At 39.6% G+C, this 72,089-nt stretch overlaps 2 protein-coding genes and 1 long non-coding RNA gene across 7 annotated transcripts; 1 reads left to right on the plus strand and 2 right to left on the minus strand.

Annotated features, from left to right (window-relative positions):
* Positions 1–41,470: 41,470 nt before the first annotated feature.
* LOC111883507 (serine/threonine protein phosphatase 2A 57 kDa regulatory subunit B' alpha isoform) lies at positions 41,471–42,444 on the minus strand. Its single transcript, XM_023879820.3, has 2 exons — positions 42,016–42,444; positions 41,471–41,942 (listed from the first exon to the last, which is right to left on the minus strand). Exons 1-2 carry the CDS (start codon positions 42,442–42,444, stop codon positions 41,634–41,636), a joined length of 738 nt encoding a protein of 245 aa, XP_023735588.1. The 3' UTR covers positions 41,471–41,633.
* An 18-nt stretch (positions 42,445–42,462) lies between these two features.
* On the plus strand, positions 42,463–43,205 carry LOC122198209 (uncharacterized). The gene is made up of 2 exons (XR_006192144.2): positions 42,463–42,600; positions 42,823–43,205. It is a non-coding gene; the product is annotated as an uncharacterized LOC122198209 (long non-coding RNA).
* On the minus strand, positions 42,470–48,183 carry LOC111883508 (uncharacterized). Of its 5 annotated transcripts, none has more exons than XM_023879825.3 (2): positions 47,712–48,183; positions 42,470–42,590 (listed from the first exon to the last, which is right to left on the minus strand). In XM_023879825.3, exon 1 carries the CDS (start codon positions 47,919–47,921, stop codon positions 47,712–47,714), a length of 210 nt encoding a protein of 69 aa, XP_023735593.1. In that variant the 5' UTR covers positions 47,922–48,183; the 3' UTR covers positions 42,470–42,590. The 5 variants fall into 5 exon arrangements, with proteins under 5 accessions (XP_023735593.1, XP_023735594.1, XP_023735592.1 ...); XM_023879826.3 differs by lacking the exon at positions 42,470–42,590 and adding an exon at positions 43,079–43,095; XM_023879824.3 differs by lacking the exon at positions 42,470–42,590 and adding an exon at positions 43,704–44,440.
* Positions 48,184–72,089: the final 23,906 nt, after the last annotated feature.

Below are 72,089 nucleotides of genomic sequence, written 5' to 3' on the forward strand. Positions count from 1 at the left end.
TACGCCCTGCGTAACTCCCAGTTTTATGCTCTTTTGATCATTGGGTCTTAAACGGTTAAGACACTCATCCAACTTTCAGATCTGACTTCCCCTAAACCTCTTATTCCATAAAGTCGGAACCTTTAAGCCTTTGCATGGATGTAAAGGTCACTAATCACTTTAACACCTCTCCTCTTTCCTCATAAAGCTTAGATCTCATGCATGACTTAAGATCTACGTCCAAGTTTGGATTTTTATGAACCCACAACTCATAACACTCTGAAATATAGAAGATCTAAGCTTATGGAGACCTTTTGCTCATAAAGTCTCCACCTTGGGACCAAAAACCCTAAAAATTGGTCCAAGAAGCACACAACAATAATAACAAGGAAAGTTCTGAGCCTTTTATCTCCATGTGAAGCTTCTCCCTCTGTAGAACTCAAATCCAAGCTTGCACTCTAATGTCTAGCCTTCACAAGAATCTCCTCTTCTTCTTTACTAACACACAAAGGCACTTTTAGCTCCAAAAACACTCACACAAGCTTGGAATGAAGGTTGGCTCTCCTTTAGGGTTTCACTCTCTCAAATGGTGGTTGAGGATAAGGCCATAGCCTTTTTTATATAGGGATCAAGTCTAAATTAGGGATTTTGAGTCTGGACCCGCTACGCCCAGCGTAGCCCAAGGCACGCCCAACGTACCGGGTGGAGTCCGCGTCCAAAACACGGCCTTGAGTACGCGCAATGTACTCTTCAGTACACCCAGCGTACTTAGTTGTCTTGGTTCACTTTTAAGGGCTAAACAAAACAACTTAGAAAGAAGGAAGGGTTAAATGGTTATACCTGAATCTCGGGATGTTACACCAAACATCTCTGGAATCTCTGCGCGGATAGCCGCAGCCACCTCATCGTGGATCATCTGACGAAGCTCGTCGTCACTCACACCGCTGGTCCCTGGTCTGGGGCGCGTCCCAAACATGATTCCTATGAAATGCAACATGAGAAATATCATAGACTCGCTCGAGCATATTCGCACTCGATAACTCAACCTACTTCCTCCTTAGTACCCTAAGGATTCTTACTTGGACTGCGCACTGATCTGATGTCTTCAGTAGTATGGGCCCTGTACTAGCGTCCATACCGCATTAGTATTCATCCCAGGTCCTCCTCCTAGGATCCCATCTCTCAAGTACTCTAATATCGCTATGCATAGGCTACTCTCAAGTAGACCTCTCATAAACTCCTCGCTGCTACCTACTCACTCTCAAGCATCTCATAGCGGCAGAAATCTCCAGGCTAAGGCATCACAAATTAGGCCACTCTAGTCCTAATATGAATATCTGGCCTACTCTAGCATGCATAAGATATCATATCATATCTCATAACACATAATGTAAGGGTATTTTGGGTTTAGGTCGTTCGAGAGTTGGCTGATCGTACACACTGCTCTGCTCTGCTCGTTTCAAAACCTTTTACTACTTTAGAAAGATTGTTTTATTGTTAAAAATTTCTCAAATCCTCAGTTTGATTTCAGATTCGCTCGAAGGTGCATCCGAATCCCTGAAACCAAGGCTCTGATACCAACTTGTAACAACGTAAATTTTTCGAACAATTTTTTTTCACTTTTAAAAATATCATTTCATACACAAATCATCAAAATACAATGTATCACATGTCAACAGAACATATCACAATACATAAAAGTCCATAAGTGTCTACAGATCATGTCGGCGCCTTCTCGCGATCCTCACGCATACCTGAAACACATAACACACAATATGGTAAGCATAAATGCTTAGTGAGTTACCCAAAATACCACATACAACACATACGCCACTCGAGGCTACAATACAACCCTCCGGTCGACGTGTCTCAGCAAGAGCCTCCGATCCCATAGCTCTTTGGACCCTCTGGTCCAGTCATAGCTTGTTGGACCCTTCGGTCCGGTCTGTATCGTTGGACCCTTCAGTCTGGTCTATATCGGTGGACCCTCCGGTCTGATCTATACAACACATAGCATACATATATCACAATGCACATAATCTCATACATACACATAGCACACAAGACCCTCCAGTCTACGCATAGATACCACTCTAGGTAATGTATAGTGAGAAGACTCACCTAGAATGAAGTCGGATAAACTCTCGTGCTCAACGTCCCGACCTAGCCTCCTCCTATCATCTGAATAACAATCCTGGTCAATACCCTCTCATATTCTCATCTTTAAAGATTGGGTAGAAGGCCATTCTACCCCTCCATGAACTCTCTTGAATCAGCTTTACCAAAACCCTAAGGTCAACTGAAGTCAACGGTCAAACTTTGACCCGACTCGTCGAGTGCACATGGGCGACTCGGCGAGTCCATGTGGGTCCTCAGAATCCTTCTAGTCTCACTTGGCACATCGCGTCATCCCTTCACTTGACGGGTTACTCCTGTCACAAATCGCGAGGGAACCCCGACTCGACTCGTCGAGTCCACTTATGGACTCGGCGAGTTGCTTCCATGATCACGCTCAAATGACCTTCTGATGTCAGCTCTGCTTCTCTAACCTATAGATCTGCCCTTCCCATACACAATAATCACATAAAGGTCCAGACTTGACATTCATGCAATGCACACAAGGCTTTCCTTGGTGAAATGGCTTCTAAAGTGGCAACATAGTCCCATTTCCTCCATGAACCAACATAAAGCAGAAAGGATAAGGTCCTCTGGACCCCTAAAGGTCTAGATCCAGAGTCTAACACTCAAAGGGACAACATACTCAACAATTCAAGCCAATAAAGGGTATAGAAAACCCTTAAATTCAAGGATCTTAAACAATACAGCGAAAGTATCGATTTGCTACCTCAACACTGAATATCTAAGCTTGGAAACCACGGATTAGCAACCCTCTTGACCTCCTCTAGCTGGAAACACCTTCTTGTAAGGTCCTGAAAACGGATCTTTACCAATGATCAAGCAATCACACAATCAAATAGAATGAGAAACAAGGTAAAACAGAATTAAAACAAGCTTGCACACGCTTATATTGCATAAAACATTTGATACAATTTTCTCTTGTGACCGTGAACTATTGTGGCATCAACAACCATTAATGAACTACATAACCCCTATATATAGTGGACTTGGGCCGGACACTTTCAATCTCCCCCTTGATTTGGTGCTAGCTTGAGCTCAGTCTTTGTCGACCGCCAGCACATCTGACTTCCCCATCGCTCCTTTCCAAATCTGTTTGTCAATGATCTCCACAACCAACGTTGTAAACTCTTTGGAAGCTAGCTCAAAGATGTCTTCTGTAACTTTAATATCAGCTGATGTATATCCCACTTTCCAAACTAAAGCAGGTCTCGTTTGTCATACAAGCGGATTCATCCCATCTCAAGCTTGATGAAAGCAGACGTTGTGGTTTCATCAAACACCCAGTACTCCATGGTTCGCAGAGATCCATCTGGATGATCCTGAAGAATAGGAATCTGCTTCACTTGTTTAGTAGCTGGCCACATCACAGCTCAAAGAGGTTGATTAGTTTTAGGATCAATTACACTTGGGTATATCTTAATGATTGACTTTGTAGTCTTCATGGAAGGAAAAACCTTGTGTACTTGATTGTCCAAGAAATGCTTGAATTGTGTAGCCTGGGGATTCTGAGAGACATTTGAAAAAAGGGGCCTTTGACAGCTCTGAAAGATCAACCCTGGTCTAGGAGTTGAAATCATGAGCATCTTTATATAGTTCAGTTTTAGCACTCTTCCGTTTCACGATCCACATGTTCAGAGTGTCGTGAAATCCCCATGAAACAATCCCTGGCCTATCACCATATATATTTGTAAAACGATTGTCTTCAAGTTCTGTGAAGGTGATAGTAGGTTGATCCGCAGGATCATTCTAATCTGAGCTCCTTTTAAACATGTATTGACCTTTTTCAGCAGATTTGGCCAGTTTGGCATGTTTTAAGGTCACAACACTTGGAGCTTGAGTTGGCTCTTTTTCAACACTATCAAAAATACGTGATGTTGGAGCAGATGTCACAACGGGATGAGCTTGGATATGCAGATTGATCCTTGACTCATCAGCAGATGTCTTGAACTTGTCACCAAGTTCCTCTTCTAACTTCTTCTTCAAATCAAAGTAACTGGAAGTGAGAAGATTAAAGTGCTTCTGTAAGTCAGAAATCTGCTTGGTCTTCAAGGCTTTATCCTCTTGAAGATCAGAAACTTGAATCTTCAGATTGACATTCTCGCTCAAAAGATCATTAACTTGAATACTGAGCTCTATATTCTTTTGATCAAGTACATTTACTCTCTTTTGAAGCTCATCAATGACTGAATCATCTTCTCCTGAATGACCTTCTCTAAAAGAAATTCCTTTAGCTCTAGAAGAAGGTATTGAAGTTTGTTCCTGGGCTAGATGCATGGCTAGCCATACAGAGGCATCATCAAGATCTTCCTAGGAGAAGAAAATCTTGCTTGAGTAGAGGAACCACCAACCTCAAAGGTGGTACTAGGACCTCCACTAAAAGGTTCTGTTGAGACGATGGCAGGGGTAGTTGTTGGTGTAATTGGCAGGCCTTGAGATAAGTCAGAATCCAGAAGCCCATGTCTAGGATCACGTCTTCTTCTCTTTGACGGAGGTTGTAAGGTCTAGATTGTTGCATCATCACTTTGAAGTGGTTCAGTTGTAGGTGAAACAACATCAAGGGTAGGAATCCCTGACACTGTCATCATTGGAGTTGTCGTATCAACCACTTGATCGGTAGTAGTAGGTGTTGACTCGAGAACGTCATCAGAGTCCCTTATAACATCATTGATATTCTCAAGTAGTGTGTTGAGATTGACATTTGACAAAAAGTCTTCGTTACTTCCAAAGTTAGTTGGAATCTCATCTTTATCAAAGCCTGTAAGATCAAGGTCTTCATACTGATCAGTCTCAGTCGCATTCTTAGAAGACCCTTCATTGTAGTCACTTTCGACTTGGACTGATTGTAAGTCATGCTCCTCAGCTACATAAACATTGGGAGCAATTGTCTCTTCTCCTTCCTGATCTGACACAGTGATCACATCTCCTTCCGAGATCACCTTTTCTGATGAAGTGGGCTCAAAAGATATTTTGGTAGAGGGTCCATGAGACTCGTACGCCTCATTTGGCTCATCAAATCTTCCGAATTTTACAAGTGGATATAGTCCTTGAAAGACAAGTTTTCCCTTGCCATTTTGCTTGATGAGCCCAACAGTGTGAGGGCCTAAGGACTTCATATCAATTGTATCACCCTCCTTGACCATATCTGAGCGTCCTCAATCCCGATCTCAGTGGGAAAACTAGGTAAGTCATTGGCCACCAACGTTTCTCTAATGAACTGGTCAGTAATCACAACCTTGCATCCTTTAACGATTGCATCCACAGTCACTGCTCCATCGTCATCTTTTTTCATCTTGTCAGTCTGCCAGAACTCCCTTATGATGTTCTGATAGACCACAGTGTTCATGGTGATCGCAGAGGCCAGGCAACATTCTTTCAGTCCATGAATCATTGAACAGAATTCTCCATGTGCAAATGGAGGATCTGCCAGTACAATCGCCAGGTTGTGCATGTCTGCGAATTTTAAGCTTGCCATTTGATCTGCACTAAAACATACCAAGTAAGAAAACAAAAATATTTGAGCAAATAATATTTCAATTGATTTAAATTTAGCCCAAAAATTAATTATTTTGTCCATAATTTGAGTTCAAGGTCAGCCAAGAGTTTACGGTCAACTTGGAGTTTACGGTCGTAAACCTGTGGCCGTAAGCTTAAGGTCGCAAACAGATTTTACGGTCGTAAGCTCCTTGGCCTTAAGATTGGGCTGTAAGCTCCGATAGACCCATTTTTGTCGATTTTAGGCTCAAAACTCAACGATTTCATGAAGCAAATACATATCCATGGTCGGAATCTTACTACCTTTGAGATGATCGGAGCAATTTCACAGAAAAACGAAAAAAGAATTTCGAAGATGAGAGAGAAAGGGAGAGAATTTGTGGCCAGAAGCTGAAAAGTGAGAGAGTTTCCGGCTGTAAACTCTCTTATATACCCTTGACCTTTTTACCTGATGTCCACACAGTGTCAGGCACAGTCCAATATTTCAAATAATTTTCAAAAATAAAACTTTTGAGGATTTAAAAAATTAAAATAAAATAAAAATTTCTAGAGTTAAAAAAGTAAAAATAAAAATAAAAAACTTTGACAACTTTGAACAATAAAAATTAAAATTAACTTAGACAAAAATAAAATTAACGATAAAATAAAATAATACAAAATAAAATAATTTCCAAAATTTAAAATCTTAAATTTTGATAATTACAAAATAAAATTAAAATGAAACAAAAATAAAATTAAAATTAAAATAAAATCGACTAAACTTATCTAAACAAACACTTAATATAATTTTGTGACTCAGGGATCAAAGTTGTTAGACAGCCTTGGTCTACTTATCGGTACCTTTACCTTCATGTCTATGTCTGATCGATCGCCGGTATTGTGGTCCACTTAAACACGAAAATTTATGATAAAATTTGGACAAGCTAATAAAGACAAGATCCTTTTGATTCTATATTCTTAAATAAATTTCCTAGGGACCATCTATCTGACGACGACCAGGGATATTATTGTCCACCTAAATTGAGCAACGAGATCTACAAACAATATGTAAGTGTTCAATTTTTAATTGTACTAGAACATGTTTCCCATTTCCTGATATGCTCCAGTAATCAAGAACTTCCAGAATACTCCTTACATCGGGTGAGCAGACAATTATTAAGAGAGAAGATAGATTTAGAATGCATATGTTATACACCCAGGTCGGATCTCTTCCAATCACGCAGAGGATGAAACATATGACTAACTGAAGTTTTAGAGGGATTGAGAAAAAGAATGATGCATATATTGTGTACCAGGTCGGATTCTAAGTCACGCAAAGGAGACAGTATATGGATAACAGATAGAAAGAAGTTCATAAAGAAAAGATGCAGAGAGATACAATTGCATATGTTATAGTCCAGGTCGGATCTCTCGATCACGTAGAAGAGGCAACATATGACTAACAGATAGAAAGAAAGAAAATAACCTTCTACAGACCTAATTTATCGGAATTCCCCAGTCACCCAATCAATACCGGAATTAAAGACAGAATCCACATATCGAGGAAAAGTTAATCCACAGTTCTAGATACGGGTTCTTTTAATGTGACCAGTAGATTCCCATGTATATCTCCCTAGTCAACCTATCCGAGCGTCGTATTGTCAGGCTAAACGGATCTAACTAGTTCAAGATTTGTTAAGTCCTTGAATTCTTTAAGTTCAAATCTTCCTAGTCAAGTCCATTTAGAATCTTTTGTGCCTACCAGCGCATCGAACACAAAGCGAAGACAATTTAATTTTGGTACGTTACGCAGATTTAGATTGCCTGTTATCACTTGATAATATCACTTCCCAACACATCACCTACAAGCAAGACTATCGACAACATATTTTTGATTTTCTGATTTTTATTGTTTTTGGATTTTTGAAATTTTTAGTTTTTGTTTGGTTTTTGTTTATTTCTCCCCCTAAATTTGTGCATGGGTGACAATGAAATCACTAAAAATGCGCAAATTTAAACTAAGCTAACCAAAAATAAAATTGAAAATAAGAATTAAGAAAAATAAAAAAAAAAAAAAAAAACTTAAAATAAGAAAAAAAAATAGAAAAATAAAATTAATCTTCAAAACGAATCATTTTCAAAAATCCTACAAGCACATCGAATCGAGCTTTGTTAAATGGCTTGATGAACAGATCCGCTACACTATTAGCAGTGGGAACCTGTTCCAGCCGGATGAGTGAACGTTCAAAACAGTCTCTAATAAAATGAATTTTAATATCAATGTGCTTGGTTTTGGAATGTTGGACAGGATTTTTAGCAATTTGAATCGCGGCCTCATTATCACAGCAGATAGGGGTTTCTAGATAATTCAAACCGTAATCCAGCAACTGATGTTGGATCCAGATAACTTGAGAGCAACAAGCAGATACAGCAACGTATTCCGCTTTAGCTGTTGAAGTTGAGACGATGTGTTGGTTGTTGCACTTCCACGACACCAGCCGATCTCCAAGATATTGACACCCTCCTGAAGTAGATTTCCTATCAAGCTCACAGCCTCCATAATTACTGTCAGCAAAAGCATATAAATCAAATTTGGAATTTTTCGGATACCAAAGACACAATTTTGGGATGCCTTTGATATACCGAAAAATTATTTTGACAGCAATAAGATGTGAAAATTTAGGATTAGCCTAATAACGTGCACATTGACAAACTGCAAACATGAAGTCTGGACGGTTTGTAGTAAGATACATCAACGATCCGATCATCGATCTGTAGTGTGTCTGATCTACGGATTCGCCACCAGCATCTGGAGTCAGCGGAGGTCTTTCGTCCATTGGTGTCGATGCAGATTTAGCGTCTTGAAACCCGAACTTCTCAAGAATATTCTCCACATACTTGGCTTGATGTAGAAGGATTCCGGTTGAATTTTGTTTGACCTGAAGCCCCAGAAACATGGTCATTTCTCCCAAAAAAAACTCATCTCGAACCGCTTTTTCATAACGCCTTCAAACTCCTTGCATAGCGGCGAACTGGTAGACCCGAAGATAATGTTATCAACGTAGATTTGAACCAGAATCTGATCATTACCAACATGCTTGATAAACAAAGTTTGATTGATAGTGCCACAAGAGTATCAATGCTCGAGCAAGTGCTTTGTAAGGGTCGCATACCACGCTCGGGGAGCTTGATGTAACCCATACAATGCTTTGTCCAACTTGTAGACATGATTAGGAAACTTTGAGTTAACGAACCAAGGTGGCTGATCAACGTAGATTTCTTCCTTCACCTTGCTATACAAGAAGGTTGTCTTCACGTCCATTTGATAAACCGTAAAGTTCATGTAGGAGGCATATGCAAGAAAGATAATAGCCTCTAAGCGAGCTACTAGAACATAAACCTCAGTATAATCAAGACCCTCGACTTGTCGAAACCCATGAACCACCAATCTAGCTTTATTTCGCACTATAACCCCTGAATCATCCTGCATGTTTCGATAGATCCAGCGTGTGTCAAGAGACTTTTTGCCCTTTGGTAACTCAACCAATTTCCAAACCCCGAGCTTTTCAAAGTGATTCAACTCATCATGCATAGCATCTACCCAGCTAGGCTCATTCAGAGCCATTTCAACATTCTTGGGCTCTATTTGTGAGATAAAGCAAGAATAGAGACATGTATTGACATCTCCACTCTGACTTCAGGTTTTAACTCCATCGCCCAGCTAACCAATGATGTTCTTGATCAGATGATCGCGTTGAATTCTTGATGGTATCTCATGGTTGATATCATTAAGCGAGATGGGAAGATTATGAATATTGACACCTCCTTCATTTGTTGATTGCTCCACACCAGATGACTCTGCTACAAACACATTAGAAATGTCTTCAGGAAAGAGTAGTTCCATAAAAGTTGAAGTGACAGCGGAAGCATCTCTAGACATGAACTCTCTTTCAATAGGAGTGATCGGTGTAGCCTCAGCATCAGGAGTATCATTCGAAACTAGAGATTTTGGACTACCAGGTGGTACAGATGACTCCCCCTCAGGTGAAGAAGAGGACTCCTCCTCATATGGTGAAGAGGATACCGTTGGGGGTCTGTAGAAAACTTCTTCGTCTTCGTATTTAGAAACATTCTTCGAACCAGAGAAATACACAGATGAACTATCAGAAGACACATTTATAGACTTGAAAAGTGAGGTGTAATCAAATAACCAATCCGGATCCACTCGATCATCCGTTTCATTCTCCTCCAACCAGCGCACATCATAGGATTCCACAATCTGCTTCGTCTTCTTATTGTAGACCCTATATGCGGTGCGTGCAGCATTACTCTAAGAAGTAACAATCATCGGCTTTGGCATTAAACTTTGGGTTGCACTCTAGGTGAAGAAGGGTGCAAGGGCAGCCAAATACACGGAAATGACTGATTGATGGCTTGTGACCATATAGAATCTCATATGGTGTCTTCATCTAAGCTTTGTTGATCAAAACACGATTCTGAACGTAGCAAGCAGTGTTAATCGTCTTGGCCCAAAAGAAGACTGGTAATTTAGAGTCACACAACATCGTCCTTGCAGCGTCTTTTAAAGTTCTATTTCTCCTTTCAGCAACACCATTTTGTTGAGGTGTGTGAACGGAGCTGTATTGACACATAATCCCCTTTTCTGCGCAAAAATGATCTATAATAGAATTCTTGAACTCTGTTCCGTTGTCGGTACGAAGCGCCTTCACCTGATTATTGGTTTGGTTCTCAATCATCACTATGAACTTCTTTATCAGATCTGCAACCCCAGCTTTGTTGGATAAGAAATAGACCCATGTAAAACAAGAGAAATCATCAATCACAACCAGACAATACGAACTTCTGTTGATGCTTGGGACGTTGAATGGACCGAACAAGTCCATTTGTAATAATTGGAGCACCTGACCAAACAAGTCCCATATGCTTAGGACGTTGAATGGACTGAACAAGTCCATATGCTTAGAACCATCTCATTCCTTGCAAGAGGATTTAGGTTTTTGGCGTTTCCATGACCGAGTCTTCGGTGCCATAACATTGCATTTTGTTCTGAGCTATATCATGAGATAGAACCATGGTTAGAGTGGCCAAAGCCATTTCCTGTTCTTCCACTTTCTCAAACTCTTCATCTGTGTAATTTTCAACAGCTTTGTCAACTACTTTCCCTGCAACATTTGTGGTTATTATGACGGGATTCTTGATGATGCTTCTCCAAATCTTGAAGTCATTCATTTTAACGTACTTTTCTATCCGGTATTTCCATTCAGGAAAACCATCAGCAGACAGCAGTCTTGGAATGTGTGTAGTGGTGCCCATGACAGAATCCAGCTCATGATGATGTGTTTGACTTTGAGAATCCATTTATTCTGATTTTAAAACTTAAAAAATAAAAATTGTAAAAATTAAGTTTACGGTCAGTAGTTTACGGCCGTAAAATGTGTTTACGGTCGGCTGTTTACGGTTGGGGTGTTTACAGTCTAGTTTACGGTTATTTAAGATGCACTGATTATGGTTTAAGAACACAATTTATGCCTATTGAATGTGCTTGAGTTTACGGTCGTAATCTTTTGGCAGTAAACTCCCAAAAATCTCAGTAAACGCAAGTTTGATGCAGATTTGACCCCCTTTGCTATGAAAACACCAAACCCTAATCTTGAACACTAAAGAATATGAGTTTAAACGGCTGAAAACTCGATTGAATGATGCTTTGACATCGGTTCTGCTCTGATACCAATTGTAAGGTCCTGAAAACGGATCTTTACCAATGATCAAGCAATCACACAATCAAATAGAATGAGAAACAAGGTAGAAACAGAATTGAAACAAGCTTGCACACGCTTATATTGCATAAAACGTCTGGTACAACTTGCTCTTGTGACCGTGAACTATTTTGGCATCAACAACCATTAATGACCTACATAACCCCTATAGATAGTGGACTTAGGCCGGACACCGGGTTTACGGCCGTAAACAGGCTTACGGCCGTAAACTCACTACTTGGCCATAAACTAATAAATAACCTACCAAAACTGCATAAAGACTCAAAAGAACTTATTACAATGAAAGCCTAGACCAAACCATTAATTAGACCCTTCACTTCTTCTTTTCAAAGCAACACCAAAAAGGATTAAAATGGATTTCTCTCTCACACAACTCGCTCAAGCTCTCTAGGGTTTCTCTCTATGGCCTGGTAGCCGCAAATGAGGGCTATAACGACCCTTAAATAGGGAACAGGCCCAAAGATTTAGGGTTTCTGCTGCTAGCACGGACTCGTCGAGTAGCCTCGCCAACTCGTCGAGTCCCTTCATTAATCTAGTTAGCAAAATCACGATCCTACTCGACGAGTCTAGGCGTCGACTCGTCGAGTCCCTCTCTTTAACACAAAATAAATAAAATCAAAGAATACTTGGGAATCCGGATGTTACAGCAGTGCCATCTCTTGGGTCATCGCTTCTCCTCATCTTTCACCTCTCATCATCTATATCATCTTTCATCTCTCATCATTCATCTCATCTTTCATCTTTCATTTACCCATCTTTAGCCATCATAATTATGGGTAAAAAATATGTATATAGTTTAAATCGAATAAAACATGTATATTTTGTTCATTCAGCATAGATATCAAGAACATAGATATAATATGCACACATAGCACGCAATTTATTTTAAATACTTCATATCTATATGCAAGATGAAAGTAACGATGAACTTACTTGTTAAAGTGATGATTCCAAACTCGGTAAGCACATCGCTTCTAAGAATTCTATTCTCCTTCGCCGAAACCTAGTATCATTACCGCTAGATTTTAGTCTAATATTTATAACGACTATTTAAGAGCGACATTGTTTTATAAGTATTAAACAATACATTTTAACCACTATGTACAAACAGGGGCCAGACATGAAACACCGAAGGGCAGGACCATTTTAGCATTATAGCACTTTTGAAATTTAACAATCCTATGCGGCTCTTTAAACCAGATTCTCCGTACTGCAAGTAGTTAAAAGATATTATAATAACACTTTGTATATTATATTTTATAATATATATATATATATATATATATATATATATATATATATATATATATATATTGTTTATAAGTTCATAATAACGATATTGAACTTAAACATCAGCTATACTTAAAGTAGGGTAAGCATAACTCACTTACTAAGAGGTATGGCTAGGAACCGGGCTCTGCGTGTGCAGAACTTCCGAGCTGAAAGCACTTCTTCTCGGAGCCTTCTGACGCTCCCGGACTTGCCTCTATCACTTGGGAGGTACTAGGGAATGGGAGGGGCTAAGAAAGGTAACTGAGAGAGAAATAATGGGAAAGGTGTCAGTTTTTGGGGTGATCCTCGCATCTATTTATGGGTTGAGGATTGCGCATACATGGGGCGTAACTTCACAGTACACAGGGCATACTCGGTATGCTGTTCGTACGAGGCCCTATGTTTGGCAAACAAGGCCCTATGCTACATGTACATGAGGCAGGTTTCGAAATCCAGTGCGAAGCTGTGGAGAGAAAGGGAGGGTGGGGATCGGGCCACATGTCAGCCCATTTTTTATGTTCTTTATATCCACACGTAGGTAGCGAAGTGATCTACAACTTTTGTTTAGACTCTGTTGGCTAATTTTGATTTTATTTTTAAACTTATATAGGCTTAGACAGATAAAGTCCGTTAAAATTTCATAACTTTGTCATCCGACGTCTGTTTTCATCTGTCTTTATATCGCTGTTCTTCTATTAAAGAGATCTTCAATTCTCGTTTAGATTGTGTCGGCTAAAAAACAATCGATCTAAAATTTGATTTCCGGGCTGTGCAATGTTACGCTAAATCTAGAAAAATCATAACTTCCCCAAATGAAGTCAGATTTGGACGTTATTTTTATGTACGTTCTTAGTTTAACGTATACTACGACTTTCGTTTAGGTTACTAATGCTAAAAATTAGTTTATCAAAAATTCACTTCTTACGATTCCCGGCGTCATGTCGGTTTAGTCACGAAACTTCGACAGGTCATAAATGTTAGGTCATATAAGCATCAAATACACTCAAATAAGGAAGCAAAAAAAATCAAAACAACAACGATATACCTAAGTGTACATGCATCCTATGGATCTATGGTTTCATACTATTACATCTACCCGATGAAAACCGAAAATACAAAGGAATAACACATACCTCTTGTGCAGACAAAGATATCTGCGCTTGACTCCTCATGCGTGCCACCTTGTTTGGATGATAAGGACCCAAACCAGAATCCTTCTCTTGGTTCACACCCAATGAACTCAAAAGAGTAGAATCAAAAATAACTAGGAGAGGATGAACTATAAGGAGAGTTCTTCCACAAGGAGGGAGAAAGAAGGTGGCGAAAATTCAAGACAAGAATGAGCAAGCAGGAATGAATCTCTAAGGCCCTATTTATAGCCTTGGATACCTCCTAGGGTTTTATCCTCAAGCCCATGTGGGATGGGATAACCCTATGAACGAAATTTCCCTTATCCAAAGGGAATTTTTGTCCACCACCCTTCTTCTAGGGTTCTAGAATATTCCCGATTAACCAACTATTGATTAATTACTATTCAACCCTTCTATTAATTAAGCTGTTAATTATTTCCCAAATTGTTTTCCAATTAGTTTCTAATTAAATATTAAAAAATAATAATTAATAAACTAATTCCTCCTATATTTGTTCGACTAGATTTGAGTCTTGAGGGCTACCCAAGAGGACCCTGCTATTATTTGAAATATCACCAATAGTTAATGACCTTGGACACACTTCCAATAGTCTTCCACTTGGACAAGTCATAAACTATATATGGTCCTATATTTCTCTAATAATCAACAAAGAGAATGCCATCCAATGCATCTGCCGAACTTTGATCTAATCAGTTTCACCCTCAGATTAGTGATCAAATATTCCTTCATCCTCATGATATCTGTATGAATTCGAGACATGGATAATGGTCAATATCAGAATTCAAGATTATGTTTCCCTATAACGACTGCATCTGACTACTAAATTGAACACATCAATTTCAGTCAGGACCCGACCAAGTATTTAAGATGCCAGCACCAAATCATCAAGGGGCCCATAGATGTCACTTCTCCTGTTAAGGCAGAAGGTTCGAACAAACTTTTACTACCTAGTTTTTGTCTATTTCATCATTTCATATATGAATATACTCGTTATAGCTACCAATTACGGATAGCGTTAGAGTACACCAATGCACAACAAAATCATAGAGCAAAACTCCTCATGTATCTCAGTTTGAAGAACATAAGATATTATGATCTTAGAATTACTTGTGACTATATCCATGAAGTAATCTCTAAGTGCGGGTTGTTCCAATACCTAAATCACCATTAAGCACTCACGAGTGTTGGCGCAATCATTATGTTATGCCCAATCATAAGGATTAATCCACCAATACTCATGACAGTCTTGAATCACTAATTATTTCCAAGAGTATGACCGAATGTGGAGGTTTGAGTAAATTAATACTTAGGAAGTGGGTTCTAAACATGCAAAAGTGAAACACATTAATAAATTAACAGAAATGATAGCATCACGAGCACTTTATCAAGTCTCCACCAAATAAACATCAATTCAGTTACAGATTCATACTACTAAATGTTTTAAAGATTATCAAACTAAAAAACCAAACAATTACACCATATCATTAGAAAATCTAATGTCTATAGATCTAGTATGACTATCATATTTGATCCTTGATAATGACTTAGTGAATGGATCGGCTAGATTCTCTTCCGACGATACTCTGCTCACGACAATATCTCCATCCACGATTCGATGTCTCACATTGTGGAATTTCCTAAGTATATGTCTTGAGTTACCATGGTCCTTGGGTTCTTTAGTCAATGCGACTGCACCCTCATTGTCACTGGAGATTTCCAAGGGATCCTTGATGCTCGGAACGACACCAAGATCATTAATGAAATTCTTCAACCATGTAGCTTCTTTTGTAGCTTCACTAGTCATTATATACTCTGACTCGCACGTAGAGTCTGCCACTGTCGGCTGCTTGGAACTTTTCCAAGTGAACGCTCCTCCATTAAGAAAGAATACACATCCTGACTGCGAACTTGAATTGTCCCTATCAGTTTGGAAACTAGCATCTATATAAGTTGTAACTCTTAACAAATTTTTACTCCAATATACCAAGAACATATTCTTTGTTCTTCTTAGGTATTTCACCCTGTTAGAGAACTCACGACATGAGCCTGAAGCTCACAATATGAGCCAGTGATGGATAGTTTCTAGGTTCGGGCTGTAAGAAGTCGAGTCAGCGGATAGATAGGATCGAACTCACAACGTGAGCCACTCCATTCTCACGATGTGAGCTCCAAAATATTCCCTATAAATAGAAACCGAAGGTCTCGGGTTTTGGTTGCTCAACTCTACTTCCCTTTCTACTTTTACTCTATGTTAAGCATCCCTAGACTATCCCGACGCCCCGGTTACGTGTCCAAGCCCTGACGGAAGCCTGAAGTCCCGAAGTGCCCGAGAAACTTGTGTCTTTCCTGTCGAAGTGTTGCCCGAGAAAAGTATCGTTTTCATCCAATCGTCACTTCTATCATGTGAGTTCATACCCCTAACTTATTTTTTATGATTTTAAATGCTTTTATTGGGGGGATACAAGTAGAAAAAATTGTAGTTATAATATCAATCACATGTGATTTATAACTATCAAAACAAGATATTTCTTATACTTAGAATTGTGTTATCAAACAAACTATTTCAAATCATTTTATAAACTGACATCAAGTCATCTATGACCATTCAAATGGTTAAAAATCTTTTATATGCTAAAATCTTGTATCAAACTCTTTTAAACTTATATATTGTCAAAATCATGTCTATATAGATATAGTTATATGAATAAGGTTGAAAGGACTAAGGACTGATAACTCACTTTATTTCTTGTTCCTTGTTTGGTTGTGGAATTAGGGTATCAGTTGTTTGTCCGAGTTTCGTTTGAATCTTAGTTATATATTATGTATATGGGTATAGATAAAAAAGTTCTTACATCGGTTCTACACCTTTGGGTAGCAAAAGTGTACAAACATACTGAGTCATTCAAACAACATTACTAGTAAACTATAATAGGTATAGTTTAGAGGATTACTACTTAGTATTTATAGAACAATGAAACTTACAAGATTCAGTTCATACATGAATCCATTCATACATGAGTCAGTTCAAACATACAATAACACGAGCAGAAAGGAACATACATCCTTTTACAAAGACATATAACAATAATGTGAGATACTACTTCATGGCATGGCAATGTACAGTTGTTTCATGTTTTGTAACCAGAGTCTCCTAGAGGGAGAACGGGCATTGCGTATAGATCTATACAAGACTGACAATCCCACATCCTAACTGTTAGCTACAGTCTGGCATACATGCCAAGGGGTGAATAATGTCACATATTCAGTTTCGACGCCAACAGGTCGTCGTGTTAAATACTCGTCAATTATTATGGTTATAACCACATCACATTTTAACCTTAATAAACACATTGATTTTAAGGTAATTAGGGCTTCAGTAGTTACTTTAAACAACTTTATTGTACACTTTCATTTTTCCATTACATTCATATAGTGATTTACTCACATAAAAAATGCATACTATTTTTCGTATAAAGATAGTTTTACAAATATGGAAAACCCACATTTATACTATTACAAGTACAAACACACATCTTACATCATTTTTGAAGAGAAACAAACATACAAAACAGTTGGGTCTTGGTAGAAGACTACTTTTAGTAGAAAATATAGGATTTTCTAGGAAGTATACAAACAATTACATCAAAACACTTACAAACATTTTCATCAAACAAATGCAAACATTTGACACTAAAATATTTATAAACTCACCAGCTTAAATATTGATCTACTCTTTCAAAATAACTTGTATTCTCAGGTCACCAGTAGACAGGTACATTGGACCAGGTTTTGAGAAGACGGAGCGTGTTCAAGACTCGTCTTTTACTTTTGATATTCATATATTTGGTGTCTTACAAATACATTCAGAATACACTTGTATTAAATTATACTATTAATGCAATGGATGATGTTGTTGCTTGTTTACTATTATACATTGATATGATATTGTACATGACGTCCTCCGCCCCCAAACGTTTCTGCCGTTCTGATTTGGGGTTGTGACAGAGTTGGTCGAAAAGGTCGTCGATCTGGGGTAGAGGGTATCAGTTTTTGATGGTAAGCTTATTTAGCTCGCGGTAGTCAATGCACATGCGGAACGATCCATCCTTCTTTTTCACAAACAAAACTGGTGCTCCCCAAGGCATGAAGCTTGGTCTGATGAACTCGTTGCTTAGTAGTTCATTTAGTTGGCTGGATAGTTCTTGCATCTCGGTTGGCTTTATGCGGTATGGCGCTTTGGCTACGGGGGTCGCTCCGGGAATTAGGTCGATTCGGAATTCGACTTGTCGTGCGGGTGGAACTCCAGGATGGTCTTCTGGGAATACATCAGGAAAATTACAGACCTCCGAAATGTCCTTGATGTCTTTCACCTCCTGCTTCTCATTCACTACATGGGCTAAGAAGGCGTGGTATTCCTTGCGGAGATACTTTTGGGAATTTACACAAGAGATGATTTGTAGGTTCGTACTAGGTTTGTCGCCATAGACTACGAGAGTTTTGCCATATGGCAGATTATGGCGAACGACCCTTTCGTAACACAAGATGTCAGCATGATTAGAACTTAGCCAATCCATGCCAATGATGATGTCGAAGCTTTTTATTGAGACCGACATTAGATCGATTTTGAATGGATGGTTATTTAGAGTGAGGGTACGCCCTATGTATATATCGTTAGTGCACTTTATCTTTCCATTTTCCATTTCTACGACGTATGTATCTTTTAGTGGATGGGGATTTTTTTAGTGATTGTTTGAATTTGTGGCTAACGAAAATCCTCTCCGCTCCACCATCGAATAACATGCATGCATATGAGTTATTGAGGAGAAACGTACCAGTCACCACCATGGGATCTTCCATAGCTTCCCTTTGCCCTAAGGCCAAGATCCTTCAGACATCATCGGGATTTTGTCTTTAGGCAATATCTTTTGAAGTGACCGGTCTCCACATAGCCGTAGCAGGCTCGGCTTGCCCCGGCATTGGCGGCAGTGGTGGCTTGTTGGGTTGGCACCCTGCAGAATCGGGCGGTATTCCTTTTCTTATTGCAGTTGCGACAATACATCTCCCGACAAGGGCCGGTGTGGTGAAAGCTACACTTGTTACATTTAGGGAGGGTCCCAACATACTGCCTCAGGGGTGCTGGAGCGGCAAGGGTAGTGGCAGCGTACACCGCCACTATTTGTTGCTTCTTGGCCGAATCCTGGGACGGCTGGCTCTTCTTGTTGTTCCAAAACTTTCTTTTGTTGTTTCCCCCTTTGGCTTGATCGAGGGTGGCGGTCACAGTGCCATGGCTGGCCCTATGGTCGATGATTTGTTATGCTATCTGCTTGGCACTGTCAAATGTAGTTGGTATTGAGGCCAACACACTCCCTTGAATCTGGCGGGTTAGTCCACATACGTATTTCTCCACCTTCTTACTCTCCGAGGTGACAAAACCAGGACATAGCATGGCCAGATCGCTGAACCTGGCCGTGTAAGATGCGATGTTAGAGTCGGTCATCCTGAGGCCCCAGAGTTCCTGTTCCAATTTCTGGACTTCGCCCCTTGGGCAATATTCGGTGAATATTAGGGCCTTCAGGTCCTCCCAGCTCATTGCATTCGTCACTGGTAGAGTCAAGGACTTTACATAACCCTTCTACCAGGTAAGGGATCAGTTAGTGAAAGTGCAAGCTGCAAATTTGACCTTGCTAGCTTCAGGACATGAACAAACTTCGAAGACTGATTTAGTCTTCTCGAACCATTGCATTAGGGAAATGACGCCCTCAATTCCATTGAAGGATTTGGGTTTTCCATTTGTAAAATCCTTGTAGGAACATTCTTTTGAACGCCCTTGACTGTCCCCCTGATTGGAGGTAGTAGCACCATTTCCCGACCTACCAGCACCGTTTGTACCAATTTGTGACATTGCAACTGCCATGACTGCTGTTACGGAAGCTTCGAACATGGTGGGGTCAAACTGTGGAGGTGGTGGTGGAGATGGTGGCGGAGAGGGTGGTATGTTGTGGGAAGGCCGAGGATTTTTCCGCGATGGCATCATTCTGCCACAAATTTGAAAAGTTGGTAAGCCTTTAATAACAATGATAAGTTGTTTATTATTGAACTAAATTGTCTGTATTATGTTCCGAATTTTAATGTAATTGCATTCAGTTCATGTTGTATATTCATATATCTTGAGCTCATGAAATTAGTAGTAGTGTCTTAGAGAAATCTTGTGGCTTCATCTATGCTAGGTTCTTCTACAATCACTTAGTGTATACTTGTTATGTGTAATTAAGATCGAATAGATCATTGATTCTAATGGGTCTGCCTTGAGTCCACAACCAAACAAGGAACAGGACCTAAAGCGAAAACCACCATTTCTAAACCGATAGAATCTTAAACATACACAACTTTAATGTAACAACCCGTTATCCCGGGCATTATAAACCGAGTCTTGTAACCCCTTTTGAATGTAATGGGAATATCATCGATAAATGAATTGTTCAAAAGCTCTGATTTGGAGCACGCTATGTAGTAGATATCGTCTTAAAGGTTCCAAATAAATAAAGAAACACTAAAATCTGAGTTATGGCGAAGAAGCTATGACCATTCTAAGATTTCTGTCAAAACCGACAACACCGATCAAACGAAAAACGCAAAGTTTCAATACGATAACATTTAGCCTTAGGTATCCAAATGAAAGTCATAGATAACATTAAACCGTGAGCGTACACAAAAAGAACGTCCAAATCTGACTTCGCATGAGGAAGTTATGATTTTTCAAAGAAATTCCTTAAAAACGATTAGTTATAAAATAAATAATAAAAATAATTTTGGAATTTGCCAACGGAGTCTAAACGAAAGTTGTAGATCGTAGTCTCACCTACGCGTGGATATAAAGACCATCGAAAACGGAGTTCGTATGAAGAAGATATGGATTTTTGAAGTTTATTAAATAAATTAATTATTTATTTAATTCAAAATTCGGATATTATCCGAAGAGGAGTCAGCGTCCTTCTCCGAAGTACGCGCTGCGTACTCCTGTACGCCCCGCGTAACCGAGAGGATTGGCCTCGGATCGTCCACGTCGCCATATCCGAGGAAGCCGACCCGTCCGACCCGTCCGACCCGACGTCCCATCCGACCCGGCGTCCCATCCGACCCACCTCCCCAGCAACCCGTCCCATCCGACCCGATAACCCAAGAACCCATCCCATCCGAACCGAGGCAGTCGAGGCTTCGGTCATGCATGACGTACGCGTACGCAGCGCGTACAAGCGTACGCCCCGCGTACCGAGGCAGACCTGCCTTCCTATAAATAGAATGCGAGGGTTTCCAAAGAAAGGGTTCATTTCTCTTCTCTCTCTCTCAGCATTTCCTCGTTTTCCGTGCCCTTTCAAACCCGAAGCTCTGGTCTTTTTGGCTCGAGTCCCGGAGGTCGTTCTTACTCCCGAGATTCCCGAGATTTCCGAGGAAAATCCATTTCCCGAGACGAAACTCTGCCGTCTTTCCATCACGCTATCTTCAAGCTGTCAAGTGAGTTCATACCCCTTTCAAACACACTTTAAATACATTTTTAAATGCTTTTATACTCTTTTAGGGGGGGAATACAAGTAAACATACGGTTATTATCGTGTATTTTATAAAGTTTCACTTTACTTGTGTTATCAAATAAATCACTTGGAACTCATTACTATTATGGAAAACTCTTCTCATACTTTGTGTGCATTAGACTTATATGAAGTGTATAATGATCTTCATTGTTAAAACATTTTATACATTCTAAAAACTTATGATTTTGCTTTATCAAACATTGTGAAAAGGTTAAACTTTGCATATAAAAAAAAACTATCATGTTAATATATACTTAATTGAGAATCCATGAGACGCGTACATCTTCAAACGTTACTTTTCTTTATTAGAAAGTACTGCAGTAAGGCCTGTTTATAACCAGAATCTCCCGCGACGAGAACGTGTCAAATGTGTATAGATCTATACGGGAAGTCATGATCCCGCACCCTGACTGTTAGCTACAGTCCGTCTTTTGGGGTGACAGTTGTCATAGCACTGCGACGCCTGAAGAACGTCATTACAGGCATATTATGTTTAGTATGGTTATAAAACTCATCGGATATACAATTATTATGATATTCAGTTTTGATGAGCGAGTAGTTATTAAAACTATTCTTCATCCAACCGGTTCGGTCTTCACGTAGTTTTATTATATATAGAACTATGACACAACTTACAAGAAACGTCGGTTTCTTGCAGTTTTCGGTCTTAGAGACTGCCATTTTGTGTGAGGAAAATAATGGTTTTTCCTGCATACAAACCAAACAACTAATAGGAAAATAAGGGATTTTTCCCGGTGAAATCATTTACAACTTATAACACGAATATTTATATGTATTACATATTTTTATAAGAAAATAAGGGTTTTTCCTTAGAAAACACAACAAATCGTATTTCAAACTTTTAGGGATAATATGGGATTTTCTGGAACTAATGCATTCATTTTCAACACAACAAATCACAATACTTTACATTTTGAAATGCTACGTTTACTGGAAAACATACACCCATTTTGGAATGGCATCCAATTTTTCTAAACTACTTATGGACTCACCAACTTAATTGTTGACACTTTTTCTTTGAAATAACTTGTATTCTCAGGAAATCGCTAAGCAGGTTGGGAATCAACTTTTGGGATTAACGCGCTGGCGTTAATCACTTCATTTTGAATGATGTTTATGTACCTTTATTTTGAACATGTAATGAATACAACTATGTAAACATCTTGCAAACTTATTATATATGGTGGTGTGTACTTTCCTTTCTATGAACGGTTATGATATTGAACATGATGTCCTCCGCCCCCGAACGTTTCCGCCGTTCTGGTTTGGGGGTGTGACAGATTGGTATCAGAGCATTGTTTATAGGGAATTAAGTATATCAAAACCTTTTCTTTTTGTTATACAACTATAAACTCAACTGGGTAAAAACACTCTGAGTAAGATTCGTACTTTTAAAAATAAAATTTTTATTTAGTTTTTTTGTAAAGTAGGCATGCATTCATTGCACATCAACAACATGGTCAGTATCATAATTAAAACAACGTTGAAGTATTATATATCAGTTGTGCAGTGCAGGTATGCCTTGGGACATGTAATCGGAACTGGGAAGGATATAGCCTGATCAACTATATTTGTCCAAGAGCCGACTAAACATATGCCAAGGAGTGTCTGTAATGGACAACAAATTTTAAAATTTCCAAAAGCATAAAGAATATTGAGGGTGTATTCGGGTGCCGTCAACCATTAAACTCGAGAGTAAGTTTCACATGCTCTAACTTATAGTAAACTTTTAACCCTATTCTCGTACAGTCTAAATGGAGGGATTCCATCACCCCAATGACCCCTACTACCCCAACCAAGGTAATGGTGGATGGATCGAAGCAGATTCTGAAGAAGACGAAGAGCCTATAAATGTGGAGGCAGGGGACGACTCTGGTACGGATTCGGAGCCAGAAATTATAAATCCACCAGTTCTACAACCTCCTGTCCACGTGAGAAATTTCCAAGGACCCACTCCAGTGTGGGGAAGTCACCTCCATCATTGGAGCCAACAACAAAGCTTACGCCCTCCTTATGGCATGTGCCGAGACTTCTATGACGTGAGAGGCGGGGGATCAGCCGATCGCGCACTTCCGGTCATGGTTGGCAAACTCGCCAACCAGTGCTATCAATCTGGAGTGCAAGCCAACCGAATCCGAGAGATCAATGTGGATGTGCAAATTCACACGGCCGATATCAACCGCCTAGAGTTGATGCAGAACGACATCCACATTCGCACCGAAGCGTTTCAAGCACAAGCAAACGCGGCCTTCGCAGAATTAAGAGAACAACAGGCGGCGTTTGACAGACGCCTCATGGAGTCGAAGCAGTCCGACACAGAGTCGAGCTCTAAACGCAGGGCCAGAGTAAGACTTGGAACAAAAGGAGGGGACAAACTCTCCAGGAAAACCCCAGGAAACAACAAGTGATAGCGACACACGCTATTACTGTACCTACGAACCCTTCCCCCACAAGCTCATACATTGGGAAACTTCCTAAATGCAACCGATGCAACTTCAACCATCACGGTCTCTGTCATGGCCTTCAATGCACCAGGTGCAATAAGAAGGGTCATACAGCCCGCTATTGCAAGGAGCCAACCCAACAATCCGCCCCCACTGCTAATACCGGAGTAAGCCGCGCTTGCTTTGAGTGCGGGAGCACAGGGCACTACCGCAAGGACTGCCCGAAGGCAAACAACAGGAATACCGGCGGAAGAGGCCGAGTTTTCGCAATGGGACAAGATGAAGCCATTGCGGACCCTACTGTTGTTACGGGTACGTTTCTTCTCGATAACTCGTATGCATGCATTTTGTTTGATAGTGGAGCGGAAAGGAGTTTTGTGAGTCACGACTTTAAAAGCATGCTAAAACCAATACCACAATCATTAAGTGAACCGTTCATAGTAGAAATGGCCAACGGGAAAACTGAAGGCACTAAAGAGATATACTTAAACTGCACCCTAACTCTAAACGATAATCCCTTTCAAATCAACCTCATGCCAGTCTCGATTAAGAGTTTCGATGTCATCATTGGCATGGATTGGCTGAGTTCACATCGTGCGGACATTCTATGTTACGATAAGGCCGTTCGCCTTAATCTGCCAGCCGGCGAAACCTTCCTTGTCTTGGGTGACAAACCTAGTACCACTCTTAGAATCATCTCAAGTATCCAAGCTCAGAAGCACTTACGAAAGGAGTGTCGCGCATTTCTTGCACATGTTGTAGACATGAAACGCGAAGTCCGGGACATCAAGGATGTGCCCGACGTATGCGATTTTCCCGATGTATTTCCAGAGGACCTTCCAGGGATACCACCCGTAAGACAAGTCGAATTCAGAATCGATCTGATTCCCGGAGCTACCCCAGTAGCCAAAGCACCCTATCGATTAGCCCCGGCAGAGATGCAGGAGCTATCCAGTCAACTGAATGAACTACTGGGAAAAGGATTCATCAGACCGAGCTTCTCACCATGGGGAGCACCTGTGTTGTTTGTGAAAAAGAAAGATGGATCGTTCAGAATGTGCATCGACTACAGAGAACTCAACAAACTGACGGTCAAGAATCGTTATCCTCTACCGCGCATAGATGATCTATTCGACCAACTGCAAGGGGCGAACTATTTTTCTAAGATTGATCTGAGGTCCAGGTATCACCAGTTACGAGTGCTAGAGGAGGATGTGCCGAAGACCGCCTTCCGAACTCGTTACGGACATTACGAGTTCGTGGTGATGCCATTCGGATTGACCAATGCGCCCGCAGTCTTCATGGATCTGATGAATAGAGTATGCCGACCTTACTTGGATCAGTTCGTCATCGTTTTCATTGACGACATCCTGATCTACTCCCGAAGTAAGAAAGAGCATGGCGATCATCTGCGACAAGTTCTAGGGATATTACGAAAAGAGAAACTTTATGCGAAGTTCTCGAAATGTGAATTTTGGATCCGAAGAGTCGAATTCTTAGGACACGTGGTAAGCGAAGAGGGAATCCACGTGGACCCATCCAAAATTAAGGCCATTGAGAACTGGTCAGCACCGAAGACTCCTACAGAAATTCGCCAATTTCTAGGTCTCGCTGGCTACTACCGCAGGTTCATTCAGAACTTCTCACGAATAGCGAAGCCTCTTACAACCCTAACCCAGAAAGGTGTGGCCTTTGACTGGGAAGAGAAACAAGAAAGAGCGTTCCAAACGCTCAAACGAGCCTTGTGCACCGCACCAATACTATCCCTTCCCGAAGGAATAGAAGACTTCGTAGTTTATTGCGATGCATCAAACCAAGGACTCGGATGTGTTCTGATGCAGCGAGGTAAGGTCATCGCCTACGCCTCGAGACAGTTGAAAACACATGAGGTTAACTACACGACCCACGATCTTGAGCTAGGAGCAGTAGTGTTTGCCCTGAAGATCTGGAGACATTACTTGTATGGAACGAAGAGCACTATCTTTACCGACCACAAGAGCTTACAACACATTTTCGATCAATGAAAATAAGGTTTTGACAGCAAACAAATCCTTCAACTAGTGTAATCACTTAATCGCAGGATTGAACCTACACGTAGAGAAGAGTAGCACCAACGCATACTCGTAAGCCTAATTTATAAATACGTGTAAGTAGTATGAACCCTACTCACGACGACCGGTCTCCTGTGGCCCTTGAGACGAAGTCGACGCGCCCTGTAGTTCTGCAATCCGGCGCTCGGCCGCGATCACTCTCTCCTCGAGAGTCGCGTGCCTTTCTTGATACTCCCTTGCCTCCGCCCAAGCGGTGGTAAGCTCCTCAATTAGTTGGCCCATAGGATAGAAGTCTATTTCCAAATCCCTAGTACGTGCATCGGTGGATTCTGCAACAGCATTGAGCTCCCGAACTCGATCCGCCATTTCCCTATTCTGATCCCCAAGGTTCGTGATTTGCTAGATCACGACTGGGAGGGCCTTGTCATCCGGTCCCCCATGGTTGAGGTCATAGTAACCCCGTTGATCGCCAAATGGTGATCGTTGTCGCTGATGACGACTCCACCTCTCGATCATTCTTGCCCAAAGGGGCTGAGGCCCGTTATAGCTAAAAAGGTTCGCGGGAACCCTGGCTATGTAAGGAGGATTGATGACCTCCGACTCCTCTTCATCTTCATCTTCCTCCATTTCATCTTCAATCTCCTCTTCCTCGGGTCCATCCTCTTCAACTTCTTCGGGGTCCTCTTCTGGTTCCTCCTCGAACACTTCCTCGGGATCTTCTTCTGGTTCTTCTTCTATCCAACCATCGTTTCCCTGGTTTGGAAAGTAGGCGTCTCCAGGTAAGTGGAATCCTACCATGATGTATGTGCAAGAATAGAGGTGTAAGAGGTATATAATGAATCCAAAAATATTGTGCTATAGTAACATAAAATACTCCTACAGTATTTTAAACATTTTGTTTGATTCTTAATATAATTATTGTACGGGTGTTAATAGGTTGATAGACTTGTTGCCCACTACAACTATCCCCTGGCATTGTGCTAGTCACTTCTCGGACAAATATAAATGATCAGGCTATATTCCTCCTAGACTTGATTGCATGACCCAAGGCATAATCATAGTGTACAACTCCTTTATTTTTATCTTTCATGTTTTTCTCAGTTGTGACACTATACCATCATGAATGCATATACCTATACCTTTCATAAAATACCGTTCTATTTTTAAAAGTATAATTGTAAGAAAACGTTCAAATCAGATAGCTTTCGTCCCAATGCGTTTATAGTTGATATATCTTATGTGGTTCGATAAACTTAGTTCACTATAAACAATGCTCTAATACCAATCGGTCACACCCCCAAACCAAGGATGGCGGAAACGTCCGGGGGTGGAGGACTTCATGTATAGTATCACAACAACGAGTATAATAGTGCTCAAAGTAAATACAACCATCATAAATATAATCGAGAAAGTTATATGGTTTTATAAGTGTACATGTTTCAAAATCAATTACAATATAATGATAAAATGATTTGACTAACGTCGGAACATTTCATCCTCAAAAGCTGGTAGTCACCTGTTTGTATTTGTAACACCGTAAAAATTTAAACAATTTTTCACACTTTAAAAACCATATAATTTCATTCACATCCACATTTTAAAACATTGTATCATCATTATCTTAATACAAAACCCCAAGATCAAAACATATGACTTCAGTGTGCGTGTGTACGATTCATGTCAGCGCCCTCCCGCGATCATCGCTCGTACCTAAAACACAACACATAACACTGTAAGCATAATTGCTTAGTGAGTTCCCCAAAATACCACTCTAACACATATTAGCCACTCGAGGCTATAACTCTGTTGACCCTCAGGTCAATGTGTCTCAGTGGAACCTTCCGGTCCCAACTCTCTATAAGCCCTCTGGCCCTAGCTCTATGGACCCATTGGTCCTACTCTGTATACTCTGAATCATGCATATCACATATCACAATAAATCTCAACTCATCAATAACATGCAAAGGTACTTGTACATAACGATAAAATGCACTGTCACATATCTCTGTACCACACTAGGTAAAGTATAGTGAGAAGACTCAGCTCAGATGTCTCGGTAAATCTCTGACTCAGTAGAAATACGATCTAGCCTCCGTCTAATCACATAAAGTAAATATTTTCATAAATATAACTCTCGGGACTAGACTCAACCCTCTCTTAGCACCCTCAGAAGGCAAAAGACCATTTTACCCCTCTTTTAGCTCAAAGGCCACATTGTTGACCAAATCCTACATGTCAACAAAAGTCAATGGTCCAACTTTGACCCGACTCGCCGAGTGCACTTGAGCGACTCGACGAGTCTACACGTGTCCACTAACTCTCTAGTCTCGCTTGGCACGTCGAGTTCCTCCCCTTGCTCGACAAGTCACACCTGGCATGAATCGTGGGGCCACCCCGACTCAACACGCTGAGTCTCAAGATCAACTCAGCGAGTTCCGCTATGAACTCCAGTCCTTTAATCTCCCTCTGACTCACTGAGTTATTCCCCTAACTCAGCAAGTCTATTCACTGAGTGATTTACGGGAAACCCTAACCCTACTCGTCGAGTCTACCCTTGGACTCGGCGAGTTCATGCCATGCACAAACTCAAATGGCCTCCTAAGGTCAGATCTGTTCCTTGGATCCATAGATCTGACCTTCCCAAGCCTGATAAACACGTAAAGTTCGAATCTTGACACTCATGGGACGTCTAGGACGCTTCGCTTGGTGATTTAGCCCCAAAAGTAACATCCTTAGCTCAACACCTCCATAGCTCAACATAAAGCAAGCTGAGAAAAGCTCTTTAGACCACTATGGGTCCATATCTGAAGTCTCAAAATGAATGGGGGCCATATCCTCAAAATTTTCTTCCAATAAAGGTCATAAAACTCTACATCTATGGATTCCTTCAACAAAACAGATAAAGGGGCGATATAATACCTCAAAGATGAAGTCTCTTGCTCGAAATCCACAGATGCACAACCTCCTTGGTCTCTTCTAAATTGGAAACACCTCCTTCTTGCAAGAATCAACCACAAAGATCAAGAAATGGCTCCTATTCTCTCACAAACGCTCTAGCTCCTTTAGGGTTTCTCCCTGAGATTTGGTAGCCGCAAATGACGACCCTAAGGGCCTTTAAATAGGTCCCAAACCCAGGAGATTAGGGTTTCATTAAACAGCGTGGACTCGCCGAGTCCACTCATGAACTCGCCGAGTCCGGCCATGTTCTCGGATAAGAATCTGCGACGCTACTCGGCGAGTCTAAGCACCAACTCGCCGAGTCCCTTCACATCCTCCAAAAATAAAAGAATAGAATAATATACCTGGGAATCCGGATGTTACAATTCTCCCCCACTAGAATCAGACTTCGCCCTCGAAGTCTTACTCTGCAAACAAATCTGGATGTTGCTCCCGCATCTCTCGCTCTGGCTCCCAAGTCAACTCTGACCCTTTCCGATGTTGCCACTGGACCTGCACTAGAGGCACCTCCTTGTTCCTCAGAACCTTGATCTTCCGATCCCTAATCGCCACCAGTCTCTCAACATAGTTCAGGCTCCCATCCACCTGAATATCCTCTAATGGCACCACTGCCGACTCGTCGGTTATACACTTTCTTAGCTGCGACACGTGGAAGGTGTCATGAATCTGACCCAACTCCGCAGGTAGCTCCAATTGGTAGGCTACCCTTCCTACTCTCGCGGTCACCCTAAAAGGACCAATATATCAGGGCCCCAACTTGCCCCTCTTCCTGAATCGGATCACTCCTTTCCAAGGAGAGACCTTCAGGAGCACAAAGTCGACGACCTGAAATTCGAGCTCGGACCGGCGCCTGTCCGCATAACTTTTCTGGCGACTCTGAGCGGTCGACAACCTCTGTTTGACCTGTTGTATCTGCTCTGTCGTCTGAAGCACGATCTCAGTGCTACCCATCACACGCTGCCCTACCTCTCCCCAGCAAATGGGGGTCCGACACCTCCTCCCATACAACAACTCAAAGGGTGGCATACCAATGCTCGAATGATGGCTGCTGTTGTAGGAAAACTCTGCCAAGGGCAAGTACGTGTCCCAACTCCCACCAAAATCCAACACACATGCTTGGAGCATGTCCTCGAGCGTCTGAATCGTCCGCTCACTCTGCCCATCAGTCTGTGGGTGGTATGCGGTACTAAAATACAGCCTCGTACCCAATTCCTCATGAAATTTCTTCCAGAATTTGGAAGTGAAACGCACATCTAGATCTGAGACAATCAAGATCGGCACTCCATGCCACGATACCACCTCTCTCACGTACATCTCTGCCAACTACTCTGCAGAAGAGCTCTCACTGATAGCAAGGAAATGAGCGCTCTTCGTCAACCTGTCCACAATCACCCAAATAGCATCGACACCTCTCGTAGTCCTCGGCAATTTGGTGATGAAATCCATGGTAATCTGTTCCCATTTCCACTCGGGAATCTCTAACGGCTGTAGCTTACCATGTGGATGTTGGTGCTCGGCCTTAACCCTACGATAGGTCAAGCATCTCTCTACAAACCATGCAACATCCCTCTTCATACAGGGCCACCAATACTCTCTTCTCAGGTCCAAATACATCTTAGTGGCCCCGGGATGGATCAAGAACTTCGATCGATGAGCCTCTTCCATCAAAATGGTACGCGTCCCGCTCACAAACGGTACCCATATCCGACTCTGAAATGTCATAAGCCCCCGGCTATCGGTAACGAACTCCGATACCAGCCTGACAACTCGCTCTCTCTTCTGGCTTTCTGGTCTCACGGCCTCAGCCTGGGCCCCACGAATGGTGTCCAACACCGGAGTCATCACTGTCAATCTCAAACAAACATCTCGCATCGGGGCGCCCTCCGTCCTATGGCTCAGTGCATCGGCTACAACATTAGCCTTGCCCGGGTGGTACAGGATCTCACAATCGTAATCCTTCACCACATCCAACCATCTCCTCTGGCGCATATTCAGGTTGGGCTGATCCATTAGATACTTCAGGCTCTTGTGGTCCATGTATATGGTACACCGAACCCCATACAGATAGTGACGCCAGATCTTGAGGGCGAACACCACTGCCCCCAACTCTAGATCATGGGTCGGATACCTCATCTCATGAGGCTTCAGCTGCCTCGATGCGTATGCTATCACATGACCGCTCTGCATAAGCACCGCTCCCAACCTCGATATCGACGCGTCACAATACACTACGAAGTCCTCCATCCCCTCCGGAAAGGATAACACCGGGGCATCGCATAGTATCTGGCGAAGTGTCTCGAAGGAGGCCTGCTGCTCTGGACCCCATGAAAAAGCAACACCCTTCTGGGTCAACTTGGTGAGTGGCACGGCAATCTTGGAGAAATCCCTAATAAATCTCCGATAATAACCAGCCAACCCTAGGAAACTCCTGACTCGGTAGGTGACCTCGGCACCTCCCAACTCATCAATGCCTCAATCATGGCCGGGTTGACCAATATCCCATTCTGGTTAACGAGGTGCCCTAGGAACTGGACCTCTCACAACCAGAAATCACACTTGGAGAATTTGGCATAAAGCCTCTCCGATCTCAGAACTCCGAGGATCTCCCTCAAATGCTCCTCATGCTGCTGTCTGGATCTCGAATACACCAATATGTCGTCGATGAACACGATCACCGAGCGATCCAACATCAGCCTGCACACTCTGTTCATGAGATCCATGAACACCGCCAGTGATTGGTGAGTCCGAAAGGCATCACCACGAACTCGTAATGCCCATAACAAGTCCTGAATGTTGTCTTTTGGATGTCATCCTCTCGCACCCTCACCTGATGATATCCAGACCTCAAATCGATCTTGGAGAACCAAGATGCTCCTTGCAACTGATCGAACAAATCGTCGATCCTCGGCAACGGGTAACGGTTCTTGACCGTTAGCTTGTTCAACTTCCGGTAATCAATGCACATCCAGTGTGAACCATCCTTCTTCTTGACAAAAAGGATAGGCGCTCCCCATGGCGAACTGCTTGGCCGAATAAAACCCTTCCCCAGCAGCTCCTGAAGCTGCGAGGATAACTCCTGCATCTCTGGAGGCGCAAGGCGATAAGGCGCCTTGGCGATACGCGCAGCCCCCGGAACCAAATCGATACTGAACTCTACCTGCCTCTCCGGAGGCACACCCGACAACTCTTCTGGAAATACATCTGGAAATTCACGCACTATCGGGACCTCATCAACTGACCTTGGTCTCTCTGAATCAACCCTCGCATCCATCACATATGCTACAAATCCCCTACATCCCTGTTGTAGACTCTGTCTCGCTTTGGCGGCCGAACAAAATGCTGACCCAGAATGTGTACCCTCGCCATACACCGTAAGAACTCCCCCATTGGGGTCTCGTATAGTCACCAGCTATCTCTCGCAGTCGATGACCGCTCCAACTTTGCTCAAGCAGCCCATGCCCACAATGACACAGATATCTCCCATCACAATAGGAACTAAATCAATCGGGAACTCAACGCCGAAAATCTCGAGTACACATCCTCGGATCACTTTGGTGGCATACACCGTCCTCTCGTCAGCTATGGAAACTCTCAGAGGTCGACTCATCACCTCTCGACTAATACTGATGTGCTGACTAAAAGCCAAAGATACAAAAGACCGACTCGCACCCGAGTCAAATAACACCAAGGCAGGTACAGAATTCACAAGAAAAGTACCTACGCATAACATAAAATAAACACAATATCCCAACATCAAAATAAATACAAGAAAGGATACATACCAGCCACGACGTCAGGCACCGCGCGGACCTCCTCCACAGTCAACTGAAAGGCTCTCCCTCGTGCCTTCGGTACCTCGGCTTTCACTAGCCAGCTCTCAGTAGCTCTGATAGCAGCAGGGGCAGATCCCTGAGGTGCACCCTGGGCTGTCCCTCGCAACTGTGGACACTCTGCCTTGCGGTGTCTGGTCTAATTGCAGTGAAAGCATACTGCAAACCCCTTGGGGCAATCCTTGGTCATATGCCCCTCCTTGCCACATTTGTAGCAAGACCCCGCTCTACACACCCCATCGTGGCTCTTGCCGCACTTGCCACAAGTGCAGCCCTTCTGACTCCGAAATCTCGAATCAGCGGGCTTCGCCCGCTTAGCTGCCGGCTGAGACTCTGCCGGTCGCCGATCCCTCCCCTGAGACTCAGCCTCCTCCCTAACCTGAGTCTCCATCTCTATCTCCCTCTTCCGGGCATTTTACTGAAGCTCAACAAATGTCCGGTACGTTGAGTTCGCCACGAACTCCCGTATATCCCTCCTCAAAATGCTAAGATATCGGCTCATACAGGCCTGCTCGGAGGACACGTTCTCTGCACAGAACATCGCCCGCTCATGGAACATCCTCGTAATCACTGTGACAGACTCAGTACCCTGCTTGAAGGTCAGAAACTCCTGGGCCAAACGCTCCCTCTCCACCTGGGGAACATACTCATCTCGGAACATAGCAGTAAACCTCTCCCAAGTCACTGCAGCAAGCTCAGCAGGTGAATAATGCGCTGTCACAAACTTCCACCAGTCCTTCGCTCCCAAGCGAAGTTGGTTCAATGCGAACCGGACTCTCAAATGCTCTGGAGATGAGCAGGTGAAGAAACACCCCTCGATGTCTGAAATCCACCTCATCGCTGCAATCGGGTCCTGGGTCACATCAAACTCTGGTGGTTTTGTGTTGCTAAACTCCCGGAACAGCAACGCATCACCACCCTGCGGTCTAGCCGCAGCTACAGCTGTAGTGGTCGCAGCAACAGCAGCATCAGAAAGAGCAGCGTATCTCTCGTCAAATGTATCTATCAGGATGGTCTTGATAGACCCGAACATCTCTGGAATCTCAGCACGGATGGCAGCAGCCACCTCATCATGAATCATCTGGCGGAGCTCCTCGTTGCTCACACCCCCTCCACTAGTCCCTGGTCTGTGGCGCGTCCCCACCATGATGCCTCTCTGAAATACAACACAAGATATCAGAGACTCGCTAGGGTGTACACACACTCGATACCCCCAATCCTACTTGGTCTCTGGTACCCTAAGGATTCTTACATGGGTTGCGCACTGACCCGGTGCCTTCGGTATTACGGTCCCAATACTACCGTCCACACCACATCAGCATTCATCCCAAGTCCTCCTCCTAGAGTCCCAAATCCCAATTACTCTACTCTCTCTACTCATATGCTACTCGCTAGCTGATCTTTAATAATCTCCTCGCTGCTACCTAAACACTCTCAAGCATCCCTAGCAGCAAAACTCCTAGACTAAGGCATCATATATATCAGGCCACTCTTGTCCTAATAAGGATACCTAGTTTACTCTAGCATGCATAGTATAGCTCATCATATAACATAACATAATATATCTCGTAACACTTATTACAAGGGTATTTTGGGAAATCACCGTTCGAGCGCTGGCTGATCGTACACACGGCTCTGCTCTGTTTGTCTCAAAACTCTTTTTACTCTTTTAATAAAAATTTACTTTTATTATCAAAAATTATCCTCAAATCCTCAGTTTGAGTTCAGATATGCCCGAAGATGCATCTGAATCCCTCAAACCAAGGCTCTGATACCAACTTGTAACACCGTAAAAATTTAAACAATTTTTCACACTTTAAAAACAATATAATTTCATTCACATCCACATTTTAAAACATTGTATCATCATTATCTTAATACAAAATCCCAAGGTCCAAACATATGAATCTAGTGTGCGTGTGTACGAGTCATGCCGACGCCTTCCCGCGATCATCGATGGTACCTGGAACACAACACATAACACTGTAAGCATAATTGCTTAGTGAGTTCCCCAAAATACCACTCTAACACATATTAGCCACTTGAGTCTATAACTCTGTTGACCCTCTGGTCAATGTGTCTCAGTGGAACCTTCCGGTCCCAACTCTCTATAAGCCCTTTGGCCCTAGCTCTATGGACCCATTGGTCCTACTCTATATACTCTGAATCATGAATATCACATATCACAATAAATCTCAACTTATAAATAACATGCAAAGGTAATGGCACATAACTCTAAAATACACAGTCACATATCTCTGTACCATACTAGGTAAAGTATAGTGAGAAGACTCACCTCAGATGTCCCGGTAAATCTCTGACTCGGTAGAAATACGATCTAGCCTCCGCCTAATCACATAAAGTATATATTCTCATAAATATAACTCTCGGGACTAGACTCAACCCTCTCTTAGCACCCTCAGAAGGCAAAAGACCATTTTACCCCTCTTTTAGCTCAAAGGCCACATTGTTGACCAAATCCTACATGTCAACAAAAGTCAATGGTCCAACTTTGACCCGACTCGTCGAGTGCACTTGGGCGACTCGGTGAGTCTACACGTATCCACTAACTCTCTAGTCTCACTTGGCACGTCGAGTTCCTCCCCTTGCTCGACGAGTCACACCTGGCATGAATCGCGGGGCCACCCCGACTCAACTCGCCGAGTCTCAAGATCAACTCAGCGAGTTCTTCTATGAACTCCAATCCTCTAATCCCCCTTTGACTCACTGAGTTATTCCCCTAACTCGGCAAGTCCATTCACTGAGTGATTAACGGGAAACCCTAACCCTACTCGCCGAGTCTGCCCTTAGACTCGGCGAGTTCATGCCATGCACAAACTCAAATGGCCTCCTGAGGTCATATCTGTTCCTTGGATCCATAGATCTGATCTTCCCAAGCCTGATAAACACGTAAAGTTCGAATCTTGACACTCATGGGATGTCTAGGAGGCTTCACTTGGTGATTTAGCCCCAAAAGTAACATCCTTAGTTCAACACCTCCATAGCTCAACATAAAGCAAGCTGAGATAAGCTCTTTAGACAACTATGGGTCCAGATCTAAAGTCTCAAAGTGAATAAGGCCATATCCTCAAAATCTTCTTCCAATAAAGGTCAGAAAACTCTACATCTATGGATTCCATCAATAAAACAGATAAAGGGGCGATATAATACCTCAAAGATGAAGTCTCTTGCTCGAAATCCATAGATGCACAACCTCCTTGGTCTCCTCTAAACTAGAAACACCTCCTTCTTGCAAGAATCAACCACAAAGATCAAGAAATGGCTCCTATTCTCTCACAAACGCTCTAGCTCCTTTAGGGTTTCTCTCTGGGATTTGGTAGCCGCAAATGACGGCCCAAAGGGCCTTTAAATAGGTCCCAAACCTAGGAAATTAGGGTTTCATTAAACAGCATGGACTAGCCGAGTCCACTCATGAACTCACCGAGTCCAACCATGAACCCAGATAAGAATCTGCGACCCTACTCGGCGATTCTAAGCACCAACTCGCCGAGTCCCTTCACATCCTCCAAAAATAAAAGAATTGAATAATATACCTAGGAATCCGGATGTTACAGTATTAATTACCTGAGAATACAAGTAAATTTTGAAAGAGTGTCAACGATTAAGTTGGTGAGTTCATAAGCTTTTGTATGAAGAGTTGAAATCCGTTATTGGTAAATGTAGTGTTTGTTTAAGAAAAATCCAATATTTTCCTTATAAATGATTTCTAGTCTTAAGACCCAAGGACTGGAATGTACAAGTATTTTCTGTACTTATGATTGTATATGAAATTTTAAATAAATAAAACCCTTCTTAATATAATAATTCTCGTAAACTATATGTGTCGTTATTTCCCTATGTGAGTTACTATAACCATACTATGACATAGTTAACCTGTTACGACGTTCTACAGGCGTCGGAATGTTATGACATTTGTCACCCCTGACTTGTCGGCCGAGCTGTTGCAAGCAACTTGGGTGTGGGTTTTCAATCCTAATATATATCTATATATAAGGATCACGCTCTCCCTACAACAGACTCTGGCTATAACTACAGGATTTTTAATCAGTAATCTAAGAGTATAATGAAGTAGTGCCTCACAACCGGATTTAACGACTTTACGTGTAGCGTAATGGATGAACCTTTTTGTAATAGGAATATAATATTCCTTAGTAAGTTCATAGAGTTGATGTAACATAAAATATACCTATTATAGTTTATCATGTATGTTATAGTGATGGAACAACTCTTTTGTAGTGAAAACTGAATCATTTGTAGTGATTAGTAACGTAACAATACATAAACTATACTTGTCATAGTTCATCTTGTATGTTTGTAATGAATGAAAACACTTATAATGAATGAATATTTCTGTTATTCTGATGTAACTTAATAGAAAACACAAGTAAATAATATAGTCATCATGGATAAACACTTTGCTCAACACATTACAAAGTGTTAATAACTTGTAAACTGTTTGTATCTAATTTTAACTTTTCTGTCACTGTTTTTGTAAAAAACACAGAAATGTCATCATGAGTTAAAATCTAAATCCGTAAACTCCAGAAGTTCATAAAATATGTCTAGTGTACTCACAATTTTTTCTTATGATTTTTAAAAATTCCTAACTAGTGTCAAAAGGACCATTTTCACTGACTGGTCCGAAATCTTTGCTACAGTGATAGACAGTTTTGTAAAAATCACCATAAATCGTAGAAACATCGTATGAACATGTGAAAGTATCATTTTAAAGGTAAAACCCTGAGATATTTGCATATTGAAAAGTTTTGAAATTTATGGAGTTTAAGATGGTCAAAACAGTTCGTGATTGATCCATAACTTTTCTGTTGAAAGTTGTCATTTGAGTTTAAGCATGCTTTGGTGTTGTAACTTGTATTCTCCCCCTTAAAACTAGAAGAAAACGTGAAAATATGGGGGTATGAACTCACCTTGACTGATTTATCGAGATGGATAGTTGAAGAAGAAGGGTTTCCAAGTCAAGAACACTTGGAGAATGCTTAGGGATTTGAAGATCTAAGAACAAATATGACGATATTTGCACAAGAAATCCATGATTTGAGCGAGGGTGTGAAGAATATTCAAGAGTGGAAATGAAGAGCTTACCAAATGTAGGGGAAGGACTCGTGACCTCCTGAAGTTCTTGGTTCCAGGGATGAATATTTGAGAAAGAGAGAGAGAGAGAGAGAGAGAGAGAGAGAGACTATATTTGATCTTTGAATGTGATGAACGAAACTTTTGGGAAAAAGGTGAAGAATATGGAATCTTAAGTGGATTTTGTGGAAGTAAATATGAAGGGGTGTTGGAAAATGCATAAAAGGACAGTGATTTGATATGGTAAAGTGTGAATAGTGACATAAAGTGGGTATGGTGTCATAATTTCTTGGAAAAGTCAACCAACCCTTAGATAATGTCTTGTACAAAATATATTATCTATAGTAAAGATTTCCCCAAAATATGATTAAAATATGAATTTATGGGGTCTTATATGTTAAAATATGAGTTTGGGTGAAAATCCCCCCCGTCAAAATCATCAAAAATGGGCTTAAAACGCGAAAGTGGTAAAAAACCAGGACCAAGAGGCGAACCTGCGAAGTTCTGAGGGTCAGAACCGAAGGTTCGGTCCAAGAAGGTTGAGACTCGAAGATGGGTTCGGTCCGTGTCAAGTGAGAAGCGAGAATGAGGTGAACCGAGGACCGAAGGTGAGATGAACCGAGAGAAGGTTCGGTCCGAAGCGCCTTGAAGCGAAGGGATGTTTCGGCCTTAAGGAGGGTTCGGCTCTAGGGCTTCAGTCCTGAGGGTACTTCGGTCCTAAGGGTGGCTTCAGCCCTACATTTCTGTTTTTCAAATAATCTTCCTGTTCGAGTGGTTTTTGACTAACTTAAGGGTCGGGATGCCCCGAGTGAGATAAAGCAAGAGAGATTAATAGAGACTTTGTTTGTTACCTTTGTTAGTGTTTAGCCTTTTAATGCAAGGTTTGTAAACCCCGTTAAGCCTCACTATGAATGTTATACACCCCCGAAGGGTATGTAATAGTGTTTTATCGAGTCGTTACAACACTTACCCTATTTAGGGTTTAGATTTTCTGAACATATGAAACCTCTAAATGATACTTTGTATTAACATAGAGAATTGTTCACTAGTATTTTTAGAGTAAGCCTTAACATATAAGAGCTAGTTGACTGCACCGGTTTGACTTGTTGACTTTATTTGACTTTGACTTAACCAGAAATTGACGGTTGTCACATTGGTAGATCTGCATGATTACATGTACTTGTTTGTTATTGTTTATTGTTTGTATATGTCGACATATTGTGGTTGGGATGAGGCGGTCCTGTTTTGTGCTGAAGGCCAAGATACCCGGGTGGTCCATTTGATAGTGTAGGCCCAAGGGAGTGGTCTATCTTATGTTGTAGGCTCGGGAGTGTTCCAGCTTACTGCTGAAGGCTCAGGTGGCGGTCTAGCCATGTGTTGAAGGCATTGTGTGTATGCATTGTATTTGTGTTATGTATGGGTAGTTTGGGGGAACTCACTAAGCTTCATGGTTACCCAGTTGTTTATAATTGTTTTTTTAAGTACCATTGGTGATTGTGGGAAGGGAAACGCGTAATCATATTTATCCTACTGTTGATATATGTTTTGAGGGATTCTTGATACTCTGATTTTATGAATTTATTTTTGAAAAAAATGGTTATTTATATTATGGTTTGTGGAAATGGTTTAAAAAAATGAAAAAAATTTATCATGATTTTTGGCATGTTACAAAAGTCATGCCAAACAAAATGCATCGACTTTGTTATTTATTCATGTCTAATATAAAACAAAATACGGTGACTCGGTGAATAAGGAATTATGTTATGAACTACTTTTCACTTAATTTATATCATTGAATGAAAACATATTATATGTGACCCAACGTATAAGTAGGAAACATACATTAAAATAAGGACGAACACATACTCAATTTACGTCGAAATGTAAAGATAATTGAATTTAAATGAAACATACATAAAAATGCAAGAATTTAAACGAAAAAAACTCTAAATTTACATCGAAATGTTGACCACCTCGAATTTACACCGATACATACATAAAAATAAGCACATAATAAATTAGTTTTTTAAGTTAACGGCTTTTACAAAGTTCGAAGTCGAGGGGGTTAAAGTGACATTTTACAAAGTTAAGGACAATAACTATATGTAAATTAGATTATATATACTATGAGGATAAATACGAAAGTTTATAAAATGGAGGGGTGAAAGTGACAATTTAGAAAGTTTAAAGTTTAGGGGGGGTAAAAACGACATTTTAAAAGTTCAAGGGGTGGAAAGTTTCATTTTACAAAGTAGATGGGTAGAAAGTGTCGGGAGATAGGAAACCAGATTATATAGTACATGACATAAATACGAAAGTTTAGAAAATGAATGGGTACAAGTGATTTTTTTGAAAATTCAAAGTTGAGGAGGTAAAAGTGACATTTTACGAAGTATAGGGATGAAAAATATCATATACAGATAATTTGACGAACCCAAATCCAAAACCATATATAAATTAGACGAGTTGACACGACTCGGTATGAAAATTAAGAGTAAGATTACAATTGAGAATTTCACTCGAAAATAACTTGTTTATTTATAAGCAAGCTTTTAAATTATCTAGATAAATCGAAAACCTCCATCGACTTTTGATTTTAGTATATAGATGATTTGACCAACCCAAATCCAAAATCACATATAAATTAGAAGAGTAGACACGACAAGATATTATGAAAATTAAGAGTAAAATTATAGTTGAGAATTTCAACTCGAAAATAATCCATTATTTACAAGCAAACTTTTAAATTCTTTAGATAAATTGAACTGACTCAAATCCAAAACCATATATAAAAGAAAAATATTAGATTGAGTCGTTTTGTAATGTGTAAACGACTTCACCTCCTAGGTCAAAATTTTAATTTTTTTCTCTCTCATACTTCACAGTCTCACTTGACCACTCTCATTTCCTTACGATCTCGGCCCTCTACTTCCTAACTCATACTCTTTCTAGCTTTTTACTTTTTCTTTTCCGTTTCCTAAACTCATACTCTTCTAACATTTTTAGAGCTTCAACCTGACATAACACAACACATTTACAAGGTCCAAATCATACTTGCTAACCCATCACGAACTCGACACAAAAATAAAAGGGTTGACACGACACGATACAAAACTATAATTAAACGAGTTGGAGTTAGGGTTAACCTTTTTTCAACCTGTTTAATATTTTGATACGATACAATACGTTTGCTAGGTCTGCTGTCATTTGAGCTTTGTAACAACGAGTCTTTGTAAATAACTCATTTTATCGGTGGAAAGCATTTTTGAAGTCTACACGAAATTCTATTATGTCAAGCATGGAGTATTTCAAATGTGATAGCCGATATTTGAAAGTTGCAAGCCGAAAATTATACTTTTATTTGTGTAGAAATATTCAACAAAACTAGTTTTTTTTTACTTTTAAAATATATAAAATTACATATAGCATAAAAGCTAAAGTTAAAAACTCTAAAAAACTACTTGAAATTGTTTTCGGATTATAAATTTTTTTGTTTAAAATAAAAATTGTTCAAAACTATTGACAAACAAAACTTTTTTTTTAATTTAGAATTTTCTAAATTAAAAACTTCAAATGTAAAAGCTCTCTAACATACCTTTAAAAGTTTTAGGAAAAAAAAAAAGAAATCTAAAAGCTCTCTAAAGTTTTTAAAAAATTTTAGAAAAAAAGAAGAAGAAGAAATAACTCTTATTAAAAAAATAATAATAAATTTATCAAGTAATTTTTTTTATAAAAAGTATAAACAAGAAAAAGTTAAAAGCTAAATAGTAAACCCTGAATAACTAGTGGACACATACAACTTAACTTGCAACATGTGACTAGTTTTTGGTTGTTGCTAATGTTGCCATTTCAATCCTTTCCCATTTCCTCCTCCTGGTGTTTTCTTCTAACCGAGCTGTGAGTTCACGTATCTTGATCATCTCAACGCATGTCTTGTAGAGAATTGGGTCGAGTTCTTGAAGCAAGATCTTCACATTTTCTGTCAATTCTTGTACGTTTTTGCTCCAATGGCATGTAAGGTTCTTTTCTAACGCTTCAACTATATATGGGAAAACCATCTCTATATCTTCTGACACCACCTTCATCAACTGCTCGTTGTTCCAAACATATAGACCCCGTTCAGCTACCTGAAATTCCACATTTAAAATTCAACTCTAAATACAACACAATCAAAATCGTTCGAAGGAATTGTTTTGTTACCTGTGAATTGTCACTGTTTATGCACTTTGCGATTTGTGACCACAATGGAAGAGCCACCTTCAAGTACTGCCGCCGATCCATATTCTCTACAATCTCCTCAATTTCTCCGATCAACAACACTTCCTTTTGACAATTCGTCACCGGCCAATACCTCAAAATCTTTCCGATCACAACGCCACCAAGCTCCGCCTCTTTCTGCACAAACTGCGACACACAATACGCCAATTGCCGATGATAACCCGTCATACTCTTAGGCTTATGCAACGGAATCAAAACCCTAGATAAAAAAACCTTGTGTTCGTCCTTCAATGGCACCATAAATCCATTGATTATACTTCCCCAAATCTCAAGAATCTCTCCGATCCCACTTTGCCGGTGATCTGATTCATAAATAAATTGCAACAAAATGTCGATCATTGCTTGTCGCATGAAGGATCTGTAGAATGTGAATTTGGAGTAAATCCGGTGGACAATGTTCTTCACGGCGTCACGCTCTCGAGGTTCGTCGGAGTTGAAGAGAGCAAGGAGGTTCAGAACAAAGTTCCGACCAATGAAATGTTCCTCCGGCGACAAACCTATACTCAAGTACTACAACAAATATAAGTATTTTATAATTAATTAATTATACATATTCTTTTAAATGTGTAAGTATACCAAAAATTGTGATTACTTTTTAGTTTAAAAAAAAAAAAAAAGGCAATGTATTATGTATACGTTGTCTATAATTGTGAAAAATATGAAAAATGTCGGTTTTTATTTTCCATAACTTTTTTTTTTTAAATAATAATATTGTGTTGCATATTCTAGGGAAAAAATTACTATGTTACTGCATACCGGGATTTAATATTCTGGATTCGTCACTGTGTTCTCCTCGAAGGGCTTTCACGTCTTTCTTATTTATCAACCGCAGGAGAATATCATAAACGATTTGCAAGTGTGCCCAAGCGGCGGAAGGGGCGGCAATGACATCATCCTCTTCCCCTGAACATGTTCCCACATATGGTGGCGGGAGAGGACGGAAGAGATTAGAAGCCACCATCTTCAACAAAATCTCTAGTGTTTCATCAGAAACCGGAGTTACTGATGTTTTGATGATCGATAAAAGTTGTGTAAGTTTGAGTCGTTTCAAAGCCAATTCTTGAGCATCCAAACGAGACCGAGTGCAATAAATGATTATTGTTGAAAGTTCATCGTTTCTAGAATCTAAAGATTGAATGATTTTATCATCGTTTTGACTCGTGCAACATTTTGAATCAAGATCGAAGAGGAATTGTAGGGTTGTTGATTGTTTGGGTGGTGGCATTAGGGTAGGTTTAAGGTTTTTTCTTTGAGCTCCCATATTTTACATAAGTGGGTGTGTGTTGTTGGTTCTAAAATTGGAGTTGTGATGTTTTGAAAAATAAGATAGTGTTGTTTGTTGAATAAAACAAGACATGGCGATTAATACTAGGAACCAAGCATTGGAACCTCCGAAAAACTACTATAAAAGTATTAATTTAAGGGTTGTTTGAATTATATTAAGGGATTATAATATAATAACAATCAGAATCATAGTTAGAGCTGGTCATATTATACGTTTAAAAATATATCCATATTTTGGATTTATGAGATCTTTGGATACGTGTTTTGTAATTATTGTGTGATAGTGATTCACGATAGTTAGATTATTTCCAACCGACAATATCATATTTAGCAATAAAATCGTATGTCATTTGCGATTAATAACATAAAAGTCATTATAGTTCGGCCAATATTCGGTTTAACTGCCATATTTTTTTTGTTCTAAAAAAACCACCTTCGGCCCTATGTGTGTATGTTTGTCTGAAGTACCAAAACGCCCTAAATTTTCCGCAAAGATTTTGTATGGCCCTCGAGAACCCCTTGAACTACGCCCTAAATTATTTGGATAAAATACTTGACCCGAGTGTGTTAGGCGTGTTATCTACCTTGACACAGACGTCATTTTAGTGGACGATATACAGAAGCTATTGAACATCAATCTGCTAAACAATTGCATCATCTGGGCTCCGAAATAAAATCCTACAAACTTAACAAACTACTTCACAAACAACTTCTGGTCCAACCCGGAAATGTCACGCACATTCAGGTTGCTTCTACATCGGCGTAATGGTAATGGATATGAGAAATCGGCGAAAAGGGAACAACCGTCGGAAAATCCAAATTAGGGAAAAAGGAGGATCCATAACTGGTTCGTTGCCGCCAGTTCTGCTAGTGTTTTGCCGGAAATATAGAACCGATTGATGACAGGTGGAACCAGCATAATTTTCGGGGAAATGTGAAGCATAGCTGCCGGTCACTACATTCCAATTGAATTCATTAGATTGCAGCGAAAAGGAGAAAGATTTGAGCCTCATGAACGTGTTATGGGTTGCGTCTTGGTTTGGAAACTGAAACAACCCAGCTTCTAAAAAGCGTAGGAATAATTAAATTAAATTAAAATACACTATACAATCAAGTAAATGGTATAATTGTCAATTATTAATAAAGTCTTTGGATGGATGAACGCCCAAACAAAAATGATTATTTTTAATGGCTAATGCATCTCATAATTATATCATGTCATTTTCCGTTGCAATAGTTGATGTTTAGATAACAACTAGTGGGCTGGCCCGCGCTCCACATAAATTTTATTGTTTTTTTTGTCACCAAGAGTATTAATATGCTACTTTTCTTCTAAACCTAACTTGTTATTTCGTAGGATAATTTCATCTTCCCTTTTTTTTTTATATCCTCACCTAGTATCTAAACCTCTTTCTTCCATAAATTTATGGTACATATGAATTCCATATTCCAGTTAATCAAAACATTTTCCAAAAATTAACTTTAGATCATCACGAATAGTAGTTTTTTGTAACATAATGTTACTTTCTTGGCTAAAAAATGCATAAAAGTCACGATTATTAACGGAGCACTTAAAAGTAATCCCAAACGTCCCTTTATTTTCTTCGGTTTAGTTCATACTGTCAATTTGGTTGATGACAACTCCTAATACCGCTATACCAATGATCATTTTATAATATTTTCATTATTTTGACCTCTGACTTTTGTCGTGTCCATGTTATATATAATAGTGCAGTCCACACCTCCTTGCTTATATTATATCATAATATTAATCTCTATTGGTACTTGCAAAAACTGACAATAACAGATAATAGTGGTCGCGATATAACTTTTTGATAGTATTAGTGGTTTTTAGAATAAAAAAATATGACAGTTAAATCTCTATTGTTACTTGCAAAACTGACAATAACAAGTAATAGCGATCGCAATATAGGTTTCTGACAGTATTAGTAGTTTTTTTAGAACAAAAAAATATGGCAGTTAAATCTCTATCGATATTTGCAAAACTAACAATAACAAATAATAGTGTTTGCGATATAACTTTTTGACAGTATTAGTGGTTTTTTGGAACAAAAAAACATGACAGTTAAATATCTATTGGTACTTGCAAAACTGACAATAACAGGTAATAGTGGTCGAGATATAACTTTTTGACAGTATTAGTGGTTTTTTTAGAACAAAAAAAATAAGCAGTTCAAACGAATTTTGGTCAAAGTATAATGATTTTTATGTTATTAATCTCAAATGGTATACCATTTTGCAATAAAATGGTATACCATTCGCGATTAATAACATAAAAGCCATTATACTTTGGTCAATATTCGGTTTAACTGTATAACTTTTTTGTTCTTAAAAAACCAATAATATTGTCAAAAAGTTATATCGCGGCCACTATTACTTGTTATTGTCAGTTTTGCAAGTATCAATAAATATTTAACTGCCATATTTTTTTGTTCTAAAAAACCACTAATATTATCAAAAAGTTATAATGCGGTCACTATTACATGTTACAGTTTTGCAAGTACCAATAAAGATTTAAGTGTCATATTTTTTTGTTTTAAAAAACCACTAATATTGTCAAAAAGTTATATCGCAATCACTATTACCTGTTATTGTCAGTTTTGCAAGTATGAATAGAGATTTAACTGCATACTTTTTTGTTCCAAATAACCACTAATATTGTCAAAAAATTATACCGCGACCACTAGTACCTGTTATTGTCAGTTTTGCAAGTAGCAATAGAGATTAATATTATGATCTAATATAAGCAAGGAGGTGTGGACTACACTATTATATATAACCCAGACACCACAAAAGTCAAGATCAAAATAATGAAAATATTATAAAATAGTCTTTGGCATAGCGGTATTAGGAGTTGTCATCAACTTAACCAAGTTGCCAGTATGAACTAAACCGAAGAAAATAAATACCATTCATTCATAATAGGACGCCAAATAGTTAAAGTTTTTTTCATAAAATATGTGATCTTTAATGAATTGAAATTATATAATATCCAAATCTCCCGCTACACAACCTGAAACCAAACAAAAATTAGTATTTTGAATGGCTAATGCATCTCACAATTATATCATGTCATTTTCCGTTGCACAAGTTGATGTTTGGATAACAACTAGTGGGCTGGTTCTGTGCTCCACATAATTTTTATTGTTTTTTTTGTCACCAAGAGTATTAATATGCTACTTTTCTTCTAATCCTAACTTGTTATTTCATAGGATAATTCATCTTCCTTTTTTTGTGATCCTCACCTAGTATCTAAACCTCTTTCTTCCATAAATTTATGGTACATATGAATGCCGTATTCCAGTTAATCTGTTAGGTCATTTTTGTGGACTTACATAATCAAAACATTTTCCAAAAATTAACTTTAGATCATCACGAATAGTAGTTTAGCATAACATAATGTTACTTGCTTGGCTAAAAAATGCATAAAAGTCACGATTATTAATTGATTGAAAACCATTTGTTCAAGTATAAACCATGATCATAAGGGTACATTATTAAACTTTAAATTCTTTTAAATGTTCTTTGGAATATTTCTGTAAATTTATTATTAGACAATGATTATTTCTTTAGTTATGTAAAATGTAGGGGTAATTTCTGTAATTTTGCTTTTGGTATGGATTATTTTGTAGTTTTGTGAAAAGCATGGAACATTTCTATAACTTTGTGAAACATAGGAACCATGTATGTAAATTTTCTGATATTCAGGGACTATATCTAGACTTTTATGAAACATAGGAACCATTTCTATAAATTTGTTATCAGGAAGGGACCATTTATGTAATTTTTTGGAATATAGGAACCATTCCTGTAAAAATAATCTGTAAATTAATAAGGACCGTTTTGTAATTTGTTTTCTATGTAAGGACCATTTCTGTAATTTTCTCTGAAATAAAGACGTTTTGTAAGATAGAAGGACCATATTTGTACATAATTTTTTGCCAGGGACTGTTAGAGTAAATATCACAAATATTGTAATTTGTTTTGTAAATATAGACCATAGTTTTCTATTAGGTATATTGCAAGTTTGAGGAACCATTTTTATAATTTTTATCCCAACAAAGGAGTTATAAGATACAACCAAGTATCCGAAATTACAATTATTTGTATACTATTATTGGTAATTTGGTATAAATAAAATTTTGTACCAATGATTTTTGAACGATACATATAATTCATGAAAGAGCAAATCTACATAAACGAGGGGTGTAAAAATCCAATAAACAGAAAACACAGGGGTTAAATGTAATTTATAATGAAGAAAGTGAAAACCAGTGGAGTGATTGAATGACAATTGAGAAGCAACGGCATACCTAGCCTGCGTAGACGTGAACGCCGATGGCGATTAGGAAGATGGTGAGGACGGCGAAGTAGATAACGGCGTGAACAATAATGGAGGCGCCACTGGTGTGCATGTTTCCGAACTCCACCACCCTGTTGTGACCTGGCAACTGGAACAAAAGTCCCGGCGTTAGAAGCACAAACAGCACCACCGCCACCAACACTGGTCCCCAGTCGGCCATTTCCGGTAGAAAAAAAAAAAAAAAAAAAAAAAAAAAAAAAAAAAACTTGAGCTTGAAGATAAGGGGAACTTAATTATCAGATCTGCAGACCGGAGCAGGAAGCTTGAAGATCGATGAGCGTTTTCTACTTTTCTTGGGGTTCTTAAATTTTGGGTTGGGGGTTTTGGGAGTTCAGGGACATTAACGTGTGGGTTTGTGCAGATCCGTGGTGTTTTCACGTGCTACTTTTCTTGGGGTTCTTGAATTTATTGGGATTGTGAATTTTCTTTTAATTATATTTTGTGATTTTTTGGTATGAAACTAAACTTTTCTTATAATCTATAAAGTTTTTTTTTTCGTTAAATTATTTGATCTTTTTTAAGAGATTTATTGGTCATTTATTTTTCTTTCGAGATAGCTTTAATATTTTATTTTTTAAAATTTCTAATAAATTCCTAAAATTCTGATTTATTTATAAAATTCATTAATTTTCTTTATATCAAAAATTATAAAATACTTGGTAATTTATTCGAGAATGAGGTTTTACGCGGTTATCAGATTTAGTCCAGCAGAAGCTCCGACTCAATAGCAGGGTAAGTTGGATGATGACCCACAACTTTTGATCTTTATAGGGCCGAACTTTCCAACTCAATAGCGGGGCAAGTTGGGTGATGACCCCTAACTTTCGATCTTTCTATGGCCCAACTTCTAATTAACCTTGTTTTAATATTGTAGGTTTGTTGATATGCTTTTTTTTAAAAGAGATGTTTGTTGATATGTTTGGAACTTGAAACGTTGGAATCCGCAAAGAAGGAAACAAATTTTGAGAGGATTACGTTCTTTTGCCTTTCATACAACGGCAATGTTCTTGTTTGACTTCTCACTGACCGTTATTAATTTAACATTCATCAAGGTCGACTGAATGAGTTTTATGCGGTTATCAAATTTGACCCCGCAGAAGGTCCGACTCAATAGCAGGACGAGTTGAGCGATGACCCACAACTTTCGATCTTTCTAGGGCCCATTTGTTGATTAACCGTGTTTTAATATTGTAGGTTCGTTGATATGTTTTTTTTTTCGAAAGAGAGGTTTGTTGATATGTTTGGAACTTGAAATTTGGAATTCGTAAAGAAGGAAACAAATTTTGAGAGGGCTATGTTCTTTTGCCTTTCACACAACAACAATGTTCTTGTTTGGCCTCTCGCTAACCATTATCAATTTAACATACATCACGGTCGACTGATATCAAATAAATTCTGATCCGTTAAAATCGTAATTTCTCATTCTCTCTCTAAATCTTTGTATCTTAGTTTCTCATTTCTTACAAGTCACAAAATCAAAACACAAAATTGCACGAATGGTCCCTATGTTTATCTGAAAATTGTCACTTTGGTTCAAAAATGTTTGGACTATCACCTAAGGTCCAAATTTTTTATTTTGTTGCGAGTTTGGTTCAATTTGGTTTTAACTTTTTTATAATGATGATTTTGCCCTTGATATTTTCTTTTTCAGTTTTATTATTATAGAAGATTAAAAAAAAAGGAAAAAGAAAATACTCATCTTTTCTCTCCACCACCTTGATTTTTGGGTTTATTTGTCAAAACTCAAGAACACAGTCAAGAATACATATATACATTATCGGAAGAAGTGACTACGATTAAAACTGGTGACCACCAATTCACCGACTTTCTTTCTTATGTTATCCTTTTATCTGGAGTGCATAATTGATTTTTGAATTTTGTTGGAACACCCATATACAAATCGATTTATGGGGATGAACACCCACATACCAATCGAATTCCCAAAAATGAAATGTACACACACACACACACGAAAACACAGTGGTTTTTGTACACAACCATTCCCAGACATATGCTGATCACTTCTCGGATAGACATAGTTGATCAGGTTATGTCATTCCCAGAACTGACCATACATCCCCAAGTCCGCTTGTATTGTTCAACAATCACAATACTTTTGTTCTGCTCTAGTATGATACTGATCCTAGTATGAATGCATGTATGTATATTTTAGTTAAATACTTTATTATATAAAAAGTATAATTCTTGGTCAGAGTGTTTTAATCCCATTTCGTTTATAGTTTGTATATCTTTTATGGGTTGATACACTTAGTTCACTATAAACCACTACTAGAAAAAAGGCCTTTTACGACGCTCATTGCGCGTCGTAAAACGCTCAGACGACGCGCAAATGCGCGTCAAGGAAGGCCCTGTCATAAAGAGAGACGACGCGCATTTATGACGCGCATTTACGACGCGCGGTTATGACACGCAATGCGTATCAAGGAAGGCCCTGTCATAAAGGAAGATGACACGCATTTGTGTGTCGTAACTTTACGACGCACGTGTTTATGACACGCAATGCGTATCAAGGAAGCCTCCGTCAAGAAGGTCATGTCATAAATGAAGACGACACACATTTTTGCGTATCGTAATTTTAATTTTTTTTAAAAAAAACATATATTTATATATTTATTAATTTATAAATTAAATTTGCATTTAATCTCTCATAATAGAAATAAAATACCATATACAAAAAATACAATCCATTGCATAAGAGCACGAACACCAAGAAGTTTTGCCCATCTTCCATGAGCTGCATCACAAGCTGCAAACACTGCTTCTATGTTTTCTCTCAATACATCAGCTCTGTTAAATGACACAGTTGCCCCTATTAGAAAATTTCTAACAAATAAGCAACATATATATATATATATATATATATATAATAGAACAGATCACCATTTTCAAATTTGCCTTTGACTGAAAAATCATTTGCACAAAAAATAGTTAATTTAAGATTTTTGGTTAATCGTTATACATACAAAGGGGTATTTTGGTCTTTTAAATGATTGCAATGGAACTAAATTCCATCCATTGGTTAAACACAAACCAGATGTGCCCTAAATTTGACAAAATAAAAACATCTTTGGCCATCAATCATTAAATTAACATGAAAAAAATGTAACAATGGATTAAAATTTCAAGAATATCTTACCATTGAGTGCAGCAACACCCACAATTGAATGCATATAGTTAAATCACACATGTAGTCATATAGTGGCACAGAGCACAAATTATTAAAAACATAAAAATACATGTGAATATTATCAAATGAAGCATTTCTCACTTCATAAAACATATGTAATAGGTGCTAAAGACTTAATGATATCTGGGGAATTTCATCGAACACTTGGTGTTCGTCTAAACACCATGGAAAGACAAAGGTAAATTGCAGAAATCAAACACATAAATCACAAAAATGGAGTATAGGAGTTGATAATTCATTGAAATATGAACAAAAACAAAAACAATAGAGATGCACAATGGATTAACATAATAAATCGAGAAGTAAAAAAATAGAAGAACATAATTCGATTTAGGGATGGAAGTTACCACTATGAAGGCCTGAACATCTTTCTTCCTCTCACTCTCTCTCTCTCTCTCTCTCTCTCTCTTCTCGTTAAGCTGCTGGCGAGACTTGGCTGGCGACCCCTTTGGATGAAGATATCGGCGGTGTTTAGCGCCCTTAGCGACCCATGATGACCTTCCTAACGACGCCCACTCCTTTGAGCCTGATAATCATATCGAGAGTGCTAGATTCAGATCCACTTTCTATTCAAATATGCCCAATTTTTTTGCAGGATACGGTCCAAATTTTTACATAAGAACCGCCAAATCATTCAAAACTAGAAAAAGATATGTGAAGGAATGAAAATTAAATTGATTACCTGGGTCTCTAACGCAGAAGTTTCAAAGGTGATGACGAGATGCAATCGGGAAGCTAATGGAGCAAAGTTACGGTTCTTCATCTGTGTGTTTTTCGATTTATCTGTGGGGAATCTGAAACAAACGAGAATCAAGATTCACATTCCTAATATTGAGACTTGAGAGTATAATTAGGGTTTTTTCTAACAATTTCAACATCGAGTGGGAGATATGGTGGTTCTAGTGGGTAGAAGTAAGTGGGGGAAGAAGTAGGCGGCAGTAAGGAAGGAGCGTTCATAATTTGGGCAAGAGGGAAAGGAGAAAAAAAGGAAGGCGGGGTTTTTAATTTTTTCAGAATTTCATTTCCCCCTTTCCCCCACTATTAAAGGATGGAACGCGCGTTCCATTAAAAAATATAAAGCGACATCCTTAGACGACGCGCATTTTATTATAGGTGCCCTCCGTGTTTTTTTTAGACACTAATTTAAGGGCACGCAATAATGCGTGTCTTCTATCCTTAAATTTTTTGAAGAGATGACATTTTTCTAATGTCACTCTCTTTTGCGTAACATAGATCAATGAGTGTCGTATTTTGCGCGTCGTAAAAGGCCTTTTTTCTAGTAGTGAACAATGCTCTGATGTCAATCTATCACACCCCAATAGTAAATCAAGCAACAACATACATTGCATTAATAATAATAGTTGATACATGTGTTCTTGTAAAGTTTAAATGACACCAAAAATGAATGTATAACAAAATAATAAGACGAGTCTTTAATAAGCTCCATCTTCGCAAAATCTGGCCATCTGTACCTGTCTACTGGTGACATGAGGATACAAGTTATTTTGAAATAGTTGATCAGCATTTAAGCTAGTGAGTTTGTAAGTATTTTAGTGTCAAATGTTGGTATTAGCTTGATGAAAATGTTTGTAAGTGTTTGAATGAAAACCGTTTGTATAACTCCTAGAAAATCCTATATTTTCTACTAAAATGGAAAGTAGTCTTCTACCAAGACCCGATTGTTTTATGTGTTTGTTCATTTGTAAAAATGTATGTTTTCCCAAGTTTATAACTATCTTTTTCTAGAAAATAGTTTGCATTTCCTTTTATGTGAGAATATCACTAAATGAATGTAATGGGAAAATGAAAGTGTGCAGTAATATTGTATAAAATAACTACTGACGCGCTAACTACCTTAATAACCAATTAGTTAAATTAAGGTAAAATGTGATAAGGTTGTAACCATGCTGATTGACTACTGTAAAACACGACGACCTGGCACCGAACTGAATATGTGACATTTGTCACCCATAGACCGATAGGTCCCACTGTAGCTAGCAGCAAGGTGTGGGATTATCAGTCCCATATAGATCTATACACACAATGTCCGCTCTCCCTCCAGGAGACTCTGGTTACAAAACGTGACATTGCAAGTGTATTGATGTGTCATGAAGTAGTATCCCACATTATCGTTATCTTGTTCTAGCTATGTCATATACGTTCCTTTCGTAAATGTATATGTTCCTTTTGTAAATGTATATGTTCCTTCTATAATTGTATATGTTCCTTTTGTAAATGTATATGTATATGTTTATGTTCCTTCCTGTTCTTGTAATTGTATAAGTTCTTCTTGTACGTGTATATGTATAGTATTCTTCTTGTAATTGTATACGTATAGTATTCTACTTGTACTTGTATATGTATGTGTTCCTCTAAACTATACCTATTATAGTTTACTAGTATGGTTGTTTTGTAGCTGAATTGTAGAAAAGACTCCATTACTCAGCTTGTATAATTGAGTTAAGTATAACTTTAAAGGAAAGATTTAATATTCCTATAGGTATTTAGCATGTATAATTATGAGTTAATCGACAATCGGACTAGTGTATCCTACCCTAAGCCCACAACCAAACAAGGAACATGATTCAAGGTTATTAACAATAGTCCTAAGTCCATTAAAGCATATTTATACTTAAATATCTATATGAATATGATTTTGAAAGTAAAGAGTTTTATAAGTAATTTTAAAAGGGTTTTGAAATGAAGTTTAATAGTGTTTGAAAGCAGTAAAGTTCTCATGTTTACAAGAATTCAATGTATAACTGAAAACAATTCAATTGTGTTTCAACTTATACCTCCCCCCCCTAAAAGCATTTTAAAAACAAGTAAAAGGTTCATTGTAGGGGTATGAACTCACCTGCAGTGAGTGGTTCGATTGAGAGATTGTTTTAAGATGTAAGGTATGCCAAGTGGAATCCCGAGCACAAATAGATCCTAATAAACATATAATAACACATATATGTGTACTATTAGTGTATATAACTGTTGGATATAGTGTCTAAGTCCATAACTATATTTGGTATGTACTTGACCCGACCTGGCATGGTCCATTTGGGTTGCACTTCACCCGAACAATTTATGGATAATATTTGAGAATAGTACAAGTTATGATTTAATAATATATTATAAGTTCTAATATATTAATATAAGATCATATTATTTAATTAGTAGTGATCTATAATTAATCTAGGATTAATTTAGAGATCAAAGATATTACTAATTAAATATGGGCTTCTATATTTATATAGTGTGGGCTAGTGCTTATTTGGAATGGGCTAGGCTTGCATGGGAAAAGTCCATGGATACTCCATGGAGCTTTAACCCATGGATCTCATGGAAATGAAGAGACATGGGTATTAGGGTTTACATGGAAGTAACCCTAATCCATCACACTATATAAAGGAGGCTTTGGTTCTTGAAATCACACTAGTTGACACTTGTTGAGGTGAGGGCCGATTTCAAGATAGTAGTGACTATTCTCTCAAAGTTCCAAGTTTGTGGTGATTTTTGATTTCCACTTGAGGCATCCACACTATTGATGCTAGGCTCTAAAACTCCAAGAAATCAACTACAACTTCAAGGTAAGTATTTCTACTAGCTTTATTTGATTCATGTTCCCCATGCCATGCTAGTTAGGATATGAACCTTGGAAAAATAATTATTTGCATGTATCTTAGACAAACATAGATCCAAGGTTTATTAGGGTTGCATGTACACTTAGGAAGTGTTAGAATGCTCAAAACCCATCCGTGGTATCAGAGCCTAGGCTTGTTTGTTTGATACTTGTTGCAATATTATGGAGAAAGTCGAAAAACTTGCTGTCTGACTGCTGGACTCGGCGAGTCCATGGGGGGACTCGTCGAGTTCACTTGTATCTTCAACTTACTCGGCGAGTAGGTTCATGCACTCGGCGAGTAGGGTCGACAGAGTCCAGATTTTCGACCTAAGTTGCTGGAAATGGATTAGAAACATTACCCTAAATTGTTTTGGTACTTGAAAACTTGTTTTAGTTGGCGTAATGTCTTGCTAATTCATTTACAACAACTAGTTATCAAAATTACAAAGTTTTAAATGTGATTTTGATTCATGAAAGTGTTCATATTCATGTTCTTGTTCTTATGATGTTTAGATGATCATAGGAATTATTTGTAACCTATGTGGTAGTTTAATTCTTGATCATAATGTGTTTTAATGGTATCCATAACTTGTCCTCAAGTTATGGAAAACCAAAAGTCACTTGAGTTAAAAACCATTAAAAGAACACAAGAGTTAGAAAAATGAAGAGTCTTCATTTTATTACTCTAATAAACTCATAAGTTACAAGAAATGAAAAGTTTTTGAAAGTTTACAAAACTTGCCCTCAAGTTTTGGAACAAGTAAAGTCAAGTTAAACTTTAGTTCCAACCCTTAGAATTTTAAAAAGTTAAAATTCAACCCTTATACTTATATTATTATGATTTAATTATATATATATATATATATATATATATATATATATATATGTATGTATAAGAACAAAGTCGTTTTACCGCTAGTACGCCTCATTCACGAAGCCGGTCTATAAGGTGGGTATAAGGTTGTTGCCTATAAAATGGCAACTTAATGGGTGTCCACTCTCACCCACCACTTGCTTGACCGGTGGAGGGTCGTTAGCCGAACGGGTAAGACAAGGACTTACAAATTCTCATTAAAAGTATGATGAATATTATAAAGTAACTAAATTTTTTATTAAATTCCCAATCTTAGTTACTTTAGGAAAAATGTGAATAAGGTGCTAATCCATGAAATTACACTTTACACTTTGTTTAAGTCGTTGGTGGAGCGTGTGTGGTTAACCGGCACACTAACTTGGACTTAACAAGGTAGGTAAAGGGTGACTTAAGGTTTATTATAGTATTGATGGAGCGTGTGTGGTTTACCGGCACATTGATTGAGTGATAAACTTTAAGGGTACCAAGTGATTTGCATGGTTACTTCACACCTCGTTTTGTGATCCTCGGCATCCCAGTCACAAAACTTGGAGGGCACACTCGAGATTGAAACATGCCTTTGAAAAGTTCATTGAATCTCAAAGAATCTAGGAATTTCTAAGAACCAATCAAAAAAACCTAATATCTAATATTTCGGTTTTCGTGGTGGAAATTGGTGAATCGTCATTCACCTACCTTTCAAATATGTTATAGCTTGGATTACGGCATACCTCTTCCAAGTTATAATATATTGTGATTGGATCCTAGCCTTAATATTACATTTGGGTGTTTTATTAAGGACTCTCCTAATATCTAAACTAATCTTGTCCATTTCTTTCAGATGTCTTCAAACAATGTTGCTTCTGGCTCTAACCCTAATAGCTCCTTTACCCTTATGAACTTGTGTGGGAAAGTCACCTTTGATGGATCCAACTTCAATGAGTGGATCAGAAACATCAGGATGATTACCCGCTACGAGGACAAAGAATATGTCCTTGACAAGGAGCTTAAGGAGATTGATGAGACCACTGCAACTCCTCAGGAGATCGCTGACTTCCGGGCACATGAAAGGGATGCTACGAAAGTGGCTTGCATCATGATGGCCACGATGACAGCGGAACTCCAAAAGTCTTATGAGGATTTCTACCCTTATGAAATGCACCAAGATTTGATGGAAAGATACCATCAAAGTGCACGACAAGAGAGGTATGAAATCATCTGCTCCATGATAACAGCCATGATGAAGGACGGGGAATCCGTCACGAGCCACATGCAGAAAATGCAAAGGTATGTGGATCGTTTGCTGAAGCTTAATGTGAACTTCCCTGAGGATCTTGCAATAGATATCATTTTGCACTCCTTACCATCGTGCTATGATCAATTCTGCATGACATATCACATGAATAAGGAAGAGGTCACACTCAGCAAACTTCAGGGACTTCTCAAGACCGCAGAAACAGGTCTTAAGGGGAAGTCGGTTGTTAACACTCCTACTCCAAACTCTACTCCGGTTTTGGCAATCAGGAAAAGTCGAGGGAAGAAAAGAAAGAGATCTTCGAAAGGTACCAAGGGTCGGACCCTTGATGGCTCTTCTTCAAGTGGAACCAAGAAAGGTTTCATCACTCCTTCTTCTGACCCAAAAGAGGCTGAATGCTTCTATTGCCATGAAAAAGCTCATTGGAAGCGGAACTGCCCAAAGTACCAACATGATGTAAAGGATGGGAAAGTTAAACCCAACCATGCAGGTATTTACACTATCTTATCTAATAACTCACCTCATTCTAAATCTTGGGTCCTTGATACCGGTTGTGGTATTCATATTTGTTGTGACTTGCAGGGACTAAGAAGAAGTGAGAATGTGGAGCAAGGAAGAATAAACTTGATCATGGGGAATAGGAAAGCTTCACCTGTCACCAAGATTGGAGTTTATAATTTATCGCTAAGTAGTGGGTTTAATTTAGACTTGAATAAATGTTGTTATTCGCCAGGAATGGCAAGAAATATTATTTCCTTTCATGCTTTGTACAAACAAGGGTTTACCTTTTCGTTTAATAATGAAGTTGGTTCTATTGATGCTTTCTTTAATAATGTTCTTTATTTCAAAGCATTACCTTGTGATGGTGTGTATGAAGCTGTATCTGTTGTAGATAAATTAGGAAATAATGTTTTGTGTATTGATTCTATTAATAATAATAACTTGGATAAAGCATCATTATGGAATTGTCGCCTTGGACATATAAGCAAGAACGCATAGGCCAACTCCAAAAGGATGGAGTCTTGGAGTCATTTGGCCTAAAGTCAGATGATAGTTGCGAATCATGCTTACTTGGAAAAATGACAAAGTCACCCTTCACAGGCTCGTGTGAGAGGGGTGAAGGTTTGTTGGATCTTGTACACACGGATGTGTGTGGACCATTCAAACATGCCACAAGGGATGCTAATCGTTATTATTTGACTTTTACTGATGATTACAGTAGATATGGATATGTCTACCTAATCAAGCATAAGTCAGAGACTTTCGAGAAGTTTAAGGAATTTAAACAGGAAGTCGAGAATCAATTGGGTAGGAACATTAAGATGCTTCGATCCGATCGTGGTGGTGAGTATCTTAGTTCAAAGTTCCTTGACTATCTTAGGGAATGTGGGATTGTCTCACAATTGACACCTCCCAGGACACCACAGTTGAATGGTGTGGCTGAGAGGCGTAATAGAACCTTGTTAGATATGGTTCGTTCCATGATGAGTCGAGCTTCGCTACCAATCTCATTCTGGGGGTATGCCTTAGAGACTGCCGCCCATATCCTTAATCTAGTCCCTACAAAGAAAGTTGCCAAAACTCCTCACGAGATGTGGACTGGTAAAGTACCCAAACTAGACCACATCAAGATTTGGGGATGCGAGGCTTTCATGAGACGCGAGACTCATGATAAGCTCGAACCCCGAAGCGAGAGGTGTATTTTAATCGGCTACCCACAACAATCCTTTGGTTACCTCTTCTACAGACCTAGTGATAATGTGGTCTTTGTAGCAAGAAGAGGAGTTTTTCGAGAAAGAGAGTTTATAAGCCAAGGAAACAGTGGGAGGCAAATTGATCTTGAAGAAATTCAAGAGTCAAGTGGTGAAGGAACTTCAAACCCTAGCCCTCAACTTGAGGAGGAAACTCCTGTTGAGCCAGTTGATGTGCCTGTACCTTTGAGGCGTTCCACGAGAGTTAGGAATGCACCTGAGCATTATTATGGTTTCCATATTACTGCGGAAGGTGAGACACTTATTAGTGATGAGACACTAGTAGGTCTGGATGAACCTAACAGCTACACGGAAGCCATGGCAGGCCCTGAGGCTGCTAAATGGAAAGAGGCTATGGATAGCGAGATACAATCCATGTATGAAAATCAAGTTTGGAACTTGGTTGAGAATGTACCTGGTCGTAAGACTGTAGGGTGCAAATGGATCTTCAAGAAGAAGACCGAAATGGATGGTAATGTACACACTTATAAGGCACGACTGGTTGCAAAAGGTTATTCTCAAACTCCGGGAGTTGATTATGATGAAACCTTTTCACCAGTGGCCAAGATAAAGTCTATTAGGGTTCTGTTAGCCATTGCTGCATTTCATGACTATGAAATATGGCAAATGGATGTCAAAACTGCTTTCCTTAATGGAAAGTTGGATGAGGATGTTTACATGGTTCAGCCAGAGGGTTTTGTCAGTACCGAGTACCCCAATAGAGTGTGTAAACTCGAGAAATCCATTTATGGATTGGAACAGGCACCTCGTAGGTGGAATCTTTGCTTTGATGAGAAAGTCAAGGAATTTGGCTTTTCAAGGAGTGAAGATGAATCTTGCGTCTATATCAAGGCTAGTGGGAGCATAGTTAGTTTTTTGGTACTGTATGTGGATGACATACTACTCATAGGAAATGACATCCCAACCCTTCAGGAAGTAAAGTCCTGGCTTGGGAAGTGTTTCGCTATGAAGGACCTTGGTGAAGCTGCCTATATCCTAGGGATAAAGATTTTGAGAAACAGGAGTAAAAGGCTAATTGGACTTAGTCAAAGTACCTACTTGGACAAAGTGTTGAAAAGATTCAACATGCATAACTCCAAGAAAGGTGAGTTACCCATTTAGAGTAACGCTAGATTGAGTAAGACACAAAGCCCTAGTACTGAGGCTGAGATAGCAGAAATGAGTCGATTCCTTATGCTTCAGCTGTAGGATCGATCATGTATGCTATGACGTGTACTCGACCTGATGTAGCCTTTGCTTTGAGCATGGTTAGCAGGTATCAGGGGAACCCTGGCAAGGAACACTGGACTGCGGTAAAGAATATCCTCAAGTACCTGCGAAGGACTAAGGACTGGGTCCTTACCTTCGGTGGGAGTGATGACTTGAGAGCTATAGGGTATAGTGATGCTAGCTTCCAGACTGATAAGGATAATTTCCGCTCACAGTCGGGCTGGGTCTTTACCTTAAACGGAGGAGCAATCACTTGGAAGAGTTCCAAGCAGGAGACAGTGGCTGATTCTACTTGTGAATCAGAGTATATAGTGGCAAGCGAGGCAGCAAAGGAGGCTATATGGCTAAAGAACTTCATCGGAGACCTTGGAGTTGTACCAGCTATAAAAGAGCCAATGGAGATTTTCTGTGACAGCAATAGTGCGGTTGCCTTAGCCAAGGAACCAAGAGATCATGGGAGATCCAGACACATTGACAGAAAATATCACTTCATCAGACATTGAATAGAAGAAGGGATCCTCGTGGCGAAGAGGGTATCATCAGATGAGAACCCAGCAGATCCCCTCACGAAGGGACTGGGTAGGGTTAAGCATCTCCAACATGCTTGAAGCATAGGGCTGAAGGATGATATAAGTTTTAGTAGTTAGATAAATTATGAAATTTGTAAAGTGTAATTGACATTTGATGATGAATAAAAGGTGTTTTATTTATGAGTAAAGTGTTGCTATCTCTTGTCAATCGTTTACTATATTTCTTTTGCATGTTTTGACTTCCAGAATAATTATGTTTGGTATATCATATTATTCAAACCTCCACAGTCGGTCATATGTCGGAAGTAGGTATGAATCAAGACTGTCATGATTGGTTGCAGAGGTCTAAGGTGTTGGACATGGCTACAACAATCATGAGTGCTCATAAGTTCTGAGCATTGGACTCAACCCACGCTCATTGGAATCACTTCATGGAATTTTATCTCGAGTGATCGTGAGATGGTAATATCATATAAGTCTTCAAACCTAGAGATATGATTTGTTACTTACGAGTTGGTTATGCATTGATTGTACGAAAACGCATTGGTAACTCGATGTTATAAAACGTGCTTTTGTGTGTAATTCAATGAGTGGTAGAACAAACATATGAGTCGAAGTTTATCTGTTCCTTCTTGGATTAGAAGCTGATATCTGGGCCCCTCGATGATTTTGTTTTGACCTATGTACCGGGCCCGGTCAGAACTAAATTGATGTGTTCAGTTGAGTTCTATGTCAAACAAATCGGAAATCGGGAAACAAATGCTGGACAATAAGCAAGACAATGTTCCATGTATTTGTCCGGCTGATATCTAGAACAGAGGATTATATGATCACTTATCTAAATGGCGCGTTCTAGTTCAACAGAGTTTAAAGAGCTACGATTGCTGATCGGTTCCTGAAGTTATACTTGCAAATATAGTTACTAGACTTATCCAAGTGGGAGACTATTGAATATAGTGTCTAAGTCCATAACTATATTTGGTATGTACTTGACCCGACCCGGCATGGTCCATTTGGGTTGCACTTCACCCGAACAATTTATGGATAATATTTGAGAATAGTACAAGTTATGATTTATTAATATATTATAAGTTCTAATATATTAATATAAGATCATATTATTTAATTAGTAGTGATCTATAATTAATCTAGTATTAATTTAGAGATCAAAGATATTACTAATTAAATATGGGCTTCTATATTTATATAGTATGGGCTAGTGCTTATTTGGAATGGGCTAGGCTTGCATGGGAAAAGTCCATGGATACTCCATGGAGCTTTAACCCATGGATCTCATGGAAATGAAGAGACATGGGTATTAGGGTTTACATGGAAGTAACCCTAATCCATCACACTATATAAAGGAGGCTTTGGTTCTTGAAATCATACTAGTTGACACTTGTTGAGGTGAGGGCCGATTTCAAGATAGTAGTGACTATTCTCTCAAAGTTCCAAGTTTGTGGTGATTTGTGATTTCCACTTGAGGCATCCACACTATTGGTGCTAGGCTCTAAAACTCCAAGCAATCAACTACAACTTCAAGGTAAGTATTTCTACTAGCTTTATTTGATTCATGTTCCCCATGCCATGCTAGTTATGATATGAACCTTGGAAAAATAATTATTTGCATGTATCTTAGACAAACATAGATCCAAGGTTTATTAGGGTTGCATGTGCACTTAGGAAGTGTTAAAATGCTCAAAACCCATCAATAACGACTAATCATGTATGAGAAACACCCTTAGGAACTAGAAATCACTCACAATGGAGTGTATCAATCACATATGATTGATAAGAGGGAGTTTACGGCCACACTTAAAAGTGTTTACGGCCGTAAATGCTTGATCTTAAGAGGGTTTTTGGTCCTAAATTTCATCTAAGAAGTGTTCACGGTCTCATCTGGTAACCCAAGAAGGGTTCTCGGCCAAAACATGAACTTTTGAAGGGTTTACGGCTATAAGAAGAGTTTACGGCCATAAACTCTTGAAGATTATGCACAATATGGTTGTTTCCAGGTTGTAAGTCTAGTGATTTTAATAGATAACAAGATCATAGGAGGAAAACATACGATTAGAAGGTTTCTGGGGGTTTACAGCCAGCCCAGAGTTTACGGCCGTAAACCCAGGTTTGTGGCTGTAAACTCCTTGTGGTGGAGTTTCCGGCATGATTTCAACTTAATAAACTTAAGTTAACACATATATATTCACACACCTTGAATGCAGTAGGCTTAGAAAACTCGAATAGACACTTATCAATGCTAAAAGATAGCAGAAACGAGTCTGACTTTTGTTTGTATTGATTGACACTACAAGATAGAAATTTTGGGGCGTCACATCATCTCCCTGTTAAAGGGAATTTCGTCCCGAAATTAGAGTTAAGGCATATATAGACAATTAAAGGAATAGATGAGGATATTTTAGTTTCATTTGATCCTCCTGCTGCCTAGTGAATTTAGGTCCCCGCTTGGCATTCCAGCGAACCTTCACTATCGGGATACGACTCGGATTTGTTTGTTTGACTTCAGGGTCCATGATTTCTACTAGTTCTTCTACGAAGTTAAGGCTCTCATTGATCTCGATTTTATCTATGGGTATTACAAGAATCTCATCAAAAAGACACGTTTTCAAGTTCAACACGTGGAAGGTAGAATATACATTACTAAGTTCTTGGGGTAGTTTGAGTTTGTATGCTACAGGGTTGATTCTAGTGAGAATCTAGAAAGACCCTATGTATCTTGGATTTAGATTTCCACGCTTTTCGAAGCGTATTAAGCCCTTCCAGGGTGATACCTTCAATAGGACACGGTCACCAACATGGAATTCCAAAGGTTTCCTTCTCTTGTCGGCGTAGCTTTTCTGTCGGTCTCTAGAGGCTTTCAATCGTTTACGAATCTGAAAAAATTTCTCTGTCGTTTCCCAAATGATTTCCGGACCTGTGAGAGTGTTGTCAGGAATACGTCCTTTAGCTAACTGTGTGTCACCCACTTCAGCCCAACACAGAGGGGATCTGCACTTACGGCCATGGAGAGCTTCAAATGGAGCAGGCTTTATGCTAGTGTGATAATTGTTATTTTATGAAAACTCGACAAGGGGTAAATGAGTATCCCATGCCTTCCCAAATTCAATCACACAGGCTCACAACATATCTTCTAAGGTTTGTATAGTCCTCTCACTTTGTCCGTCGATTTGCGGATGGTAGGCGGTGCTCATGTCCAGCCTAGTTCCGAGGGAACTTTGCAGCAACTGCCAGAATCTTGAAGTGAATCTACTGTCTCTATCAGAGATAATAGATATGGGAACACCATGCAGTCGTATAACCTCCCTAATGTAAGTTCTTGTTAGCTTTTCCATCTTGTCGGTTTCTTTGATAGGATGGAAGTGTGCGAACTTGGTTAACCGGTCCACGATCACCCAAATGGTATCGAGACCACCCGTTGTCTTGGGCAACTTGGTTATGAAGTCCATCATAATCCGCTCCGACTTCCACTCAGGTATCTCCGGTTGTTGAAGTAAACCTGAGGGTTTATTGTATTCGACCTTAACCTCAGCGCAAGTAAGACACTTACTCACGAAGGTAGCAATTTCTGCTTTCATGTTAGGCCACCAGTATAACTTTTTGAGATCCAGATACATCTTATCCGAACCTGGGTGAATGGAGTATCGAGTATTGTGCGCTTCCTTCATGACCACATCTCTAAAACCACCGTGACTGGGTGTCCAGATCCGGTCCATGAGATATAAATCTCTATTACCCTTGACTTGTAGATTTTTATCCATTCCTCTTAGGGCTTCCCTTGCTATGTTCTCAGGTTTCAAGGCTTCTAGTTGCACCTCCTTCATTTGTGTGGACAAATGTAAATGGATAGTTATAGTCAATGATTTGACCCTACGACCAGAGTATTCCTTCCGGCTTAGAGCGTCAGCTACTACGTTGGCTTTACCGGGATGATAATGAATTTTGCATTCGTAGTCATTGAGTGGCTCGACCCACCGTCGTTGTCTCATGTTGAGTTCCTTCTGGTCGAATATTTGTTGAAGGCTTTTGTGGTTTGTAAAGATAGTGCTTTTCGTTCCATACAGATAGTGTCTCCAGATCTTCAGAGCAAATCCCACTGCTCCCAACTCAAGATCATGCGTAGTGTAGTTGATTTCATGTGTCTTAAGCTGCCTTGAGGCATAGGCGATGACCTTTCCTCGTTGCATTAGTACACAACCAAGCCCTTGGTTGGAATCATCGCAATACACTATGAAATCTTCAATCCCCTCGGGGAGAGATAGTATCAGTGCGCTACATAGGGCTTGCTTGAGCGTTTGGAACACATTTTCCTGTTTTTCTTCCCAGCTAAAATTTACACCCTTTTGCGTCAGGGTGGTAAGTGGCTTAGCTATTCTTGATAAGTTTTGAATGAACCTGCGGTAGTAGCCAACGAGAACTAGAAATTGATGAATTTTCATGGGTGTCCTTGGCGCTGACCAGTTTTCTATTGCCTTGATTTTGGAAGGGTCCATGTGAATACCCTCTTTACTTACCACGTGACCCAGAAATTCGACTCTTCGAATCCAAAACTCGCACTTAGAGAATTTTGCGTAAAGTTTCTATATTCGCAGAGTTTGCAAGACTTGTCATAGATGTTGACTATGTTCCTCTTTACTGCGCGAATAGATAAGTATATCATTGATGAACTCTATCACGAACTTATCTAGGTAAGAACGACACACTCGGTTCATTAAATCCATGAACACTGCGGGCACGTTTGTTAATCCGAATGGCATCACTACGAACTCGTAGTGACCATAGTAAGTTTGAAATGCTGTTTTGGGAACATCTTCTTCTAAAAATCGCAGCTGATGGGACCCAGATCTTAAATCAAATTTTGAAAAGTAGCTCGCTCTTTGGAGTTGGTCAAACAAGTCATCGATGCACGGAAGAGGATAACGGTTCTTAACGGTTAACTTGTTAAGCTCATGGTAGTCGATGCACATACAGAAGGACCCGTTCTTCTTCTTTACAAACAAAACTGATGCTCCCCAGGGCAAGAAGCTTGGTCTTATAAATCTTTTACTGAGAAGTTCGTTAAGCTGATTGGACAGTTCCTGCACTTCTGTTGGAGCTAATCGGTAAGGCGACTTGGCCACAGGGGTGGCTCCAGGAATAAAGTCGATTCTAAAATCGAATTGCTGTTGCGGGGGGGGGGGGGGGGGGGGGCACCCCTAGGAGATCCTCAGGAAAGATGTCGGGGAAATCACAGACATCTGGGATGCTCTTCAAGTCTTTTATCTTTTTTCATGAATCGACATCGTGGGCTAAGAATGCATGGTACTCCTTTCGTAAGTACTTTTGGGCTTGAATGTAAGAAATGATTCGAAGGTTTACGCCTGGTTTGTCGTCGTAGATCATTAGGGTTTCGTTGTTCGGCAAGTTTAGATGAACGACTCTCTCAAAGCACAGAATGTCAGCATGATGGAGACTTAACCAGTCCATGCCAATGACGACGACGAAACTTTTAATTGAAACAGGCATGAGGTCGATAAGATACGAATGGTTATCCAGGGTGAGAGTACATCCTATGAAGATTTCTCTAGAAGTTTCAGTGTTTCCATTAGCGATTTCTAAGACGAATGTTTCTTTTAGTGCTTGCGGTGCTTGATTAAGTAAGTGTTTCAATTCTTTGCTCATGAAGCTCCTCTCCGCTCCACTATCGAATAGTATATGAGTTATTGAGGAGGAACGTACCCGTGACTACGGTAGTGTCCGCCACTGCCTCTTCATGACCAATTGCAAGAAGTCTTCCTACTTCGCCAACATTCTTGGTCTTAGGGCAATTTCTTTTGAAGTGACCCATTTCTCTACACCCATAGCAGGCCTGGCTCGCTCCTGTGCCAGGGACCTGGGTGATTGGCCTAGCTGGTGCCTTGCAGAATCGGGTCGTGAGACCCTTCCTGTCACAGTTAACACAGTTGTGACAACCCGAAACTTTTATTCTGTACGATTGGTCAGTTATATATATATATATATATATATATATATATATATATATATATATATATATATATATATATATATATATATAATTCGATCGCGTTACCTTTTAATGTCTTTTAAGGGTTCGTTTAAGTGTTCTAAGCTTGAGTACAGCCGGGAATGAGATTAGGAATGAGCCAACGAGTCGTATAGGGACAAAAACGGGCCATACACCCTCTAAGGAGGTGTGTACGGCCGTACACATGGGTGTGCAGCCGCACACCCCCCCCCCCCCCCCCCCAGCCTCACACTCACCTCTATAAAGAGGGGGAGAGCCCTTCATTCACTCTTTTTCCTCTTTGGTTGCACTCTAATTTCTCTCTCTAGAATCTTCATCCAAGAACACTCCCAAGGCTTCCTAAAACGTGAGTATTCTATCATCTAGCTTGACATGCTTGTAAGACATCTTGATCTAAGCCTTAATTCATCATGTTCATCATCCTTTGAAGGTGTATGGCCACACACCTTCATAAGGTGGTCGTGTTGGGTTTTGAGCAATCTAACACTTCCTAAGTGTGCATGCAACCCTAATAAACCTTGGATCTATGTTTGTCTAAATACATGCAAAATAATAATTTTCCAAGGTTTATAACCTATCTAACATGGCATGGGGAACATTTCAACATAAAAGAGTTAGAAGAGATTACATACCTTTGTTGTGTTGGGTTCTTAGGAGTTTGAGGGCCAAGCACCAATAGTGTGAATGCCTCAAATGGAATCACAAACACCACAAACTCTTGGAAAACTTTGAGAGAGTATACACACTCTTGTATTTTCGGCCACACACATGCACACACACACTAGAACACTAGCTTTCTCTTAGGCTATCTTAGGCTCTCTTTCATGCTCCATAAGCATGCTTATATAGTATGCATGGTTAGGGTGAAACCCTAATAACCCATGTCTTTTCCTATTCCAAGGATCCATGGGTTAAAAGCTCCATGGATCATCCATGGACTTCCACATAAGCCTAGCCCATTAACAAATGAGTATTAGCCCACACTATATAAAACAAATAGCCCATAATTTAATTAGTATTCCTTTTAATCTCTAAATTAATCCATAATTAATTTAAGACTAAAACTAATTAAATAACGTAACTTCATATTAATATATTATAACTCATAATATATTAATAAACATATGTGTATAACTCTCATAAAATTATCCATAATAGTTTGGATGAGATGCAACCCAAATGGACCATGCCGGTCGGGTCAAGTATATACCAAATAAGTTATGGACTTAGACACCTTATCCAACAGACTCCCACTTGGATAAGTCTAATAACTATATTTGCCTATAACTTCAGGAACCAACCAACAATCGTAGCTCTCGAAAACTCCCTCGAACAATGAAGACTCTGTCGAACTATGAAGCGCCATTTTAGATAAGTGATCACATAATCCTCTGTTCTCATGATATCAGCCGGACAAACACATGGAACTATGTCTTGCTTATTGTCTAGCAGTTGTTTCTCGATTATCCGATTTGTTTGACGAAGAACTTCACTGAACACATCGGTTTAGTTCTGACCAGGCCTGGTATATGGGTCAACACAAAATCATCGAGGGGCCCGGATATCGCTTCTATTTCTAGAAGGAACAGATAAACTTCGACTGATATGCTTGTTCTACTACTTATTGAATTGTACACAAAGGCACGTTTTATAACATCAAGTTACTGATGCGTTTACGTGCAATCAATGCACAACCAACTCATAGGTAACAACTCATATCTCTAGGTTTAAAGATTTATATGATGTTATCGTCTCACGATCACTCGAGATAAATTCCATGAAGTGATACAAGTGAGCGTGGGTTTATACCAATACTCATAACTTATGAGTACTCATGAATGTTGCAGCAACCATTGCCATGCCTAAACACCTTTAAGGCATCTACAAACCCAATTCATGACAATCTTGATTCATACCTACTTCCGACGTATGATCGATTGTGGAGGTTTGAACAAATTAATTATTCTGGAAGTCAAAACATGCAAAACTGAAACAATAGTAAATAATTGACAATGATAGTAACACTTTACTCATAAATAAATCACAAATTTTATTCATCATCAAACGTCGATTACATTTTACAAGTTTCAGGAAAACTATCTAATCTGTAAAACTAATATCGTCCCTCAGCCCGATGCGTCTCGCATGCTGAAAATGCTTAACCCTCGTCAGTCCCTTCGTAAGGGGATCTGCAGGATTCTCATCTGACGATATCCTCCTTGTCACAAGGAGTCCTTCTTCAATCTTGTGCCTTATGAAGTGATATTTTCTGTCAATGTGTCGGGATCTGCCATGATCTCTTGGTTCCTTGGCTAAGATAACCGCAGCATTGTTGTCACAGAAAATCTCTATAGGTTCCTTAATAGCTGGTACAACTCCAAGGTCTCCGATGAAGTTCTTTAGCCATATCGCCTCCTTCGCTGCTTCACTCGCTGCTATATACTCTGATTCACAAGTCGAATCAGCCACCGTCTCCTGCTTGGAACTCTTCCAAGAAATTGCCCCTCCATTTAAGGTAAAGATCCAGCCCGACTGAGAGCGGAAATTATCCCTATCAGTCTGAAAACCAGCATCACTATACCCTACTATTCTCAAGTCATCACTGCCACCAAGGGTAAGGACCCAATCCTTAGTCCTCCGCAGGTACTTGAGAATGTTCTTTACCGCGGTCCAATGAGCCTTGCCAGGGTTCCCCTGATACCTGCTGACCATGCTCAAAGCAAATGCCACATCAGGACGGATACAAGTCATAGCATACATGATCGAGCCAACTGCGGAAGCATATGGTAATTGGCTCATCTCAGCTATCTCAGCCTCTGTACTCGGACTCTGAGTCTTACTCAGTTTGGTATTGCTTTGGATCGGTAAATCTCCTTTCTTGGAATTCTCCATGTTGAACCTTTTCAACACCTTATCCAAGTAGATACTCTGACTAAGTCCAATTAGTCTTCTACTCCTTTCTCTTAATATCCTTATCCCTAGGATATAGGTAGCCTCCCCTAGGTCCTTCATAGCAAAGCACTTCCCAAGCCAGGACTTAACCTCCTGCAAGGTTGGGATGTCATTTCCTATAAGTAGTATGTCATCCACATACAGTAACAAGAAGCTAACTATACTCTCACTAGCTCTGACATACACGCAAGACTCATCTTCGCTTCTCAAGAAGCCAAACTCTTTTACCTTCTCATCAAAACAAAGATTCCAGCTACGAGATGCTTGTTTTAATCCATAAATGGATTTCTTAAGCTTGCATACTCTATTAGGGTGCTCTGCATTGACAAAACCCTCTGGCTGATTCATGTACACATCCTCAGCCAACTTTCCATTAAGGAAAGCGGTTTTGACATCCATTTGCCATATTTCATAATCATGAAATGCTGCAATGGCTAACATAACCCTAATAGACTTAATCTTGGCCACCGGCGAGAAGGTTTCATCATAATCAATACCTTGAGTTTGAGTAAAACCCTTCGCAACCAGTCGAGCCTTATAAGTATGCACTTTTCCTTCCATGTCGGTCTTCTTTTTGAAGATCCATTTGCACCCGACTGTTTTACGGCCTGGTACATTGTCAACCAAGTTCCAAACTTGATTGTCATACATGGACTGTATCTCGCTGTCCATAGCCTCCTTCCATTTAGCAGACTCCGGGCCTGCCATGGCTTCCTTAACACTGCTAGGTTCATCCAAATTTACTAGTGTACTATCACTAATAAACGTATCACCTTCCGTAGTAATATGAAAACCATAATAAAACGAAGGTGTGTTCCTAACCCGTGTGGAACGTCTCGGAGGTACAGACTCGTCAGCTGGATCAACAGGAGTTTCTTCCTCAGGTTGATTGCTAGTGTCTGAGGTTCCTTCACCAATTGATTCTTGAATTTCTTCAAGATCAATCTGCCTCCCACTGTCTCCTTGGCTTATAAATTCTTTCTCGCAAAAGATCCCTCTTCGTGCTACAAAGACCACATTCTCACTGGGTCTGTAGAAAAGGTAACCGAAGGATTTCTGTGGGTAGCCGATGAAAATACACCTTTCACTTCGGGGTTCAAGCTTATCATGAGTTTCACGCCTCACGAAGGCTTCGCAACCCCAAATTTTGATGTGGTCCAAATTGGGAACCTTCCCAGTCCACATTTCACGAGGTGTTTTGGTAACCTTCTTTGTAGGGACTAGATTAAGGATATGGGCGGCAGTCTCTAAGGCATACCCCCAAAAAGAGATTGGTAACGAAACTCGACTCGTCATAGAGCGAACCATGTCCAACAAGGTACGATTACGCCTCTCAGCTACACCATTCAGCTGTGGTGTCCTGGGAGGAGTCAATTGTGAGACAATCCCACACTCCTTAAGATAGTCAAGGAACTCGGTACTAAGATACTCACCACCTCGATCGGATCGAAGCATCTTAATGTTCCTGCCCAATTGATTTTCTACTTCCTGTTTGAATTCCTTAAACCTTTCAAAGGTTTCGGACTTGTGTTTGATCAAGTAGACATACCCATATCTACTATAATCATCAATAAAAGTCACATAATACCGATTAGCGTCCCTTGTGGCGGTTTTGAATGGCCCACATACATCAGTATGTATTAGGTCCAACAAACCTTCACCCCTCTCACAAGTTCCAGTGAAGGGTGATTTTGTCATTTTTCCAAGTAGACAAGATTCACAACTATCATCTGATTTGAGGTCAAATGATTCCAAGACTCCACTCTTTTGGAGTTGGTCTATGCGTTTCTTGTTTACATGTCCAAGACGACAATGCCACAATGATGCTTTATCTAGGCTAGTAGAAGAATCAATATACAACACATTATTTCCTAAGTTGTCTACAATCGACACAGTTTCATACACGCCATCACAAGGTAATGCTTTAAAATAAAACACATTATTAAAGAAAGCATTAATACCACCACATTCATTATCAAACGAAAAGGTAAAACCTTGTTTGTACAAAGCATGAAAAGAAATAATATTCCTCGCCATTTCAGACGAGTATACACATTTATTCAAATCTAATTTTAACCCATTATTAAGCAACAAAGTATAAACTCCAATCTTGGAAACAGGTGAAGCCTTCCTATTCCCCATGATTAAGTTTATCTTCCCGTGCTCTACATCCTCACTTCTTCTTAGGCCCTGCAAATCAGAACATATGTGAATACCACATCCTGTATCAAGCACCCAAGAGTTAGAATATGTTGAGTAATTAGACAATATAGTGTAAATACCTGCATAGGTGGGTTTCACTTTCCCATCCTTTAGATCCTGCAAGTACTTAGGGCAGTTTCGCTTCCAGTGTGCCTTTTCATGGCAATAAAAGCATTCAGCATCCTTTGGAATGGCAGAAGGAGTGACAGAACCGTTCTTAGTCTTGGATGAGGAGCCTTCAAGAGACTTTCCCTTGGTACCCTTCGAAGGGTGCTTCCTCTTTTTCCCTTTGCCTTGCCCAATAGCTAAAACAGGGGTAGAAGTTGGAGTAGGAGTAGTAGAGGTAACAACCGCTTTACCCTTAAGACCGGTTTCAGCGGTCTTCAAGAGTCCTTGAAGCTTGCTGAGGGTAACTTCCTCCTTGTTCATATGATATGTCATTCGAAAATGATCATAACAAGAAGGCAAGGAGTGCAAAATGATGTCAATTGCTAACTCCTCGGGGATGTTAACATTCAGCTTCAGCAAACGGTCCACATACCTTTGCATCTTTTGCATGTGGCCCGTGACGGATTCACCGTCCTTCATGCGGGTAGTTATTATGGAGGAGATTATTTCATACCGCTCCTGACGAGCACTCTGATGGTACCTTTCCATCAAGTCTTGGTGCATCTCAAAAGGGTAGAAATCT

This window comes from Lactuca sativa, chromosome 5 (genome assembly GCF_002870075.4).
Source record: "Lactuca sativa cultivar Salinas chromosome 5, Lsat_Salinas_v11, whole genome shotgun sequence".
NCBI lineage: Eukaryota > Viridiplantae > Streptophyta > Magnoliopsida > Asterales > Asteraceae > Lactuca > Lactuca sativa.

What these genes read in the sequence shown, in the direction of transcription:
- LOC111883508 (XM_023879825.3), bottom strand. Translation starts at nt 47,921, where the DNA reads ATGGCCGACTGGGGACCAGTGTTGGTGGCGGTGGTGCTGTTTGTGCTT.
- LOC111883507 (XM_023879820.3), bottom strand. Translation starts at nt 42,444, where the DNA reads ATGCGACAAGCAATGATCGACATTTTGTTGCAATTTATTTATGAATCA. An exon ending in TAAACAGTGACAATTCACAG is followed by an intron (nt 41,943 to 42,015) that starts GTAACAAAACAA and finishes GTGGAATTTCAG; the next exon opens with GTAGCTGAACGGGGTCTATA.